Source organism: Glandiceps talaboti, chromosome 15 (genome assembly GCF_964340395.1).
Source record: "Glandiceps talaboti chromosome 15, keGlaTala1.1, whole genome shotgun sequence".
NCBI classification, from domain to species: domain Eukaryota; kingdom Metazoa; phylum Hemichordata; class Enteropneusta; family Spengelidae; genus Glandiceps; species Glandiceps talaboti.
Window position 1 is genome coordinate 2,884,031 of NC_135563.1, and position 72,089 is coordinate 2,956,119.

Sequence of the window (72,089 nt, forward strand, 5' to 3'; positions counted from 1 at the left end):
GAAGGAATAACCCATGGGATGACCTGTACACCCTTTTACTGACTTTCAGCATTCATGTCACCTACACACCTAATCCAATTCATACCACTAGAGGGCACTGTTCACTCAGATGACATAAAAAATTCGATTTTTACATGTGTATCTTCCATCTTCTTTTTCCTTACCTTACTGGTACTCTGGCTCTCATCTTCTCGGACATTAATTCCTCAGTAACACAAATATCGGCAAAACGTTCCATTAGAGAGTAGGCAGAAGGCACATCCAGACAAATATCTGGGAGGGCATTAAATACACGCTGAAAACCCTGTAAATATCAACACACTCCTGTCAGTGCCACAAGACCATGTAAGAAAACTTCTACTAATGTCATGGTAGTTATAACTTATGATAATATTCTTTGCATACTGTTTGCACTTCTTTTGTATTGTATCACTGTGTGATAGAAATCTTTCCACCACCCAAGTCTAAAATAGACATCTATTTGTCATTAAAACAGTCTATAATTATTGTAAACACACAGTTCCGCTTGTTTGCCATACTGTGTTCTTGTATACTGCACCTTATAACTTACTACATGTAACATGTTCAATGTAACAGTAAGTACACTTGAACTTGCCAAACTCATAGATTAGCTTAGTGAATGGCAGCAAGGGTTGTCATTCTGATGTACTGTAAGTGTACATCTCAAAACAAACTATTCATAATTAGAGCAAATGTTTCAGGTCTGAAGTTGGCCATTATCTAGCTATAGTACTACTATAGCAACTACAAACCGCAATCTAGTACCAGCTGAAAAGAGTGACTAAAATTTAGGTCCATGCTATCACCCGAAACCCACTAGTTGGTATTTTATATTACCTGACAATGACCTTGCTTGGTCCTGTAGAAATGTTACCATACAGCTGTTAAACTTAGGTTTCTGCTATAACAGCTGATACCCAAAAATTGGAATATTGTATTACAGAACACTGTCCTTAATTTTACATTATAACTGTTTATTCACTTACCCTTACTAATTGATCCCATGTAACAATAACACTACTATACAAAGATTTCAAGAGCTTGGCTATGCTTTGGGCCGCCCTTTCACCTGTATCTTCAATCGCCATGACAATAGCCTACAAGTAAATAATGTCACATTATTGAGACAGTACTAGTAAATTATTTATCTGAAAAGTGACTCCATGGTTCGTTCCCTTAGCATAATAGTGTCCATAGGTCACTAACAAATCGGAAATAATATTGGCCACAGCCCAACAGTCCAATTTCTTTAATTCGAGTGTCAACAGCCGAGACAAAATGCTATTTGTGGTATATATGTATATACTATAGACATACATGTATATGGATAAAGGAATAATAGTTACCATACATGTAGCATTCACATGCCCACTACAGCTTACTCAAAGTTTACCTGAAGTCAGTTGAAATGACATTTATAACATTTGTTACACAACTGACAATTACTATACTCTCACCTCATATACCAGTTCATGGTGGAAATGCGGAACATCTAATTCCTGCAAGCAGCGCTCTACTTCTATAATATCCCCTGAGGAAAGATACTCCTTCAGAAGAAGTACCATCTGGAAGAGATAACAATGTCAGTGTCACTGGTGGTACAAGGGTGTGTGTGAATGTGTGTTTATCTAGGAATGTGTTAGTCTATCAGCTAGCCCTCGGATGTTCTTCCGATAAAATACGACACACAGCCGAACAACGCTATCGAGGATGGAACATCCGAGGTCTAGCGAATGTCATCAGGATATAAATAACTGCCAATCAGAGAACCGTATTAGCGACAAGCACAAACAGAGGACAATACTCAATAGCTAAATTTTCATGCATATTCATCTTAAGGAGGGGCTTGTATAAATAACCACCAATGCGTTAACTGAAATGTGTGAATGACAACGTCCACACACTCATCAAACTCACAATTACCATAAACCGATAAGCCATAGTAATGACTTAAATGTGTTTGTCAACACTTGCATGCAGAGATTCCCCGAGGTCATAGGTTATTGAATATATTAAAGTATATATATGCATAGATGGCCCAACCCACCACTCAATGTAATCTCAATGGAATGTCCGGTCTGAAAATGACATTCGCTAGACTGTTCGGGGCAGGCCCTCACATGCGAACTTCGTTCGCTTATAGTTATAGCATCGAAAGAAAGCCCGAACGTCTAGCAGCAAGACTAGGAATGTGTCTGCCTTTAAGTGTGTGTGTGTGTGTGTGTGTGTGTGTGTGTGTGTGTGGAGTGAGGCAGTATCTCCTAGATAAATTAGTTACCTAGTAGCTTCATGTTTTTATAACTCATTTGTATATCGACTAAACCACAATTTATCAACTATAAGAAGCCACTAAGTCTGTTAATGTACGACCAAATTACAACTAATCATACATAACTGATGGTATGGCTTGCATACATGTAGATGTCAAAAATTGGGTTTGCTACAATTAACCTCTGTAAAAGTCATCTTAGCTAGATTACTGTTATCATGCAAATGTGACTGGCTATGTGACAGTATACCCCTTTACTTGCCAAACTTCTTGCAACCTTACCTTTTTAATAAGGTATTTGACTGGCCTTATTCCACCTCCAACACCCCACACATTGTCAAGACGGACCATTCCATGCTTCATACTCAATAATGTATCTGCTTTGTTCAGAGCCAGCCTGTGGTAAGAAAACACAAAGAAAACAGTGAATGAAAAAATTGTACTAATCACTGTTGCAGTTTTAATCTAAATGCATTATAAAAGCAGATCTCTCCTTCTCTAACTAAGACCACAATATTCACCAACTTGTGGTTTTCCTATGTAATACTCAACTGGTAATGAATCACTGACAGTTTTTATCAAAGGACTGTTCAAAACCCCAACCACTATGCAGACTCCATAAAACATCATAGCTTTGTCTTATACTGTAAAATCTTTCATTACATAGTGTCTACATACCAAAGCTCAACATAAGGTACATTACTTGATGTATATGCCCAACATATCAATGACATACAATCAACATCAGACATACACTGCACATGTACATGTAGTTTAGATGTCATTCATGGCACCGAATCTCACTTTACGTCTAGTTCCTGTGATGAAATTTCAAATTCAACTCAAGTCACTCACATGGTCATTAACATCATGTCTTTATTAATCAGTCACAGAATTTTGCCAAATGATAAAGTAAGTGTTTATTGGGCAGTTATTAGTGTCAAAGTAGGGTTTATTTGACACTACTTATACATTGTTTACATCATTCCAACAGTTAAGAGTTTACTCATTTACATAACTTTTAGTTCATGGTTTCTCATTGAGCTAGACAGTGGTCAAGAGATGAGTTGATACCATTGGTAGCATCTAGACTACATCAGATAAGTACATGACATATGACATGAGTCCACTTACTGAGCATGGTCCGTGTCAACTTTCCCTTTGTAACTAGAGATAAATTTTGGAGGAAGACAATCATCTGCTACTGCACGTGCAATGAATTGTCCAACAATCTGAATGATAACAGACAACAATATCATGAAAGCATGTATATGCATAATATGGAATCAACAGGCATTGGTAGACTAAATATTTGTTACATTCACCCATTGCAGTATTTAGCATATGTTTTCTTTAGCTGCACCTTGGATCCTCAACCCTTTTTCACCACCAATTCCCACTATTGCGGGAATGCTCTAGGGCACCCACTAATTCACGCTATTGCGGGAACGCCAAAGTTCATTCACCTACCTCGCCGTTATGCTGTTTAATGGCAGCTATTGCTGCAAAAATTGCTGCCATAACTAGTTCCACAAATGTGTATTAGCCTTGTTTATCTCCACAGCCATTTTGAAAGCATGGCAGTGAACGATATCTGGAGTACGATCCAAATGACGAGCGATCAAAATTTTATGTGCGTTTTTCGCTCACAAAATCGAATTTCAACATGGCGGAAGTAATTAATGGCTCTCATAACATGGTCTACTATATAAATTATGTCATTTTCTTTGGATATTTCGACAGAATTTGACTCAAAATACATTGTTGAATACATGTATTTAGCTATGGGAACACATTCTACTTCTGTGTAAGTGCAGCATTAAATTCCTGCCAATGGCAGTTTATGGTTGAATTTTTGAACGTTCAAATTTATGCAATCTTGTGACCTGTGCCAATGCCCATGCTAACGTTCTGGAGGTAATTTTTGGCTATATCATGGATTATTTTGTTTTTTTCTTTTTGTTACCACTCAATAATTACTTTTATTTGTATTAGCTCAGTGTGCAGAGGTCAGTGGAGGAAACTTGCGCATGATATGGACAATCTTTTAATCGGATTTTTCGAATTTTGTTCATTTGTGATGTCAATAAATAAACAACCTATGTTTGTTTTATTAATATTGTATTACTTTAATCCATATTTCAGTTGTGTGTGTGTCATGTTTGAATGTATGTATGTATGTATGTATGTATGTATGTATGTATCTATTTGTAACTATGCTGTAGAAAATTTATTTTTTCATTCAAATGATACCTAATTTTTCAAAAACTCTAAGTATCTTTATATCAGTTTGATTACTTAACACTCACTCTCACATTATGTTAGTGAGGGGGCTGGTGGAGAACAAACAATCCCATGAAGCCACTGGTGGTGAAAGGGTTAAATTTTTCTCTCTGATATAATGACTTACTTGTAACAATAACATATACCCTGAAGAGTAATGAAATAATCTCTAGGTAAATGTATTTGTGTAGCTGCACCAAAAAACTAGTGCCTCAACGAGATTTCAACATACTGCTGTACTATATGTGGATAAAATCAACCCCTTATTATCATGTACAATGTTTCATCATTGGAATTTTAATCATTTTCAATGAATGAATTGTTGGTTGTCTGATCAAGAGATAATACTCCAGTAACATCTACTGTAACTTTAAGTAGTACAATGTATACAAGGTACTCAGATACTTTTCTAGGGTTCCCCATCACAAGTAGAGTTTGCTAGTTAAAACCTAAATGTCAATTTTATCAAATTTCCCTGTCTAGTAACTGAGTTTGTAAACCTCAGCAAAAATACTGAGAAAACAGAAAGACTGTCACCCCACCCCGGGGCATACATTCAATATGTAACATCTCACTTAAACTTACTTGAGGTGCATCTGGTGTATCCAATGATAAGTCCTCAAGGTCACCAAGAAGATTATCAAAGGCTGCTGCCATTTGTTCTTCTGTCACTATTCTTTTACCATATAGGTCAGAAATCAAGACAGACGTCATCTCTCTCTGTGCAGCTTTCTTCTCTAAAGCTATTGTAACAGCCAGTTTAGGTAATTCATGTCGCTGTTTCTCAATATTTATTTCTTCAAGGCATTCCTGGGTATATAAATTTAGTAATTGAAGACAGTGAATTAAAACAAAATAGAAACAAGGAAATAAACCTACATGTACATGTAGCTGTCATAATTACCAACTCTGTTTTTGGTATGTGTAAATGTCATCAAAAATTATAAGTTTGCTGGTATTAAGTGATATTCACTTCCCCTAAATACATGTAGCAAGCAAGCCATGCACATACATATGACAAAGTGAAGTTTAAGCTTGGTGCCACATTACACACACACAGACAGACAGACAGACAGACAGACAGACAGACAGACAGACAGAGACAGACAGACAGACAAAAGCAATAAATAATTCTTAATTCATCAGACATATTTAAAAATTACATATACCTGAATCCAGCACACATGATAGTATTTTACAAATGATGCACGGTGCATTGCTAATCATTGTAAGTACATCACTACATGTACATGGGTAGAACAATGCACTGTGTATTGCTATACATTGTAAGTATATCACTACATGTACATGGGTAGTACAATGCACTGTGTATTGCTATACATTGTAAGTATATCACTACATGTACATGGGTAGTACAATGCACTGTGTATTGCTATACATTGTAAGTATATCACTACATGTACATGGGTAGTACAATGCACTGTGTATTGCTATACATTGTAAGTATATCACTACATGTACATGGGTAGTACACTACACTGTGTATTGCTATACATTGTAAGTATATCACTACATGTACATGGGTAGTACACTACACTGTGTATTGCTATACATTGTAAGTATATCACTACATGTACATGGGTAGTACAATGCACTGTGTATTGTTATACATTGTAAGTACATCACTACATGTACATGGGTAGTACAATGCACTGTGTATTGCTATACATTGTAAGTATATCACTACATGTACATGGGTAGTACAATGCACTGTGTATTGCTATACATTGTAAGTATATCACTACATGTACATGGGTAGTACATGTACAGATCTCAAAATCTACTTATAATATATCATGGAATATACCATGGTGTATAACTAACTCTCCTATGTACATGTCCACACAATATACAAAATTTAATGTAAAGAGGCAACTATGTACATGTACATGTACCTGTGGTTAATCAACAAAACATAGTTTGTATACTCACAGCGACTTCTGAAGTATCTCCATGCTCAAAGTACTCTTGAATAATTGGTTCTACATAATCTGTTAACTCTTCTCCAGAGAGTGGTGGTGCAACATTAGAAAAATAGTTATCTTTCTTCTGGAACTGAAATATAAATATCATTCATGTAAACTTCATGTTCAACCCCCCCACAAACAAACAAACACACACACACACACACACATATGCACACACACATGCACGCACTACACAAACCTACATGTACAATGTCAACATTTTATGATACTAATACTGCAGGGCTATCAACCAATTGCTCTTTCATAATTTTTCACATTTGGTGTTTGATTTCTTTCTACCTGTACACAGACTTGAGAGTACTGTGTCAGAATTGTGTCTCTGTATAGACAAAGTCTCTTTATGGGTGAATCTAAAATGAAGTAAAGATACAAATGTACAAGCCTACATGTAGGAGTTAAAAGCATAATAAGTGTATTTATTATAACTAAGCTTAAGATTGCAAATGAGGAGGATTACTGTTATCCTCTTGATTCTATTATATTGATGCAGAGGTTAAACTTTTTAAAAAGGTTAAAATTCCAAAGGATGTTGTCACCAAAAATTATGTTTCACATAAAACACATGTACTGGTCTACAATGATACTACACTTACCATATACGTTACCTTATAAAAACACTGCTAAGACTAGAATTGGAGTAAAGAATGATGTACTACAACAGAATGTCTACAAATACTACAATATACCGTAATCTCACCTGTGTGTCTGAATCATAATTTGGATCCTTTTCATCATTGCACTCTCCTTCTTCGAAAATTTCTGACCCAGGTGCACCCCACGTCCCCTTACCACCAGCTCCACCTAAAATTAACAAAAACACTTGCTTACTATGTGATGCCTTATTTCATGTGTAATATATAAACACATGACACCCTCTCTCTCTCTCTCTCTCTCTCTCTCTCTCTCTCTCTCTCTCTCTCTCTCTCTCTCTCTCTCTCTCTCTCTCTCTCTCTCTCTCTCTCTCTCTCTCTCTCTCTCTCTCTCTCTCTCTCTCTCTCTCTCTCTCTCTCTCTCTCTCTCTCTCTCTCTCTCTCTCTCTCTCTCTCTCTCTCTCTCAAGAGTCAATGATTCATTTAACAATTTTATGGCTCTATTTGGTATTGTGTCATACAAACCTTTTTCACAAATAACCTATTTCACTACAGGGAGCATAGCTGAATTTACAACACATGCGCATACAGCTATTACACATACCCTGGAGAAATTTCAAACTGTAAAACCAATTTTCGTTGTGTATTGACGAGGGCATAAACCAATTTGATGTGTCAAAACAACTCCTTACAGTACATGTACCAATTACAAAATACAAAATGTACTAGTAAATTTCAATGTTGCTACAGGGAAGGAAAGAATTATATATTCACTTTCATTTATTTGTTTCCCTATGAAGTGTACATTTACAATGTGCAACATACATGTACTGTTGTTCATGCATATATAAGGACAGACTGTTTTTGTTATGGGTAGTACATTGATAAAATCTACACAAGTTCCCCAAGTACATGTACACGTATGGCCATATTAGTTCCTCATCAAAAATACACATACACAGTAGAAAGTATAGAATTCTATGCTACATATGTATGTTTTGTCATCTTTCCATCCTTTGTTACTGGGGTTTTCTTACATGCATGTAAGGCAGAACCACTGAAAATGTAGTGATCAACAATACAATAAATTAGTTCCACTGACATTACAAGTACATGTGGCTCAGATGTTTTTGGGGTATTTTCAATCAAGAACACCAGCCTAATTTCTCACATCCATGAAAGAAACCAAGTCTCCACTCCTTTGTCTCAATATACACATAATTATGTACATGTACATGTACTGTTCTAATCTCATATTCTGAAACTTGTAAGTTGTACATGTACATGTATGCAAGTTGAAGCACACATACATGACACATTTTCTATGATTTAATCAGATTCAACTGTCCAATCTTATCTCCTACATACATGTAAGCACACACACAGAAAGCCAACATAATCTTCTTATTCCCTTTGTTCCAGGCATTGACAATTTTAACAAAAATTTCATTTTGGGCTTGCAAATACTTTGTTTTCACTTCAAAGCTTCCATCCATTATACCATATACCACACCATCATAAATTACAGTAATTTACACCAAGAAAAGTCTTTTATTTTGTTTTGCAGGCAAGGCTGGTTTTATAGCTATCATTGGACATAGATCCTACTACCACATAAATCATTCTGAAATTAACAACCATGCCACTTACATGTACATGTAGGACCTTCAGTTTACTTTCAACAATAAATACCTATTTATAAATAGAACTGGTAAACACACTGCTATGCAGCGAAACAGTATCACTCATCAGTTTATTGCAAAATTGATATATCTCAATCTTTGAGGACTATATTTCATCTTGCATGTATTTCAAATCTAAATTACTTGCAAGTTTTACAACCATGTATCTGCTTCATAAAATCACAGTACCTGGATACTAACATGACATGTGTAAAGCACACAGAATAACTCATCTCCCATCCAATCTTAACCTAGATGTCAATAAACAGCTGAAATTTACCGAATCAAAATTAATTTGAACTATTAATATCACTTCAACTATGAATTGGTTTTCATTTTTAACAAATTCTTGTGAGCCCATTAATACATGTACATATACAAGTGAAAGTACATGTATACATGTACAATGTACATGAAAATGCATGCATGTCTACTAACTTCTGGCCAGATGCAGAGCTCAAAAATAGCAGTCATCCATGACATACAAAAATGTAGACTACTAAACATTTTCTAGACTTCCAAATTAGCAGTAGTTCAGGACACACAGACAGTGCACACATGCATCTAGACTACCAAATTAGCAGTAGTCCAGGACACATACACTACTAAACATTGTATCTACACTACCAAATTAGCAGTAGTCCAGGACACAGACTACTAAACATTGTATCTAGACTACCAAATTAGCAGTAGTCCAGGACACACAGACTACTAAACATTGTATCTACACTACCAAATTAGCAGTAGTCCAGGACACACAGACTACTAAACATTGTATCTACACTACCAAATTAGCAGTAGTCCAGGACACAGACTTCTAAACATTGTATCTACACTACCAAATTAGCAGTAGTCAAGGGCACATAGACCAGTACTAAACATTGTATCTAGACTACCAAATTACATGTAGCAATAGTCTAGGACACATAGACTACAATACTAAACATTGTATCTACATGTAGACTACCAAATTAGCAGTAGTCCAGGACACATAGACTGCTAAACATTGTATCTACACTACCAAATTAGCAGTAGTCCAGGACACATAGACTGCTAAACATTGTATCTAGACTACCAAATTAGCAGTAGTCCACCGTTGGGGCTAACAAAGGGAGTATTTAAAATAAAATCCCCCCCCCCCAACAGTTTTACAGTAGTTCCCCATCAAACTTAGACACAAAGTATATGATTCTAACTAAATCTGCTCCATTTTACCACCTTCCAAATAACTACATGTACAACCACTTCAACATACATGTATTAATAATGTAGTGAAAGCTGTTACTGATATTCTGTACATTATTTCTGATTTGGCATGTGATATGTTTGACCTTCAATTCTACTTATATATTCCTGTCATGCTTACTTAGCTAATACTAGAGCAGGTCAGTGACCGCTTTCTATCTGACCTTCTTTATGTAAAATGTACACATACAATGTGTATGTATATGTGTGTATACATTCATGGAGGACAGCAGCAAGGACAGGTCATTTTTAATTTCAATTTACACTTCAACCTTTTGCCATGTATCAGTGAATAACACTTTCTTGATATATGAGGTCACACTGTTGATAAACAAACAGCCTATGAATGTTGTTTTCTTCGCTGACTACAAAAGGTTAAAGGTGAACTATTTAGGAAACATTGTTTTGTTCATCTTCCAAAAACAGCTGACCATGCTTTCTGAATATTGTTTTCTGGTCAATAACTATTTTGTACCCTATAAAAAAGATAATAACTTAATGGTGTTAATAACAATACAACAATAAAATCACATTGCCTGGGTTATTTACATTTGCTTGGATGAAAATTGTTGAATTGCTAATATGTCTTTATTGTGTAGTGCGTGGACAAGAGGTTATAGTGTAAACCAAGAAATGAAATGTTCATTATTTTTATGATGCACCTTGGCAGTAATATTCTATATGTACTTGAGGTACTGACAACATGCATACCCTACAATTTACAAAACTGTTGACATGTAGATATATTGTAAGTCACAGATGGCAATTAAAAGCTTCAGTATTTTGTACTTTTTGTTTGCTTGTTGATAAACATGTAAAATTATGATTTCATTGGTCTATACTCTTTAACAACATGTACTATTGTGGGGCTTCAGGTATATGTAAACTACCTCATGGAGTATTGGCAAATACAAAATGTATACAATGTAAGGTCAAGGTTAAGGTCAATGACTTCCTATCAGGTTAGGGATATTGCTGATCCAATATCTACATCATTTCTCTAAAGGCACTGTACAGAAATGCCCGTGTGTCAATATGGCTAAATTTCATGTTACCATGTATACAGGTAATATTTCACTTTTTACTGTACATACATGTTACGTATATGCATTTAGGTCACATTACATGAACATTTACCTTTAATTTGTAATTATTCTGAATTCATCATCACTCAATGTTCATATACAGACAAGTACCGTAATACAAATGTACATACATCGTATTGTATGACTTGTCTGTACTTGGTCACAGACAAAAAAAATGAGGATTTCATTTATGTACAACATGTATACCAATATGAAGTGTTCGACATGACCATAAATGTATTTTGTATCACATGTTTAAATTTAGTAGAAAAAACTTATTGGCAATTTACTTTAGGCAAAAAAAAATTTGTTTCTGGTCAGCACACACATTATTTAAACACCCCCGCATCGGATCTTTTTTTATGTGCATTTGTCCAGCCCATGCAGTCAGCAGATCCGTGGAGAAACAAAAATAACCCTCCCTACTTCAGTGAACTTGAAGACAACTGCAGAGCCAATCATGAACAAGCAAATGACATCTGCCCCACATTACACTTGCTCAAAAGTACTACATAAAAAGAACAGTAACTGCCGTAAATAGTAGACTGAGTGACAGGTTTGTTGAGAATTTAAAAAAAAAAAACACTGAGTCGTTGCACCATTTTAGACCAACTGTCCAGACCAGAAACAATTCTTTTTTTGGCCTTATCTATATCTCCTTTCTCACACTTGGAGTGAAAGTAAATATAAGCATGTTGTCAATAGGAATAATTTCTCTCCTTACAAAAAAAAGCATGCTAAAAATCTTCCATGACTACACACTGAAAATAAATTCCACACCTTTTATTTCCCATCCCAAAATACAATGCTACTTTACCAATAAGGCCACGATAGCAAGATACCTGCTACTGTCACAGTAAAATATAATTTATTGTTTAGAGCACTACTCACCATCTTTGTTACATGTTTATCAAACCTATATCTTGGGGAAACACCATATGTTAGTAATGCAGCTGTTTGTTATACATGTAAATGTACAATGCTATCATTTGTCATACGAAATATCGTCATACACAATATATATACATTCATGTACAGTATGTATACAATGTTTGTGTTTACATTTGTATACCTGGCTTAAAGGTGTCACTGATAATATCAAAACACCATCAGACAACTTCATATGACATGTGACAAACTTTAATGACTTTGGAAGCCAATTCATTTGTACATGTGATAATTATGAACTTCAAAGTACGGTACCTTACTGTAATACTGTGTTGCTCAACTTGTAATTGTTTGTGTACAAACAAAATACCCATTTCTGGTCAAATTCATGACCAGAAGAGATAATGATAATGGCTGTGGCAGGTAAACAAATTTCATATCATTAACATGTTGATAGTATCACACTGTTGCAATATAATTCATACAAGACTTATAATTATATTATTGAAGCCACAAGAGTCACAAATATTTTGGTGTGGCTAGATCACCTTTTTTCTTACTGCATAGATAAAACTTGCTTACTCTAACTGCTCTGACATGCTAAATGGTTGGAGTTTTATCAATTTACATGTATATTCGGTCAAAATGACAAACGTAAAAGTTTTGCAGTTAATGACAATGTAATATTTAATATAAGTAAAACTACACAAACATGGACCTTCATGTAGCAGGATTGGGGTTAGCTAATAAAATAAAATTCTTGGCTCCAAAGTCATTGCACAAGCTTTAAACAGCAAATTTACATGTATGGTTCAACAAATATCTGTGCAAGTTTTACCAGATTCTAACCTTCTCTTACTGGGTTCCAAATCCTTAGTAAATTATCACAGCGTAATAATACTAATATGTTGGGGATTTGGTTTCATCAATGTTCCACAGAGTCCCGTGGCTAGCAACATAAATGACGCCACTACTTGGTGGGTGGAGCTTTCTGATTATACATGTTTGTCATTTTATGACATGTCTACATCATGTGCAAAGCCTGCTCTTTCCATATGGTTCAATCAATGTACAAGATTTACAGCATGCCAGGGTTGGGAGAATGTGTACATGGATTGTTTGCAGTACTGACCCCCAGGTTAAATCCATTCTGTACTTCAATACATTTGTTTTCTCCTTTGAGCATTTACTGCAAACACCCCCTTCAAGAACTTCACCATAACAACAAATAAAATAATTTACATATCAATAGTGATGTTTTCTGGACAACAGTACATCAGCTAAGTAATGCAAATCGTTCCTCTGCTAAAACAGGGGAGTTCTTAATTATACTACATGTTTTTACTGTAAGATGTGCCACAGCTGTAAACTAAAGTAAGGATTTAACAATATATACATAAGTTTCCTTGAGATAATAGTAATGGCAAAAGTTTCCAGAAATGAAAACTGATAATACTTATAGTTATACTCATACTGTGTAGTGATTAAAGTGTGTATGAAAGCATCCATAGAATGATAAATAATTTAAACACACTGTGTATCATCATTCTGGAGGTCAAGTTGTCTATTCTAAGAATAACCAATTTTCAGTTAAATACAACGTCTACCATGATTCTGAACAAGATGTGTTGAACTGTATTTTGTTGTCATTTTGTACAGGAACATGTAATGTAGCTTGGCAATGTATATTGTGGTGTAATGGAAGCCATGTATATGTACATATCTGACATCATGCAAGTGAAATACTTCCTCATATTAGAATATCTGTCACACCTGCATCAAGTGGACTCATACTGATATTCAGTGCTACAAACTAGTATTTATGTTTGGGGCATAACCTAGACAGTATGGCATTAAATGATGCATTGCAGGACAGAATGAACTACAGCTTTGACCTTTGAACTCTATGTATAAACCCAAACAATGCATGTACAGTAGTAAACAGATGGTAATATGCTGTTATGTGAAATGTGCTTTGCTTCCTATCAACACATACATGTACAATGTATACAGTGCTACAAATCATGTACAGACTAGCAGCTACCTCAGAAATATCTATAGTATAGACCATGGTTATACTTATTAACAAAATATAACGGAAAGGTGCCATTAGATTCTTTGACTCAAATAACTGTTTGCTAATTTGCATACAACTTACTGCTATGTTTGTTAAATAATTTTTTATCCTCTCAATACCCTTCCAGATAGATGCACTACTGTAGTTTTGCAATATCACTCTCACTACACTGCAACCACTACAGATCACCCTAAATAAAGCTCCCATCTAAAATGTGTTCAGGATCCAGGAGCACATTTTTAAACTTTTTTTTTTTGGTAGACAATATCCCTCACCTCTTTGAAAGTCGAGCATATCCTATATCACAGACTATACATTGTCGTCGTTCTCGATCCGATTAATGATTCCTCAGCGTTATTTTCAAGTGAAAATCGGTCTATATTCTCGATGTTTCAGCTAACTTTTAAGATTCTGCGGACATGTTGACTAATACTGCGCATGCTCCATGCACTGGCACAACATTGTAACAGACTGCCAAGTAGCACTCCCGTGTTGTGGTTTTGAGTATTTGTCGCCGTTTTGGACATTAAATTGAACTGATTGAAGTATTTACATAGTCAATTTTGGTATTGTAGCGAGGAATTGACTATTTTTAAGAGAAAAACCTGGAAGTAATTGCCAAGAGATTTTAGATTGGCCTTGCTGGTACAAGCTACATGTAGCGCATTATAAAAACTACTTGTGTTGCTTGCTGTGTTTCTGTGTGTGTGTGTGTGTGTGTGTGTGTGTGTGTGTGTGTGTGAAATGTAGACAGAAATGTAGCTTTGTTTTGGTTTGCAAAACCCGCAAGTGAAAAATTTCAACGAAAAATGGTGAGTCACAACAATATAAAATATGAAATAGAATTTAAAAAATGTAAAAAAAAAGCTACAATTATTTGCAGCTACCTTCCACAGTGTTTACAAAGTCTCTGTCAAAACTTGGTGATTCGTCATGATAATTTTTGATACATACAATGTACATACACCAATGACAGATCGGTACACTGTAACACACACACACACACACACACACACACACACACACACACACACACACAGCAAGCAACACAAGTAGTTTTTATAATACGCTACATGTAGCTAAAATATTTTGTTGTGTAATCCTTGCCACTTGAGTCCTATCAGCCATCCAGACTTGCTGCGCAGCCTTGTTCAATGTTGGGGTAACAAAAATCAATATTGACACTTTGTACACTTCATCTATACAATACCTACACAACAATATACATTCCACCCAACAAACTCCTTTCTTAATATTTAATGAAGAGTGTGTCTTGGACAAGTGGGACACCATGACAACTTTCTCCAATACTTTAATAAAGTTATCTACATTTTTTTGTGTAGTAGCAGTATCTATCAGTATTCTACACATGTGTTGTAATGTAAATGTATGCATGGACTAATGACAACATAGGTACCAATTGTTGAATATCCCTTTCATTGTTGTTCTATGCATGTGATGTCAATACAAATTATAAATACAACCTTGAAAACTGTAAACAGTGCTGATGCAACAATGGCCCTCCATCAACACCATCATGGTACTGCTATAGCTGGTTCTCAACATATTGCTCACTAGTGACTATAAACCAAGCTAAACTGTATTTAGAAAAGTAGACAGTGAATATGACATACACAATGAAATGAAATCCATTATACCCTGTAAACAATATTTAGAATATGGGATAAAGAACACCGAATTACCATACTGAATTGATAAACACAAACATCTGTTTGAATTGGTGTCATGACCTACTTGTTACTCTTGTTTACGTTTTTGCTGTTTATGTTTTGTTGACATATATGCTGATAGTCTCTATAGCAAGGATTCTAATCAGCACTGTACCACCAGATAAGACAAACTAAACAAGTTGTACTCTACAACCAAAAACCATCCCATCTCCCCACCAAGGCATGTCACAACAGGTTCTTGCTAATTTGCATTTTATCTTCCTGTTCCTATGTGTGTGATGTGAGTGTCACATGTTAATTTGTAAAACTCAATAACAAAGATGACTTGTAAAACCATAGACCGTCTTGGTGGAGGGTCTATGGTAAAACCTTATTATTTATACAAGTGGATATTCAGTTTTTGTGATTTTTTAATCAATTGTTGAGTGTAAATATAAGGTAGAAAGACAACAAAACAATATTAGATGATATAGATGCACACTGCACTGTAGATATCACTATCATTCTGAAATCCTCACAATAATACAGTAATATACTACAGTCGTAATAAAACTGACATAAATCATCTTGTCCATCCAATACATAATAAAATAAATTACTAGTAAAACTTATTCGAACAATGACTTGTTCCCCACGCCCGAAAAGAGGGCATTCCCCAGTGCAATGTATTTTTGTATCCGACGTAATACAATGTAAACACAGGAAGTTTCGACTTGTTGAAAAACTTGTACGATTTCCATACTGCGCCCATAATAAACATACAAGTGTTACACGCAGGTCGCAATCATCATGAATAAATGCAATGCATCTGACCTAGGAGACTTTAAAATTTACAAAGTCTAAACAATAGTTATATAATTTAGTTTGGAAGATTCATGACGATTTAACGTTGCACACCAAATATTGCACAGAACACTGCCTAGCAAAAACAAGGGATAGAGCGAACTATCTCATAGACCGCTACTAGCAAAAGAATTTTGCCTTCAATTATGTAACAACCACTGCAGTAGACGTGCGTTTTCAGCTCTACATGTCAAGATAATGTGCACAAACTGAAACGGAGCGAATAGTTGGCCATTTTGGAAGGCCATAATGAGCTGTTCTCGAAGGACGATCCATAAAAGTTTCAATGATATGCAAATTAGAATAACAAAAACGTGGACACATGCGATATGCGCTATGCTTACCCTTCTTTGGCAGTCCACGACCTTTTCCCATTCGAGATTTTCTCATATTTTTAGAGCCCCTTGTGACTTGCACCGTGCCATTAATTTGTTGCATCTCTTGACTAGGGCTTCGCTTGATCCTCCTCTTTGCTTTTCGTTTGATACGTCCGTCCTCAAATTTGCCTGTATCAATCTCCACGCCACCAACAACAATGTTGTTATTCTCCAGCGCCTCGCCATTTTGCTGATCCCCAGCAGCTGACTGCGAGTTGACAACTTCTCCCTCACTTGCCATGACTCTAAATTTCTCTGACAGAAATGGCCTCAATAATAAGTGAGAGAAAAATAAAACACTGGAGAAAACGAAATCCTGTTGGTTTGGTGGAGAACACTTTACACGAGGATAGGGTCGGTTGTTTCAACAAATTGCGCTGTCCCTGCTGTTCCCTGTCTACTTGTTTTGATTTTCTGCCTGACTGCTGGATCCCGTGATCACGATTCACCAATCACCACACAGAAAAGTTGCGCTATACCATAATAAATACAGGGGTGGTCAGATCATGTATTGATCAACTTTTAAATACTCGCTATGTGCCTTTAAAATATACCATTCATTTAAATCGATCTTTATATAAACATTTATATTGGAATGGTCTTCGATTGAACCTGATAGCAAGCAATAGGTGACGGTAAAAGTCCATTACCCTGTTCTTCTGCAGTTTGATGCTTGACACGCCACAATGACAAACGACCGTAAGCTGGTGACGTAATAATAATATGTAAACATAACTGTGAGTCACGCGACCTGTCCCGAGACAATGCAGTAGCCAAGCGTTCAGTTAAAGTGTCGTCTTGCTGAGGTTTTTTTTTGTAATTTATCCTTCATACTATTTTTACTGCTGAAATTAATAAAAAAATTTGCGTTGGAAGTTCGATGAAGTCAAGATTATATTTATGTGTTCGAATCGTCAGTGAGTAGCACGCGTTGTGTATCATGTGTATCACCAATCTGATTAAAATCTGATGTTACTGAGATAGGCTGGTATTCCTGTATTTACCTTTATTCCATCGTTATTGCGTCTTTTACGTGAGTTTTTTTTTCCTGGGCGAACGCCTTTCCAAGATTGGTGTATCACAGACACCGGCGTACACTTGAATCAAACTATGTATTTTATTTTTTTAAATGTATAGTAATAAATATTTTGTCGCATTCCTTAAAAAACCTTCTGAAATGTGCTTTTAATACTACTGCTAATTGTTTGCACATACACAACCTATAACATGTGATATAATTATCAGCAATTACAGTACACATCAATGTTTCTTTCTTTTCTTTCTTTCCTTTTCTTTATTTCTTTATTCGTTATTATTTATTTCTTTATTCGTTATTATTTATTTATTTATTTATTTATTTATTTATTTATTTATTTATTTATTTATTTATTTATTTATTTATTTATATGTTCATTTTGTTTTTGTTTGTTTGTTTGTCTGTCTGTCTGTCTGTCTGTCTGTCTGTCTGTCTGTCTGTCTGTCTGTCTATGTGTTTGTTTGTTTGTTTGTTTGTTTGTTTGTTTGTTTGTTTGTTTTCGTAAACAAAACTAACTGGGCCTGGGTTCCCTGTACTTACAATTTTGCCTTGGCACTTATTTACATGGTTTAGTATTTGTGCTGTTTCTAAATCATTGCGTTTTGCACACTTTGACACACTAGTTTATGTTACTTTAAAATTAGTTTTGCATGTCATAGAGTTAGTTTGTGTTTGTAAGTTCACAGTTTTAGGCTGGGGCACGGTCAGAATTTACGGCAAGGGCCTGGGGAGAATTTGGGGGAGGGGGGTGCAAAAATTGATTGAGGGTTCGAATGGAGGGCATGACATTTCTGATGGCCTGAAAGGGGGGGGGGTGAACCAAACTAAACCTCATGATCAGGAGCGGTCGTTTACCGAGTAAATTAAAAAAAAACAATCTCATGGCTTCGCTGCAATACCTTCTATAAACTATATCAGTGATGAGTTGGGTGACAGCCATGCGAATGTATTTGTCACGGTGTATGTGTGCCTTCCTCTGTATGTCTATCTGTCTGTCTGTCTGTCTGTCTGTCTGTCTGTCTGTCTGTCTGTCTGTCTGTCTGTCTGTCTGTCTGTCTGTCTGTCTGTCTGTCTGTCTCTCTCTCTCTCTCTCTCTCTCTCTATCTCTTTCTCTCTCTCTCTGTGTGCACGTGGAGACTTTTTTGAACATTGAAACCTCAGGTAAGCAGTCGTTTACGTTTGCGAAATAGTGCACTTCATTTACCCACCATACATTTAATTATATGAGGCAGCAGTCAATAGCCAAGCGACTGTGTGTGTGTGTGTGTGTGTGTGTGTGTGTGTGTGTGTGTGTGTGTGTGTGTGTGTGTCGATCTGCCAAAATATCTCTGAATAGTGTGGGTAATATAGCTATACAGATGTATAGCAATGTATTGACTTGAGTAAAATTGGAGGATTGAAGACAATGTTAAAATACTCTATGGCTTTCGGTAATGTGTATGGTTTGAAATTTTATGCCATTAAATGGCCTCCTACATGTCCTTATTTTTTAAGTGCTTACTGTGGGAGGGGGACACCCCCTCACACATCCTCCCTACTAGCTATCATGGGGGATGCTGTTTACATTCTGACCAGAAATTAAGATTGAAAGATAAAAATCTACTTTATCCAACTACAGCCCAATATGAGACTTTTTTCGCAAAGCCCACACATGATACACAATATTTGTAAAGAAATCTCTCATTGTCATGTATAGATGCTGAAGTTGATTTCTACTGTTACAGTAATAGTTTAATGTGGTGCACCATTCTCTACATCTCTGAAGTGGAGCTGGGGGTGGGGTGGTAGTGTATAACTACATAATTTTTATTAAAATTTGTGTAGCAGTGAATGGGGGTAAGAAATGCTTTTGACCAAAATAATTTCTCCTCAGGCCCCTTGTCATAAATTCTGACCCCCCAGCCTTAGTTTGTGTTGTTTCGTAGTTCAAATCAATTTTTGCGCGCTTTTGTTGTTTTTAAGCTTGGAGTAAAATTTGGACTAAAATTAAAGTTTTTGTTAAAACGTCTGTTTTAGGGACCGGACAGAATTTACGGCAGGGGGGGGGGGCTAGGGAGAAATTATATCTGACTTGGTTTTTTTCCTGCCCCCCCCCCCCCATCCACTGTGACCAAAATTTCACAGCCCCCCTTTCAAAAGTATAAACATTTCATGCCCCCCCCCAAAAAAAAAAAAAAAAAAACAGAAAAAAAGAAAAGAAAAAAAGTGCACAATATCCTGCCCCCTACAATAACTAAAAAGAGTACAAATTTTTTGTTACTGTAGCACAACTGTAATATTTCTTTTGATACTACTATTATGTTACTATTTCAGCCCAAACAACTTAGTAGTTGTAGAGGAAGTTTTTTAGAAAACAAAACAAAATAAAACATTTTGACCATACATGTAATCATACACATGTGGTATAATCTTGTTTATTTCCCAACTAGACACCATAAGTAGTCATCACTTAATACTAAGGCATTTGATGTGGTGGTTTTAACTGTCATTCATACATACACAGAAACACAGACACAGAGTAAACACACATTCACATGCGTGATTTGTGAAAAACTGTAGTGGGGACATTTGTGGGGAGTATCTAAGGACATCACATCACCTACATAGTGTATTCAAATATCTATTTATACTCATAACACAATAACTATCTAATGTCAGACATTTGGTATCCAGCTAGCTACACAAGACCACAGCCGGCCACTACACAGCTACACTGCAACCTGTTACGGTTGAGGGCGGGCTATTATTTCAAAGTGACTGACCTGACCTGACCTGACCTGATAGAATGTGATGAGTGCACATGGCGACATTGGCATTCCTCGTGCCAGGTTTTCTAAATCCTCTCCCATGCACCAGCCCTGAATAGTATGGACTGACAACCCTAGGCATCATATTAATTGGTAGGTGTTCAATTCTCCATATGAGCTGCCAGTGAAACCTCTGTTGCGGTTTAGTTTAGTCATGGATCTATTATAGATCCATAGTTAAGTTTTAGTTTATTTCAGTAAAACAACAGGATCGACAGCACAGATATACAAATAAAAACTGGTATAAATTGTTGAATTACTTGGATAACCCACAAAGTCAAAGACTTGTTTCCAGTGGGGTCCATACAGTGATTCAAGATAGTGGCATGATTAGCAAAAGTGTTTAACTACATGAAATGGGAAAGAATAAAAGAAGTAGGGAAAACGTGGAGGCAAACTAACTAAATTTGTAATAAATACTGGACAGATATGATTTGACAGCTATTTTAAAGGCATTTCTTTATGATGTCTGCTTTATTGATGCTGGTAGATTGTTCCAGTCCTTAATGGCGTTAGCATAAAACGTATTAGCAGCCTCACATTTAGCCGTTGGCTGATGAAAACTGTACCAACTTCCCCTAGTTCCATAATTATGTTCAAATATACTTTGGTAAACTGCTGGGATAAATACAAATGTACTCAGGGCTGGAGTTATTGTATATTTTGAAAGCATAGTTCAGATGTAGCTGACTCACTCAATCTTTGACCTCAAACATACCCATGGGTATCGAACTGATCAGCACCTATATCATGTGATCTGGACTCCATAGAAAGGATGAATTGTCTGTATGTACCCTTGACATCAAGCATACTGCAATCTTGGGACTTGACTCTCAATTCTGAAGAACTTGGAGATGGACATGGCTATTCGCCTAGCAGTTTTTGATTTTGCCACTATTCCCCCAGCGGCTGGGTGAATAGTAGAATTTTTGCCACTATTCACTCAATGTAGTCATGGTGCCATAGTGACTTGTATGAAAAATATCTATATTAATCATTTTTTACAGATGTGAACAGCTGACATCAGAATGATTGGTCTACATATGAGACGAGTTTTCCAATTGAAATCTGGTCTACAAAGTGGTGGCGTTGGTTGGAATTACAAGTTTAGACGATACAGTGGCAGCCAAGTCAGTCAGTACAATGAAAATCAATGTAATCAGATGTACCAACAAAAAACAATACCCAATCACAGAGGCACACTCATATCCCCAGAATGTACCAGAAGTGTCCATCAAATTGAACATATTGCCAGTCTATCAGGTGGAGGGAGAATACAACGACAGTTTAAAATGTTAGTTTCCATACCAACCATGTATTATTGTACGCTCATAAACAGAAACAATTACAATGCGTGTCATAGAAGTAAACTTCATACCAGTGCATCGATCTGGTCAGATTTGAAAGTCAGTCAGTCAAGGAGACAATTCAGAAGAACAAAGTCCATTACATCTGAGGTTAAGAGATCACCAAATAAAAGGAATGCAGAGTTATTTAATACCCAAGATAATTATGAGTCAAATGATCTACCAGAATACAATATAACAACAGATGATAAACACATCAACAGTAATACACCAAAAAGGTATCAAGGTAAACACTCTGCTAACTACCAGAATAGCTACCGAGAAACTAAATTCAGGGAGAGAAAATGGCATAAAACTGAAGATGATGATGTTATATGTGCATCAAAGGATAAACACATCAACAGTAATACACCAAAAAAGTATCAAGGTAAATGCTCTGCTAACTACCAGAATAGCTACCGAGAAACTAATTTTAGTGAGAGAAAATTGCATAAAACTGAAGATGATGATGATGTTATATGTGCATCAAATGATAAAAACATCAACAGTAATACACCAAAAAAGTATCAAAGTAAATACTCTGCTAACTACCAGAATAGCTACCGAGATACTAAACAGTTCAGTGAGAGAAAATTGCATGAAACTGAAGATGATGATGTTATGTGCGAAGATTCAGGACAGTCTGAAGATGCTAGTGATGTGTTTGGTACACTCTCAACTGAACTTAACAATAGAAGGGTAAGTTTTCATAAGTTTTGTGATTTGTATACAAGTTTTGAAAATTAGTTTGAAATAAGGTACACTCTGATAACAACACATATGACTTCCAGTAGCCTTAGTAGAAAGGTCATCGGCAATAAGCCATATTTCAGTTACTGAAGGTCCACCTATTTCTCAGGTAATCACCACAAGAGGGCACACCAGATTTGGCAAACTCGAGGCTAAAATTTGTGTCATGGCCACTGGGTGCATGGAGTAGTGAATGAAATGTGTGTGAAAGAACTGTGTGTGTACTACAAAAGAGTATTACAATACTGGCTATACATGTAGTTATGTTTTGATTACTGATAGTTGCTAATAAAATAGTATTATGGGAACAATATAGAGAATGTGTGGTAACTTAGTGTATGGAAACAACATAGAGAATGTGTGGTAACTTAGTGTATGGAAACAACATAGAGAAAGTGTATGGAAACAATATAGAGAATGTGTGGTAACTTAGTGTATGGAAACAACATAGAGAATGTGTGGTAACTTAGTGTATGGAAACAACATAGAGAATGTGTGGTAACTTAGTGTATATCGTATAGAAACAACATAGAGAATGTGTATGGAAACAACACAATATGTGGTTAAACTTAGTGTATGGAAACAACATAGAGAAAGTGTATGGAAACAATATAGAGAATGTGTGGTTAAACTTAGTGTATGGAAACAACATAGAAAATGTGTGGTAACTTAGTGTATGGAAACAACATAGAAAATGTGTGGTAACTTAGTGTATGGAAACAACATAGAAAATGTGTGGTAGCTTAGTGTATGGAAACAACATAGAGAATGTGTGGTAACAGTGAATGGAAACAACATAGAGAATGTGTGGTAACTTAGTGTATGGAAACAACATAGAGAATATGTGGTTAAACTTAGTGTATGGAAACAACATTGAGAACTTGTATGGAAACAACATAGAGAACGTGTATGGAAACAACATAGAGAATGTGTATGGAAACAACATAGAGAATGTGTATGGAAACAACATAGAGAATGTGTATGGAAACAACATAGAGAATGTGTATGGAAACAACATAGAGAATGTGTATGGAAACAACATAGAGAATGTGTATGGAAACAACATAGAGAATGTGTATGGAAACAACATAGAGAATGTGTATGGAAACAACATAGAGAATGTGTATGGAAACAACATAGAGAATGTGTATGGAAACAACATAGAGAATGTGTATGGAAACAACATAGAGAATGTGTATGGAAACAACATAGAGAATGTGTATGGAAACAACATAGAGAATGTGTATGGAAACAACATAGAGAATGTAGTGTTTACTATCTTTATGCTAAGATACTCTAGTACTGTAAATCTGGCCTTCACTTCCTGTCACAAATGGCTTGTGAACAGCACTCCTAGTGGCCAAACCATGAAATCTTTTATCTTTATAACCGGAATATGGTATATTTAAGACACTGTCAATGAAAACTTACATAAACCTTACATGTACATTGTATGTAGTAGTATTACTGAAGTCTTATTGATATGTGTATTGAAATAAGTGTAACATCTACAAAAATTATTTGTAGGTTTAGACATTCTATTTCATTTCACTACAGTGGTTACATCATGCTAAACGCCTCATTGATTTGGTTTGCCTAACTGGTATGCCACAGACATCATGGTTATTCTCCAGATGAATAAAAAATAATACAAGCAAAATAAAACATAGTCTCCTTGGTATGGAACCATATGTAGCTAGTGTAGCAATTGCAAACTCAGAGTATAAGTTACAAGTATGTACCAAGTGTATTTCAACTACATCACTCAGCCTTCTTCAGCTAGCTGTTAGTGTTGTATACAGTTCAATGATGTAGACTTGTTGTATGTAAATGTAATTACATTGTACTATCTGGAGATAGTGACTCAAAGTTTAAAACTTATTAGGACTATATCCACTGAATGTGAGACTCCCTCTTTATTATCTCTTGCACATATAATAGCACTTTATGGTGGACACTAAGCAGAATCCCTCCAAAACACACTTTGTTGAAAACAAAAGCCCTGGGGCCGTAGCTCATACAAGGGTATTAATGCAGCTTTACAGTAGTCTAAAAGTTTTCAAAATGATGTATTATCACTAAAACTAAACTCTCCAGGCTTTTGATTGTACATGTGTGCAATTGAAATTAATTATTTATTGTCAAATGTACAGCATCCAGAAGATGAATTATCTTACATCAACCAAGAAGATGAAGAGTTGGTACTACAAAGAGGACGTCGTAATACTCCAATTTGGTACGGAAACCAAATGAAGAAACTGATAAAGAATGGAAAGGTACTCGACTTTTATTGATCTATATTTTTGTACATGTAAAGTTTACAATAATCAACTCTGTGGAGTTATTCTTGTATAGTTTACAATAATCAACTTTATGTGGAGTTATTCTTGTACAGTTTACAATAATCAACACTGTGGAGTTATTCTTGTATAGTTTACAATAATCTACTTTATGTGGAGTTATTCTTGTATAGTTTACAATAATCAACACTGTGGAGTTATTCTTGTATAGTTTACAATAATCAACTTTATGTGGAGTTATTGTGTAATTTACAATAATCAACTCTGTGGAATTATTCTTGTATAGTTTACAGTAATCAACTCTGAAGTTATTCTTGTATAGTTGACAATAATCAACTCTGTGGAGTTATTCTTGTATAGTTTACAATAATCAACTCTATGTGGAGTTATTCTTGTGCAGTTACAATAATCATCTCTATGTGAAGTTATTCTTGTGCAGTTACAATAATCAACTCTATGTGGAGTTTCAAATGTATTGTGTAATTTAAAATAATCAACACTGGAGTTATTCTTGTATAGTTTACAATAATCAACTTAATGTGGAGTTATTCTTGTATAGTTTACAATAATCAACTTAATGTGGAGTTATTCTTGTATAGGTAACAATAATCAACTTAATGTGGAGTTATTCTTGTATAGTTTACAATAATCAACTTAATGTGGAGTTATTCTTGTATAGTTTACAATAATCAACTTAATGTGGAGTTATTCTTGTATAGTTTACAATAATCAACTTAATGTGGAGTTATTCTTGTATAGTTTACAATAATCAACACTGGAGTTATTCTTGTATAGTTTACAATAATCAACTTTATGTGGAATTATTCTTGTATAGTTTACAATAATCAACTTAATGTGGAGTTATTCTTGTATAGTTTACAATAATCAACTTAATGTGGAGTTATTCTTATATAGTTTACAATAACCAACACTGTGGAGTTATTCTTGTATAGTTTACAATAATCAACTTAATGTGGAGTTATTCTTGTATAGTTTACAATAATCAACACTGTGGAGTTATTCTTGTATACATTTGTAGTTTACAATAATCAACTCAATGTGGAGTTATTGTTGTGTTGTGTACAATAATCAACACTGTACAGTTTTCTTCATTCAGCCAAGGAAAAAATATATTCATGACCTAAAACTTTGTCATGAATAGGTTCCGGCTGAATGAAGAAAAAATGTTGGGGAATAATATAATCATACCAGCGCCAGTAATATCAAAGAAAAAATCAAGAATAAAAGTAATGACAATTTTTGAACATTTTGAACACAGCAGAACCACTGACATAGACATGCATTGTCGTGACATAGACATGCATTGTCATGACATAGATGTGCATTGTCATGACATAGATGTGCATTGCTATGACATAGACGTGCATTGTCATGACATAGACGTGCATTGTCATGACATAGACGTGCATTGTCATGACATAGACGTGCATTGTCATGACATAGATGTACATTGTCATGACATAGATGTGCATTGTCATGACATAGACATGCATTGTCGTGACATAGATGTGCATTGTCATGACAGACATGCATTGTCGTGACTTAGATTGCATTGTCATGACATAGATGTGCAGTCATGACATAGATGTGCCTTGTCATGACATAGACGTGCATTGTCATGACAGATGTGCATTGTCATGACAGATGTACATTGTCATGACATAGATGTGCATTGTCATGACATAGATGCACATTGTCATGACATAGATGTGCATTTTCGTGACATAGATGTACATTGTCATGACATAGATGTGCATTGTCATGACATAGATGTGCATTGTCATGACAGATGTGCATTGTCGTGACATGGATGTACATTGTCATGACATAGATGTGCATTGTCATGACATAGATGTGCATTGTCATGACAGATGCACATTGTCATGACATAGACGTGCATTGTCATGACATAGACGTGCATTGTCATGACATAGATGTACATTGTCATGACATAGATGTACATTGTCGTGACATAGATGTGCATTGTCGTGACATAGACGTGCATTGTCATGACATAGATGTGCATTGTCATGACAGACATGCATTGTCGTGACTTAGATTGCATTGTCATGACATAGATGTGCAGTCATGACATAGATGTGCCTTGTCATGACATAGACGTGCATTGTCATGACAGATGTGCATTGTCATGACAGATGTACATTGTCATGACATAGATGTGCATTGTCATGACATAGATGCACATTGTCATGACATAGATGTGCATTTTCGTGACATAGATGTACATTAATTGTCATGACATAGATGTGCATTGTCATGACATAGATGTGCATTGTCATGACAGATGTGCATTGTCGTGACATAGATGTACATTGTCATGACATAGATGTGCATTGTCGTGACATAGACGTGCATTGTCGTGACATAGATGTGCAGTGTCATGACATAGACATGCATTGTCGTGATTTAGACGTGCATTGTCGTGACTTAGACGTGCATTGTCATGACATAGATGTGCATTGTCATGACATAGATGTACATTTCATGACATAGATGTACATTGTCATGACAGATCTGCATTGTCGTGACATAGACGTGCATTGTCGTCACATAGATGTACATTGTCATGACATAGACATGCATTGTCGTGACTTAGACGTGCATTGTTGTGACTTAGACATGCATTGTCGTGACATAGATGTACATTGTCATGACATAGATGTGCATTGTCATGACATAGATGTGCATTGTCATGACAGATGTACATTGTCATGACATAGATGTGCATTGTCATGACATAGATGCACATTTTCATGACATAGATGCACATTGTCATGACTTAGACGTGCATTGTTGTGACTTAGACGTGCATTGTCATGACATAGATGTGCATTTTCATGACTTAGACGTGCATTGTCATGACTTAGACGTGCATTGTCATGACTTAGATGTGCATTGTCATGACATAGATGTACATTGTCATGACATAGATGTGCATTGTCATGACATAGATGTGCATTGTCGTGACTTAGACGTGCATTGTCATGACTTAGATGTGCATTGTCATGACATAGATGTACATTGTCATGACATAGACGTACATTGTCGTGACTTAGACGTGCATTGTCATGACATAGATGTACATTGTCATGACATAGACATGCATTGTCATGACATAGATGTACATTGTCATGACATAGATGCACATTGTCATGACATAGATGTACATTGTCATGACATAGACGTACATTGTCGTGACTTAGACGTGCATTGTCATGACATAGACACACATTGTCATGACATAGACATGCATTGTCATGACATAGATGTACATTGTCATGACATAGATGTACATTGTCATGACATAGATGTACATTGTCATGACATAGACATGCATTGTCGTGACATAGACGTACATTGTCGTGACTTAGACGTGCATTGTCATGACATAGATTTGCATTGTCGTGACATAGATGTGCATTGTCATCACATAGATGTACATTGTCTTGACATAGATGTGCATTGTCATGACATAGATGTACATTGTCATGACATAGATGTGCCTTGTCATGACATAGATGTGCATTGTCATGACATAGATGTGCCTTGTCATGAAATAGATGTGCATTGTCATGACATAGATGTGCATTGTCATGACATAGATGTACATTGTCTTGACAGATGTGCATTGTCATGACATAGACGTGCATTGTCATGACATAGATGTACATTGTCATGACATAGATGTGCATTGTCATGACAGACATGCATTGTCGTGACATAGATGTGCATTGTCATGACAGACATGCATTGTCGTGACTTAGATTGCATTGTCATGACATAGATGTGCAGTCATGACATAGATGTGCCTTGTCATGACATAGACGTGCATTGTCATGACAGATGTGCATTGTCATGACAGATGTACATTGTCATGACATAGATGTGCATTGTCATGACATAGATGCACATTGTCATGACATAGATGTGCATTTTCGTGACATAGATGTACATTGTCATGACATAGATGTGCATTGTCATGACATAGATGTGCATTGTCATGACAGATGTGCATTGTCGTGACATGGATGTACATTGTCATGACATAGATGTGCATTGTCATGACATAGATGTGCATTGTCATGACAGATGCACATTGTCATGACATAGACGTGCATTGTCATGACATAGACGTGCATTGTCATGACATAGATGTACATTGTCATGACATAGATGTACATTGTCGTGACATAGATGTGCATTGTCGTGACATAGACGTGCATTGTCATGACATAGATGTGCATTGTCATGACAGACATGCATTGTCGTGACTTAGATTGCATTGTCATGACATAGATGTGCAGTCATGACATAGATGTGCCTTGTCATGACATAGACGTGCATTGTCATGACAGATGTGCATTGTCATGACAGATGTACATTGTCATGACATAGATGTGCATTGTCATGACATAGATGCACATTGTCATGACATAGATGTGCATTTTCGTGACATAGATGTACATTAATTGTCATGACATAGATGTGCATTGTCATGACATAGATGTGCATTGTCATGACAGATGTGCATTGTCGTGACATAGATGTACATTGTCATGACATAGATGTGCATTGTCGTGACATAGACGTGCATTGTCGTGACATAGATGTGCATTGTCATGACATAGACATGCATTGTCGTGATTTAGACGTGCATTGTCGTGACTTAGACGTGCATTGTCATGACATAGATGTGCATTGTCATGACATAGATGTACATTTCATGACATAGATGTACATTGTCATTACAGATCTGCATTGTCGTGACATAGACGTGCATTGTCGTCACATAGATGTACATTGTCATGACATAGACATGCATTGTCGTGACTTAGACGTGCATTGTTGTGACTTAGACGTGCATTGTCATGACATAGATGTACATTGTCATGACATAGATGTGCATTGTCATGACATAGATGTGCATTGTCATGACAGATGTACATTGTCATGACATAGATGTGCATTGTCATGACATAGATGCACATTTTCATGACATAGATGCACATTGTCATGACATAGATGTGCATTTTCATGACTTAGACGTGCATTGTCATGACTTAGACGTGCATTGTCATGACTTAGATGTGCATTGTCATGACATAGATGTACATTGTCATGACATAGATGTGCATTGTCATGACATAGATGTGCATTGTCGTGACTTAGACGTGCATTGTCATGACTTAGATGTGCATTGTCATGACATAGATGTACATTGTCATGACATAGATGCACATTGTCATGACATAGATGTACATTGTCATGACATAGACGTACATTGTCGTGACTTAGACGTGCATTGTCATGACATAGATGTACATTGTCATGACATAGACATGCATTGTCATGACATAGATGTACATTGTCATGACATAGATGCACATTGTCATGACATAGATGTACATTGTCATGACATAGACGTACATTGTCGTGACTTAGACGTGCATTGTCATGACATAGACACACATTGTCATGACATAGACATGCATTGTCATGACATAGATGTACATTGTCATGACATAGATGTACATTGTCATGACATAGATGTACATTGTCATGACATAGACATGCATTGTCGTGACATAGACGTACATTGTCGTGACTTAGACGTGCATTGTCATGACATAGATTTGCATTGTCGTGACATAGATGTGCATTGTCATCACATAGATGTACATTGTCTTGACATAGATGTGCATTGTCATGACATAGATGTACATTGTCATGACATAGATGTGCCTTGTCATGACATAGATGTGCATTGTCATGACATAGATGTGCCTTGTCATGAAATAGATGTGCATTGTCATGACATAGATGTACATTGTCTTGACAGATGTGCATTGTCATGACATAGATGTGCATGGTCGTGACATAGACATGCATTGTCATGACATAGATTGCATTGTCATGACATAGACGTGCATTGTCATGACATAGACGTGCATTGTCATGACATAGATGTGCATGGTCGTGACATAGACATGCATTGTCGTGACATAGATTGCATTGTCATGACATAGACGTGCATTGTCATGACATAGACGTGCATTGTCATGACATAGATGTGCATTGTCATGACATAGACGTGCATTGTCATGACATAGACGTGCATTGTCATGACATAGACGTGCATTGTCATGACATAGATGTACATTGTCATGACATAGATGTACATTGTTGTGACATAGACGTGCATTGTCATGACATAGATGTGCATTGTCATGACATAGATGTACATTGTCATGACATAGATGTACATTGTTGTGACATAGACGTGCATTGTCATGACATAGATGTGCATTGTCATGACATAGATGTACATTGTCATGACATAGATGTACATTGTTGTGACATAGATGTACATTGTCATGACATAGATGTGCATTGTCATGACAGATGCACATTGTCATGACATAGACGTGCATTGTCGTGACTTAGACGTGCATTGTCATGACATAGATGCACATTGTCATGACATAGACATGCATTGTCATGACAGACGTGCATTGTCATGACATAGATGTACATTGTCATGACATAGATGTGCATTGTCATGACATAGATGTGCATTGTCATGACATAGATGCACATTGTCATGACATAGACGTGCATTGTCATGACATAGACGTGCATTGTCATGACATAGATGTACATTGTCATGACATAGATGTACATTGTCGTGACATAGATGTGCATTGTCGTGACATAGACGTGCATTGTCGTGACATAGATGTACATTGTCGTGACATAGATGTACATTGTCGTGACATAGATGTACATTGTCATGACATAGACATGCATTGTCATGATAGACGTGCATTGTCATGACATAGATGTACATTGTCATGACATAGATGTGCATTGTCATGACATAGATGTGCATTGTCGTGACATAGACGTGCATTGTCATGACATAGATGTGCATTGTCATGACATAGACATGCATTGTCGTGACTTAGACGTGCATTGTCGTGACTTAGACGTGCATTGTCATGACATAGATGTGCATTGTCGTGACAGATGTGCATTGTCATCACATAGATGTGCATTGTCATGACATAGATGTACATTGTCATGACATAGATGCACATTGTCATGACATAGACATGCATTGTCATGACATAGATGTGCATTGTCATGACATAGATGCACATTGTCATGACATAGACATGCATTGTCATGACATAGATGTGCATTGTCATCACATAGACGTGCATTGTCATGACATAGATGTACATTGTCATGACATAGATGTACATTGTCATGACATAGACATGCATTGTCGTGACTTAGACGTGCATTGTCGTGACTTAGACGTGCATTGTCATGACATAGATTTGCATTGTCGTGACATAGATGTGCATTGTCATCACATAGATGTACATTGTCTTGACATAGATGTGCATTGTCATGACATAGATGTACATTGTCATGACATAGATGTGCCTTGTCATGACATAGATGTGCATTGTCATGACATAGATGTACATTGTCATGACATAGATGTGCCTTGTCATGACATAGATGTGCATTGTCATGACATAGATGTGCCTTGTCATGACATAGATGCACATTGTCATGACATAGACGTGCATTGTCATGACATAGACGTGCATTGTCATGACATAGACGTGCATTGTCATGACATAGACGTGCATTGTCATGACATAGACGTGCATTGTCATGACATAGATGTACATTGTCATGACATAGATGTACATTGTCATGACATAGACGTGCATTGTCGTGACATAGATGTGCATTGTCGTGACATAGATGTGCATTGTCATGACATAGATGCACATTGTCGTGACATAGACGTGCATTGTCATGACATAGACGTGCATTGTCATGACATAGATGTGCATTGTCATGACATAGACGTGCATTGTCATGATAGATGTGCATTGTCATGACATAGACGTGCATTGTCATGACATAGATGTACATTGTCATTACATAGATGTGCATTGTCTTGACATAGATGTGCATTGTCGTGACATAGATGTGCATTGTCATGACATAGATGTGCATTGTCATGACATAGATGTACATTGTCTTGACATAGATGTGCATTGTCATGACATAGATGCACATTGTCATGACATAGATGTGCATTGTCATCACATAGACGTGCATTGTCATGACATAGATGTACATTGTCGTGACATAGACATGCATTGTCATGACATAGATGTACATTGTCGTGACATAGACATGCATTGTCATGACATAGATGTACATTGTCATGACATAGACATGCATTGTCGTGACTTAGACGTGCATTGTCGTGACTTAGACGTGCATTGTCATGACATAGATGTGCATTGTCGTGACATAGATGTGCATTGTCATCACATAGATGTACATTGTCTTGACAGATGTGCATTGTCATGACATAGATGTACATTGTCATGACATAGATGTGCCTTGTCATGACATAGATGTGCATTGTCATGACATAGATGTGCCTTGTCATGAAATAGATGTGCATTGTCATGACATAGATGTGCATTGTCATGACATAGACGTGCATTGTCATCACATAGATGTACATTGTCTTGACAGATGTGCATTGTCATGACATAGATGTACATTGTCATGACATAGATGTGCATTGTCATGACATAGATGTACATTGTCATGACGTAGATGTGCAATGTCATGACATAGATGTGCATTGTCATGACATAGATGTGCATTGTTATGACATAGACATGCATTGTCGTGATGTAAAATGACCAGGATAAATATTCCATATTGTTTTGTTCCACCTGGCACATACATGGTATAATTAAGCAATAAACCACCCCCTGAGGATGGTATACCAAGAGGTTTTGACCAGTGAACAAAATATATACACGAGTGATAGCGAGTGCATATATTGAGTTCACTGGTCAAAACCGAGTGGTATACCTTCCCCAGGGGATGGTTTATCGCTATTATATTATACTAGTATATTGATAATATCGGAAACAAGATGAGAACTAACGTTTTCTCGTTTCATATGCGCCTCTGTGTCTAATTTGCATAACAATAACGCTGCTTTTCAAGACAGCTGATCTTGGCCTCAATGTGGTGGAACGTCGTGCAGCGACTGGATTTATTTTATCTGCTCGTCGTTTCTAGGGATAATCTGTACATTGATCGGCTCATTAAAAGTGCACAGTGATGAATAAACAACCTGTTTGACTCAAGGTATAAACTTGAAGTGGTTTATTGAACACACTTGCTTTGATCGCTCCCGGCCGAATTCGTGACTCGGTGAAGTGATAGACAGGTTGATATTTACAATGTATTTATATTACTGGAAGTTATGTCAGTAGATTTTCGGGGTTTGAGGATTTCCCTCTTGGATTGATGACTGATACTCTAGGACAGGATCCCAGACAAATTTCTATTTACATTAATGGTAAGTCGGCCAGTGTAAGCTCTTTCACTTGCTTCATTTTTATGACAGGACAGGACAGCTCACCAATGTTTCCACTCCAGCCGCGCCGAGGCTGGGACCGATCTCGTGCATGCCTAGCGCCTTGACCTTAGTACATGTAGTAGGCGATGATTTGAACAAGTACGCGATGACTGGGTTGCTTTCGAAATTTCCTTCATAATTTCTCATAAAATATTGTCTCATTGAGAGAAAATCCTCCTCTGACAATTCGAAGAGTTCACTATCAGTATCACAGCGGACTACAACTCAACGCTCGTAGACGAACAAAATTTGGACGCGTGCCAGCAGTGCATTATCGTAGCAGCAGTGCATTATCACTCGTTTTAGACGCGCTAGTTCGATGTCTAGACCAATCAGATCCCTCGATTTCCACCATCAATATACTGGTATAATATAATAGCTATTATGCAGATTCTCTCAACATCTCTTGTATTAGTGTTGGCAACTGACAATAGCATATTGGTGAGGTTGGTATTAATTCTTTAAATATCTTTGTAAATCAAATCTAACAGTGCATGTGCTCTCTAATGTTATATATGATAGTTTTGTTGTGGGTCAAAATGATAGAAATTTGGTTTTCTTGTGAGTCACTCACATAGTATGGTTGGGGGTTACCTCAGTAACTGATTACTACTGTTTGACAGTAACGTGTCTAATTGACTTAGAGGGTGCACTAACTACATGTATCATCTCAATATGTTCCCCTGAGGTAGAAATTTAATTCCTGTTTTTATTGTTTGATTGTTACAGTTGAAAGAAGCACTGGAAATGCTTGAGGTGAGAATGTTGAAGACAGACAAAGTACAGCCAACTGAATTCAATTATGATGTTTTGATTGGTGGTTGTGGTCGTGCTGGATATACAAAGAAAGCATTCAAACTTTTCAATGATGTAAGTTATGTGAAAGTTTGACTTATTCTAGGTGTGTGCTCTGAAATATTCTTTTTAGACAAGACAAGACAAGACAAGACAAGACAGTATGTTACTGAGTCTCATAAAGGGTGACCTGTCAAATAGAGATAATAGGGAAATAACTATGATACATTTGTAGGTATATGGCACTGGCAGTAACTACATGTAGAAGTTAGCGTGAAGCGTTACAAACACTGGTCAGAAATATGTAATTTGAAATATGAAAATTCCAATATGTCTAAATACAATGTAGATCATGTCTTTGAAAATGTGAAATCAAAATTCAAAATAGCTATTCTAGCCTCTTTACTGTAGAGTTAAGAGCACAGAATGTCTAGTCCATGGTTTGCCACAGACTGTCAAACACTGGTACATGTAGTTAAACCTCGTTAGTACAACTCACTTATTACGAAAACCCAGTTACAACGAACACTAGTCAAAGGTACCAACCTCATGCCATTGTTGGTTTTTGTTTTGTTTTAAATCTCATGCCATTGTTTGCTATGTAGATCACAATGTTTACAAACTCACTATATTGAAAACCCCTTTACAACGAACTGATTTTCGATCAGAGAACAATGGGTTTCGAGATCTACAACGAACACGCTACAAAAGGATGAAACTTCACTGACAACAATAACATGGCTCTTTACTGTGTGAAATTTAAGCAGGATTTTGATTTCATTTGTAAACAAAGGCTTAGATCTCCCACTACTGTATGTACATAGAATGGAGTTGTTAGGTGATTAACACCACATAGTCACACATACACAATTTTCTTATACATGTATCTACTGCTTTTACATTTTGTAAAATATACAATGGGCCACTAAACTGGTCTCAGATCTGCCACTGACAAAATGGCAACAACTGGTGTAACAAAGTGTTGTGCTGTAGCTTAGATTGCAAACATCAAATGATCAAAGTGATGGAGTCTGGTTTAAGTTTTGGTGATGTCTGTCAAAAATTTGATGTCAAACTCAATACCCTGTCTACTATCCTGGAGAAGAAAGCTGACATTCTGAAGCTGTACAAACACAACAAAATTGAACCAAGTTGTAAGCATTTCTGTTTCTCTACAGTAGATGATATCAAATATACATAGTGAGTACAGGTTACAATTAGCAAAGTAATGTATACCTCGGTGAATAGTGCCCCAGTGTCAATAAGGAAGACTTAGTACAGATATAACAAACTGAATTCCATAGTTCCAAGCTAAGTGTATTAACAAAGTGTAACTGTATTTGCCATATACCGAATATATGGTATCTGCACTCTGTCTGAAATTGCTACAAATTTGGCTTTAAGAATATCAATCAAAGTTTTAGCAAAATAGGTATTTCAAAATTGGGATTAATTTGAATAATAGAGTCAACATAACGTTTGAATGCAACATCTTGTGGAATGTTCCTATTGCAGATGAAGAGAAGAGGACTGATGCCATCTGATGTTACCTACACTGCTCTTATCAATGCATGTGCAGAGTCACCTTGGCCAACGACAGATGGCTTGACAAGACTGACCAGACTGACAGAGTTATTACAAGCCAAGTCTATCAAACTGAATGAAATCAGTTACCGAGCCTTGATAAAGGCATACACACAATGTGGAGATATTCTTCTGGCTTTCAATGCATTTGATGAAATGCTAGCTGCTGGTTACACTTATGTCGTTGATAGCTTTAATGTTTTATTGATGGCCTGTATTGGTGAGAAAGAAGCTGGATTCAGAATGGCTATACAGGTAATTATTACAACACACAAGCCAAGTTATCATCTTTGAAGTTTAAACTGAAAAAATGGAAGTAGAATGGACCCGTATGTTGTATGTTGTATGTTGTATGAAATAGAATGGACCTGTATGTTGTATGTTGTATGAATTAGAATGGACCTGTATGTTGTATGTTGTATGAATTAGAATGGACCTGTATGTTGTATGTTGTATGAATTAGAATGGACCTGTATGTTGTATGTTGTATGAATTAAAATGGACCTGTATGTTGTATGTTGTATGAATTAGAATGGACCTGTATGTTGTATGTTGTATGAATTAAAATGGACCCGTATGTTGTATGTTGTATGTTGTATGAATTAGAATGGACCTGTATGTTGTATGTTGTATGAATTAAAATGGACCTGTATGTTGTATGTTGTATGAATTAGAATGGACCTGTATGTTGTATGTTGTATGAATTAAAATGGACCCGTATGTTGTATGTTGTATGTTGTATGAATTAGAATGGACCTGTATGTTGTATGTTGTATGAATTAGAATGGACCTGTATGTTGTATGTTGTATGAATTAAAATGGACCTGTATGTTGTATGTTGTATGAATTAGAATGGACCTGTATGTTGTATGTTGTATGAATTAAAATGGACCCGTATGTTGTATGTTGTATGTTGTATGAAATAGAATGGACCTGTATGTTGTATGTTGTATGAATTAGAATGGACCTGTATGTTGTATGTTGTATGAATTAGAATGGACCTGTATGTTGTATGTTGTATGAATTAGAATGGACCTGTATGTTGTATGTTGTATGAATTAAAATGGACCTGTATGTTGTATGTTGTATGAATTAGAATGGACCTGTATGTTGTATGTTGTATGAATTAAAATGGACCCGTATGTTGTATGTTGTATGTTGTATGAATTAAAATGGACCTGTATGTTGTATGTTGTATGAAGTAGAATGGACCTGTATGTTGTATGTTGTATGAATTAGAATGGACCCGTATGTTGTATGTTGTATGTTGTATGAATTAGAATGGACCTGTATGTTGTATGTTGTATGAATTAAAATGGACCTGTATGTTGTATGTTGTATGAATTAGAATGGACCTGTATGTTGTATGAATTAGAATGGACCTGTATGTTGTATGTTGTAAGAATTAGAATGGACCTGTATGTTGTATGAATTAGAATGGACCTGTATGTTGTATGTTGTATGAATTAGAATGGACCTGTATGTTGTATGTTGTATGAATTAGAATGGACCTGTATGTTGTATGTTGTATGAATTAGAATGGACCTGTATGTTGTATGAATTAGAATGGACCTGTATGTTGTATGTTGTAAGAATTAGAATGGACCTGTATGTTGTATGAATTAGAATGGACCTGTATGTTGTATGTTGTATGAATTAGAATGGACCTGTATGTTGTATGAATTAGAATGGACCTGTATGTTGTATGCTGTATGAATTAGAATGGACCTGTATGTTGTATGTTGTATGAATTAGAATGGACCTGTATGTTGTATGAAATAGAATGGACCTGTATGGTGTATGTTGTATGAAGTAGAATGGAACTGTATATTGTATGTCTTTCAATGATAATTTGAAAAACACCACACTTTTTGTTTTACCTGTTGCGTAGGTGTGGCGTCAGATGTTGGCTAGGAATATCCAACCAACCACAAATACCTACAACCTTCTTCTTAGGGCTGCAAGGGACTGTGGGATAGGAGATGTAGAAACAGCCAATCAGATTCTTCTTAAGAGTCCTCCAATCACAGGAGATGAAAGAAGGAAAGGCAAGGTCAAGGTCATTTCTTCTAGAAATTCCAAGAAATCTAAGCCAACTTTGCGTAGTGATGAAGGAAATGAGGAGATTGGTGATGTTGCCACGACTACAAATGATATGGTTACACTAAAACCCATTGATATTATTGATGATGAAAATCCCAGACCATCTGACAATAATAAGAAACTGTGGTGGCAACACAAAGATGCTGCCATGGATACAACTGATGTTGCTCTGTATGGACGTAGTGACGGCAATTTGGTAGGAATTACAGTTCCATTTGGTTTACCAAACTTGTTGGATCTCACCCCAAAGTTGAACAATGTTGAAACTTTGAATGAGTGTACTAGTGCAGACACAAGACTTGCATTAATTGGTGGTGTTTGCGGAGTCATTGAAAGGATGAAACAACACAATGCAAAACCAAACATCAAAACTTATACTATATTGCTGGACAGTGTTCCCATGACTTTAAAAGCAGAGATAGAATTGATGGTTGCCATGGATACAGAGGGGGTTGTAGGAGATATTAGTTTTTACAATGCGATAATTAGGAGGAGAAGCAAGAGGAATGATCTAAAATCAGCTAAGGTAAGACATTTTTACCTTCCGTAAGGAAAGTCTTAATATAGTGATGAAGTCTGTGTATCTGTGTGTGTGTGTGTGTGTGTGTGTGTGTGTGTGTGTGTGTGTGTGTGTGTGTGTGTGTGTGTGTGTGTGTGTGTGTGTGTCACCATTTCCGAAAAATCAGCTGCATTAATTCAAACGAAATTTCATAGACATGTTCAGCAGGGTAATGGCCAGAACTGATTAGGTTTTGGTAATAATCCGGTGAATATTAATGACCAATTTGAGTAATTAATCGATCGAACGAGGATAAAGTTGGCATCAGATTCAGATTCAAATTCAGGTAGCGTTATCTTATGAACGTTATATTGAGCGTCAGATGGCCTCAGATCCGAAGACACCCAACGGACTCAAACCTGAAGTAATACCGTTGAGACTACAGGGAAGGATTCTGCTTCACTGCCGTCGAGTGTATTCGGATCTGAGGCTATCTGATGCTCAATATGACGCTACCTGAATCTGAATCTGACACCAAGTTTATACTCATGCTCTACATAGCTCTACACTGAGAAAGACTCTGTTTTCAGGGGTTTCGTATGTGCCAACCTTATTTTGTGTTTCCCTTGCAGTGATTGGGAAGTCAACGCACCCCGCGCCATAGTCGCATTTAATTGAAAATTGGCTAATTGAAATCGCCTTCTTGGCGCCCACAAAAGCGCATTGTGGCTAACAATGAAATTTAGACACTTCAGTGCTGGAGTGCCGATTCGGTAGAGGCGAAGTACGGAAGTACATTGTAAACCCAACTCACGTCAGCTGTTTGAAATGATGCCCCCACACGTCGTCTTTTGCAAAGCAAATCTGAATACTTATACTGTTTCATGTCCCTCTATCCATGTTTGACTATTTGAATACACGATACACGCGTGACCATTCCCCGGGTATAGTGAAACAGATCCAACCAATACGATTCAAGATATTCAAATTAGTATGCCCTTTGATGACCTCGCCTGACCGTCACTGCGTTCATCATGCATGAGAAAAGACGCCAACTCCTTGAATGAATGTTACGATCAATGATTATGATCACCGATGTTTTAGAATAAATACTTGAAGCATAAATTTATCAACACAATTACTAATCTTGTAGGTAACAACTCAAATCGCTACCACAGAAAACTACCGTCGCGATGTCCACTTTTCCGTGTCAGGCTTACAACGGTTGCATGGCTTCATACGGTACGGACTTTACGGTTCACGACTTGAACATGCTTCCCTACTGTACAAACAATAACAAGCAGAAATATTACTTTACTTATTTATGTATTTAATTTTCATGTGACAACATAAGAACACTTTTACTTTCGTACCCCTATAGGCCCTATCAGAAATAACGAATGTTGCCAATTCTACCTCACCATTCATTCCGTAGTAACTCGTTACTATGCTATAAAGTCTCATTTTTTTTTTGATTTTACGTACTACTCGATGGTTACTTCATTTTAACTATTTCGCTTTATTGTTGGATCATGAATGCTAACTTGGGCCCATTAGAATTTCTGAATGGCCCATTGAAATTGAAAATGGCCCATTCATTTTTGCTGGAATGGGGCCATTGTCACATTGGTGTTTTGAGATTTCCCAATCACTGCCCTTGGATCTGCACTCAGCATTGGCTGGACAAAAAAGAAGACCAAGGCAGGGTATTTATATTAAACTTGATTCAAACTCACCAGAAAACAATTTTTTTTCTTGGCCTTAAAATAGGTTTACAATGAACGTGGAGTTCACAAACAGGTGAAATATTTATCATCGTTTCAATTTCGTCAAATATGGACTTATCGTTTTCAAATTTCATACACTAATGCGCAGATGAATAAAGAGAAATCGTGTCTTTTTAGATTTTCGATTAGAAGTTTAGGAAGTATTATATTGACCTCGAACCGTCTCCTTTTTACCGTGTTCTTTTCCGATTTCTCTCGATAACAAACTACCGCTGTTTGTTGCAAGGCTTGTACATAATCATTTATCTAGCTCTGTATCTCAGGATATAAATACACTGTGTGACTCTCACATATTTATCAAGTGTAATAATCTATAATTTATACCCAAATGTGTGTGGTCAAAATATGGAAAATAGACCAAGCTTCGCCTAGCCTACGAAGAAAATTTCGCGACAATGTATCAATAATGGTGACCTATACATTAACCTCTATATAATTAGTGTACAGTGAGGGCGTGCCACTCAACAAAATCTTGAGTAGTGATTAAATGAATGTGTAAACTCGTGGTGGGACAGAAGGAAGTTCAACACGCAAATGCCATATCCCGGGTGTGTAGGGGATCACGAAAGCCGAGTGAAGTCGAGGATGGCAAGCTTTCCTGTGCTGAGAATAGGAGGCGTGGTGGGCATTTCAACAACATTTTTGACAACTAACTTTCATTGGGACTTGACGAATCACAGATATAGAGCTAAATTTCTTGCATAAATCATGAAATTCCATACCGATGGCATTCACTTTAAATCTGGTCTTATTTCCGCTTTTCACTTGGATGTATATCCCGAAGTCTTCAAGAAAGTCTTGTATCAACTGTAGTACAAATAGTTATCACACAGTTTTAAACTCTAAGCTGCAACCCAAACATTTTCAAAAATAAAGCTCAGCCAAACAGATTGTGTAGTTCTGATTACCCAACCCTGCCAACCTTTCTTCTGCAAACCACAACTTCTTTGTTTAGTTTTTAGCACAACCTCAGTGGTCTGAGGCATAACTGAACTGATAAGGTTCAGTAGTGCTATAGGCATGGCAAAGTGTCTGTCTGTCTGTCTGTCTGCCTATCTGGATGGATGGATGGCTGGATGGATGGATGTGTGTGTCTGTGTCTGTGTCTGTGTCTCTCTGTGTTTGTTTGTGTGTGTCTGTGTGTGTCTGTGTTTGTCTATGTGAACAACTTAAAGTCAAAAACCGGCAAAATGATTGTCATGATATTTGGTGGGTGTATTACCTTGGGTGTCTAGTTGGGAAATTGTTCAAATCAAAATGATCTTAACATCGGTGTGATTTGGGTCAAAAATGTGATTTTTGGTCAAAAAAACTTAAACTTAAAAACTACTGGGTAGATCGATCTGAAATTTGGTGGGAACATTCTTAGGGGTGTTTTGTTCATGACATGATGATTCCATCAGTGATATGCAAATAAGGACTAAAAAAAGTATCTTTTTTGGTCAAAATCATTTAATTCCAAAACTACTGAGCAGATTGGGCTGAAATTTGATGGGGATGCATCTGGGGGTGTATAGATGAAGAAGTATTAAGCATATAATGATCTCATGATTCATATGCAAATTAGGTGTAAAAGTGTGAATTTTGGTCAAAAACTTATATCTCAAAAAGTACTTGGTCAATGAGACTGAAACTTGGTGAGATGTTATTCTGCAGAGTTCCTTCAAAATATTTTGACACAATTGCCCTGGCAACCATGACCACACCCATAGCAACAACCAAATGGCAGTATATTTTGGTCAAATAACAATATCATCTGGTAGGCAAGTGAGTAAACATTCAAAAATTGTATGCAAATGCCCCGAGCAACCATGACCACCCCAAGAGTAACAACCAATCGTTGGTGTATTTCTCAAAGATAACAACATGGATTCTTAGACAAGTGAACAAACATTCAAAAAGTGTATTACTATGCAAATATGCCTAACAACAAGACCATGCCTATGGCAAGTCAACTGATCACATATATTGTAAAGATAACAACAGGGATTAATAGACATATAAGCAAGTGAATAAACATTCAAAAATTGTATGTAAATGTGCCTAGCAACAAGACCATGCCCATAGCAACAGCCAAATGATCACGTATATTACAAAAGATAACATCAGAGATTCATAGAAAAGTGAATGAACATTCAAAAAATGTTTGCAATATGTCTAGCAACATGACCACGCCCATAGCAACAGTCCAATGATCATGTATATTGCAAATATAACAACAGGGTTCGATAGGCAATTAAAAACTACAGTTGTGCTGCAACGTCATTGGGGCTATTTTTTTTTTTAATTTCTTAAAGATTACATGAATATAATACAGCAATAGAGATCTTTAGATATGTTCTAATGCCTTTACCCTAACACAAACAACCATTACCAAATCATACCCATTTTAAAGGTACATAACTGAAGCTACACAACTTTGGTTGTTGCCATGCTAACATGCATATTGATATACAAAATGTATTTCTTGTAGATGATTGTGCCTGTAATTACTAGTAAGGGCCTGTATCCAGATCTCAGGACTTATGTCAACTTGGCCTGTGCCTGCTTTAGGAAGGAAGATGGCCTGCAGTTACTGAGAGAAGTCAAGGTATGTTATATGTGTTCTATCTCATTACTGTATACACTTAGGCACTTGTTGACTGGCTGTGAGGACAATGTCATACAATGTACGTCTGTTTCCTTGAGAGACTACCATCACAGACTCTTTCTGGAGGGCAGAGCCCAAGCCAAACAATCTGTGTTGGGTTGACACAGGCCTGAATGAAACTGAGCACAATCAGTCAATACATGTTTTGTAACACACCACATCAATTCCCACATTGTATGCTGTACATGTACACTGCAGGATTACCATATGACAACAGTCAATGTAGTTCGGAAACAACACAGGAATCTGTAAAAGTTTACTGCTTTAATAATTACCAATATTGTTCATTCCAAGTCCTCTCTGATACAAGAGTGGCAAAGTCTGTCTTCACAAAATTATAAAAGCCGTGAAGTTTATATGCTAGTGTCTAGTTAGTCCCCGCCGGATGAAGTCCGGGACGGGGACTTATGGATTGGGTTCCGTCTGTCCGTGCGTGCGTGCGTGCGTCCGTCCGTCCGTCTGTCTGTCCGCAGCTGTTTCTTGGAGATGCCTAGACCGATTTTTTTCAAACTTGGTACAGGGGCAACATACAATGGCATACATATGCACGTCAATTTGTTTCATGATACGATCCAATATGGCCGCCTGGCAGCCATTTTGTTTGCAAATTTTCCTTGTCTAAAGCCATAACTCATTCATGCTTGAACAGATCTCATTCAAAGTTGGTATTAGGACAGTGTTCTATGACATACATGTGCACATTCATTGTTGTCATGATACGATCCAATATGGCCGCCTAGCAGCCATTTTGTTTGCAAATTTTCCATGTCCAAAGCCATAACTCGGACATGCTTGAACAGATCTCATTCAAAGTTGGTATTAGGACAGTGTTCTATGACATACATGTGCATATCCATTTTCATCGTGATACGATTCAATATGGCCGCCTGGCAGCCATTTTGTTTGCGATTTTTCTATGTCCGAAGCCACAACTCAGACATGCTTGAACAGATCTCATTCAAAGTTGGTATTAGGACAGTGTTCTATGACATACATGTGCATATCCATTTTCGTCGTGATACAATCCCCCATACCCGACCCATCCTTTATTGTTGTAGGCATGTTCCATGTCCAACAAGCAGACACAACATATCTAAGTCTGTTTGATTTAGGTTCACAAGTGTTGTTGCGTGATCAGAGTAGTGATAATTCCTCAAAGCCCAATCATAGCGGGGACTATGTCATTCTCAATGACTTGTTTATTAGCAGAAGGTGACACCATATTTGTTTGTTGTGAAAACATGTACACATGTGTATATGACATCATCAGTTATCCATTTTTGGTCCATCATGAAAATTGTTGACTGATAAACTCCAATACCACTCACACTATAAGTACACTAATACTACTCACACTATAAGTACACTAATACCACTTACACTATAAAGTACACTAATACCACTCACACTATAAGTACACTGATACTACTCACACTATAAAGTACACTAATACCACTCACACTATAAGTACACTAATACCACTCACACTATAAAGTACACCAATACTACTCACACTATAAGTACACTAATACTACTCACACTATAAGTACACTAATACCACTCACACTATAAAGTACACTTATACCACTCACTATAAGTACACCAATACCACACACACTATAAGTACATTAATACTACTCACACTATAAGTACACTAATACCACTCACACTATAAGTACACTAATACCACTCACCCTATAAAGTACACTAATACTACTCACACTATAAGTACACCAATACCACTCACACTATAAGTACACTAATACTACTCACACTATAAGTACACTAATACCACTCACACTATAAAGTACACTAATACCACTCACACTATAAAGTACACTAATACTACTCACACTATAAAGTACACTAATACCACTCACACTATAAGTACACTAATACCACTCACACTATAAAGTACACCAATACTACTCCCACTATAAGTACACTAATACCACTCACACTATAAAGTACACTTATACCACTCACTATAAGTACACCAATACCACGCACACTATAAGTACACTAATACTACTCACACTATAAGTACACTAATACCACTCACACTATAAGTACACTAATATCACTCACCCAATAAAGTACACTAATACTACTCACACTATAAGTACACCAATACCACTCACACTATAAGTACACTAATACTACTCACACTATAAGTACACTAATACCACTCACACTATAAAGTACACTAATACCACTCACACTATAAAGTACACTAATACTACTCACACTATAAAGTACACTAATACCACTCACACTATAAAGTACACTAATACCACTCACACTATAAAGTACACTAATACTACTCACACTATAAAGTACACTAATACCACTCACACTATAAGTACACTAATACTACTGTACTCTCACTAAAAGTTCACCAATACTACTCACACTTAAGTACATCAATACTACTCACACTATAAGTACACTGATACCACTCACACTATAAGTACACTAATACTACTGTACTCACACAATAAGTACACTAATACCACTCACTATAAGTACACTACTGCTACTCACACTATAAGTACACTAATACCACTCACACTATAAGTACACTAATACTACTGTACTCACACTATAAGTTCACCAATACTACTCACACTTAAGTACATCAATACTACTCACACTATAAGTACACTGATACCACTCACACTATAAGTACACTAATACTACTCACACTATAAGTACACTAATACTACTCACACTATAAGTACACTAATACTACTCACACTATAAGTACACTAATACTACTGTACTCACGCTATAAGTACACTAATACCACTCAGACTATAAGTACACTAATACCACTCACACTATAAGTACACTAATACCACTCACACTATAAGTTCACCAATACTACTCACACTTAAGTACACTAATACTACTAACACTATAAGTACACTAATACCACTCACACTATAAAGTACACTAATACCACTCACACTATAAGTACACAAATACCACTCACACTATAAGTACACTAATACCACTCACACTATACGTACACTAATACCACTCACACTATAAGTACACCAATACTACTCACCCTATAAAGTACACTAATACCACTCACACTATAAGTACACAAATACCACTCACACTATAAAGTACACTAATACCACTCACACTATAAGTACACAAATACCACTCACACTATAAAGTACACTAATACTACTCACACTATAAAGTACACTAATACTACTCACACTATAAGTACACCAATACTACTCACACTATAAGTACACTAATACCACTCACACTATAAGTACACAAATACCACTCACACTATAAAGTACACTAATACCACTCACACTATAAAGTACACTTATACTACTCACACTATAAGTAAACTAATACCACTCACACTATAAGTACACTAATACTACTGTACTCACACTGTAAGTTCACCAATACCACTCACACTATAAGTACACTAATACTACTCACACTATAAAGTACACTAATACCACTCACACTATAAGTACACTAATACTACTGTACTCACACTGTAACTTCACCAATACCACTCACACTATAAAGTACACTAATACTACTCACACTATAAGTACACTAATACCATTCACACTATAAAGTACACTAATACCACTCACACTATAAGTACACTAATACCACTCACACTATAAAGTACACTAATACCACTCACACTATAAGTACACTAATACCACTCACACTATAAAGTACACTAATACCACTCACACTATAAGTACACTAATACCGCTCACACTATAAGTACAGTAATACCACTCACACTATAAGTACACAAATACTACTCACACTATAAAGTACACTAATACCACTCACACTATAAGTACACTAATACTACTCACACTATAAAGTACACTAATACTACTCACACTATAAAGTACACTAATACCACTCACACTATAAGTACACTAATACTACTCACACTATAAAGTACACTAATACCACTCACACTATAAGTACACTAATACTACTCACACTATAAAGTACACTAATACTACATTGCCTGACAACTGATCAATATGACCAGATTTGAGTGGGCATGTAGGGTGTATATGTGAAATTAGGAGATGGTGGATGCAGTTGTGTAATGAATGTCATCAAGTCATCACCACAAAAAAGTAGCTGTGGTATTAGAAGGATATACAACGCAGTGTTCACACATCTCATTACTAATTCTAAGGTACAACCTGTGTACAATAAGTTCATCTACCTTTAATTACATTGAAGTTAATGTCTACACTTGGGTATCAGAATTTACATTTTAATGAAGCATTCATACATTTTGTCTATCTTAGGCTGCAGGTCTTGTTGCCAATGTTTATCTCTATGGGGCACTGATTAATGCAGCACGGAGGAAGAGAGATTACTCCTATCTGACTGAGATTATGAAAAGTATGAAAGCTAATGATGTCAAACCTAATGAAGTTATTATTCGTCAGTTAGAGTTAGCAGCTGCTTTTACCACAGACATTGGAAGGGTAGGTAGTCTTCAATGTTTATAGTTTTGTCTTGGGTTTTAGTTTCAGGGTTTACAAAGTATACAGGTTAGTGTTTAGTAAAAATAAATCATCATGGATAATTTTGGATGGAGTAAAGTGGAGCTAAACTTATCAATGAAAATATCACTCTGAATACAAATCTGACCAAATTAGAAGTCTACCATTGGTTGGTTTTGAATTGAATTATTTTTAGTTTGAGGAGTTGGTTTATCAGGAATTGAATGATTTGTAGTTTGGGGAGCAGGTTTATCAGGAATCCTGATCAGTGAGGCTATTACCTTTTGTACTTCTATTGCATCCTGGGTAAATATGACCTCCAGGTCACTTCTAGATTGTGAAGAAGAACACCAGTGTAGCCTACATGAGATTGTCAACTCAACTTTCATAAAATAAAAGTGTGTGTGTGTGTGGGGGGGGGGGGGGGGGTGGGGGGGTTTACTTCCATATACAGGTATACAGGTATACAGTGCCCATTCAAACGAATTTCTGCTCAGTGAGACACACAGCCAATCAGGTTGCGTTTTACTTGTCATGGGCATACATGTATGCATTGAATATCAACAAACATCATCAAACATCTACATTGGATTTTAATCAGATTGACAGGTATACAGCATGTCCCCAAATGAGTAAATTTTCCTCAGTTCATAACTTAGCATAAAATTGTTGGATTTCAATGAAAAGCCATAACCTACCAACCGACCGTGGTCTGTATTTTCACGTCTTAGAAACTGTTCATACACTTAATATCTATCTATCTTACATGCATGCACATGAACTTTCAACTGTCCACCACGTGTCTTGGAAGGAGCTCATTTTAGTCATCACAGATATTAATGAACACTTATAGGGCAATTACACTCACTTCTCAATTGGTCAGTTTTCCAAACTGATTATTAACAGTGCCAAAATTGTCACTTGTGGGCACATGCAGTAGTTTGAAATGCAACAGTGTTGCAAACATGCATCATTAGCATGCTGGTGTGTTGGGTGGAATTGAGATGAATCAAGTCATTATTCAACTGCTCTCAATATACAATGTAAAGACCTTTTCTTCATGAAATAGAAAATTATAGCATATGAACTAGGAAGATGTCTATTGAGTGATACATCAGAGTGGATGGAGGTTGACTTAAAGTGTGGTGTGGTCTTTGTTGTAGATTTAGTTTTCTCGGGTTTAGTGTATTAGATGTGTTGTTGTTTTGTCATGGGTTTTGGGTTCCATGTGTAGAGTTTATCAAATTTATGTTATATTTAACTGACAGAATATTGTAAAAGTTTGTTTGTCTTGAATATATGTATGTCAAAGTGCAAGTGGCATACTTGGACTATTTAGGTTAAAGCTTGCCGTATTCTCTGCCAGTAGTTTTGTAGTTTTATGAGCATAATTATTTTGTGTACAAGAAAAGACCACATACAGTACTCATTAATATATCATTTGCATATAGGTAATGACATATTTAGTGCTAATACTACTAGTACATGTATATGTGTGTACCAATGCAAGTAATCACTGCGTACATATGTAATAGTATGTTTTATGTGTGTACCAATGCAAGTAATCACTGCGTACATATGTAATAGTATGTTTTGTGTGTGTACCAATGCAAGTAATCACTGCGTACATATGTAATAGTATGTTTTGTGTGTGTACCAATGCAAGTAATCACTGCGTACATATGTAATAGTATGTCTTGTGTGTGTACCAATGCAAGTAATCACTGCGTACATATGTAATAGTATGTTTTGTGTGTGTACCAATGCAAGTAATCACTGCGTACATATGTAATAGTATGTTTTGTGTGTGTACCAATGCAAGTAATCACTGCGTACATATGTAATAGTATGTTTTGTGTGTGTACCAATGCAAGTAATCACTGCGTACATATGTAATAGTATGTCTTGTGTGTGTACCAATGCAAGTAATCACTGCGTACATATGTAATAGTATGTTTTGTGTGTGTACCAATGCAAGTAATCACTGCGTACGTATGTAATAGTATGTCTTGTGTGTGTACCAATGCAAGTAATCACTGCGTACGTATGTAATAGTATGTCTTGCGTGTGTACTAATACAAGTAATCACTGCGTACGTATGTAATAGTATGTTTTGTGTGTGTACCAATGCAAGTAATCACTGCGTACATATGTAATAGTATGTTTTGTGTGTGTACCAATGCAAGTAATCACTGCGTACATATGTAATAGTATGTCTTGTGTGTGTACCAATGCAAGTAATCACTGCGTACATATGTAATAGTATGTTTTGTGTGTGTACCAATGCAAGTAATCACTGCGTACGTATGTAATAGTATGTCTTGTGTGTGTACCAATGCAAGTAATCACTGTGTACGTATGTAATAGTATGTCTTGTGTGTGTACCAATGCAAGTAATCACTGCGTACGTATGTAATAGTATGTTTTGTGTGTGTACCAATGCAAGTAATCACTGTGTACGTATGTAATAGTATGTTTTGTGTGTGTACCAATGCAAGTAATCACTGCGTACGTATGTAATAGTATGTTTTGTGTGTGTACCAATGCAAGTTATCACTACGTACGTATGTAATAGTATGTTTTGTGTGTGTACCAATGCAAGTAATCACTGCGTACGTATGTAATAGTATGTTTTGTGTGTGTACCAATGCAAGTAATCACTGCGTACATATGTAATAGTATGTCTTGTGTGTGTACCAATGCAAGTAATCACTGCGTACATATGTAATAGTATGTTTTGTGTGTGTACCAATGCAAGTAATCACTGCGTACGTATGTAATAGTATGTCTTGTGTGTGTACCAATGCAAGTAATCACTGCGTACGTATGTAATAGTATGTCTTGCGTGTGTACTAATACAAGTAATCACTGCGTACATATGTAATAGTATGTCTTGTGTGTGTACCAATGCAAGTAATCACTGCGTACGTATGTAATAGTATGTTTTGTGTGTGTACCAATGCAAGTAATCACTGTGTACGTATGTAATAGTATGTTTTGTGTGTGTACCAATGCAAGTAATCACTGCGTACGTATGTAATAGTATGTTTTGTGTGTGTACCAATGCAAGTTATCACTACGTACGTATGTAATAGTATGTTTTGTGTGTGTACCAATGCAAGTAATCACTGCGTACGTATGTAATAGTATGTTTTGTGTGTGTACCAATGCAAGTAATCACTGCGTACATATGTAATAGTATGTCTTGTGTGTGTACCAATGCAAGTAATCATAGGCACTCAAATCAATTTGTATGTCATACTTTCTCTTATCTACATTTTTTTTAAAATGATACAAATTGATTTGAGTGCCTGTACTGTACAGGTAATCACTGGTACATATAGTAGTATGTCATCATTAGAGACTTGTTTTCATCAGAGAGTAAGACTCTTCAGTATTCACTTGACTCCACAATTAGATATAACTGTCATTTCAAAGACATCTCTCTCCAAATTACTTTGTGAAACATGCATGTATTTCACTTGTTACACAACAAATTTAAAGTAAATTTCTTAAACTGTCATCTGAACTCTACAGGGATTCAAAAGAAAATTGGAACCGCAATATGCCAAAATACAAGGTTTCCGTGGCTACTACAGTGAATGGTTGGAAGAAATGGAAACAGAGATGGAAGAACACCCATGGCATAAGTTTAAATCAGTAGAGAATACTGGAGAAGAATATAATTGGCGAGAAGAACAATGATGCTAAACATGTACATGTACAATACTTCAGAGAACCTGGAGAAACTTGAGATAAAGCTTGATGTGATTATACAATTAGACTGAGTATCTTAGTAGTACATTTTCAATCCATCTGTGCAGAGACGCTGTTTCTACCTGTTAATCAATCCACTGAGAGACACTGTTTCCACCTGTCAATCAATCCACTGAGAGACACTGTTTCCACCTGTCAATCAATCCACTGAGAGACTGTTTCCACCTGTCAATCAATCCACTGAGAGACACTGTTTCCACCTGTCAATCAATCCACTGAGAGACTGTTTCCACCTGTCAATCAATCCACTGAGAGACACTGTTTCCACCTGTTAATCAATCCACTGAGAGACACTGTTTCCACCTGTCAATCAATCCACTGAGAGACAGTTTCCACCTGTCAATCAATCCACTGAGAGACAGTTTCTACCTGTCAATCAATCCACTGAGAGACACTGTTTCCACCTGTCAATCAATCCACTGAGAGACACTGTTTCTACCTGTCAATCAATCCACTGAGAGACAGTTTCTACCTGTCAATCAATCCACTGAGAGACAGTTTCCACCTGTCAATCAATCCACTGAGAGACACTGTTTCCACCTGTTAATCAATCCACTGAGAGACACTGTTTCTACCTGTCAGTCAATCCACTGAGAGACAGTTTCCACCTGTTAATCAATCCACTGAGAGACACTGTTTCTACCTGTCAGTCAATCCACTGAGAGACAGTGACTGTTTCAGCTGAACACAGGACAACACTTTGTTCTCTGTCACACACTGAAGAAACCATTTTGGTGCAAAGTGTAGAACACTGCATGCAGTCTCCAAGTTTAATATTGTTCAAGTCAAGGCAATAAGTCAATTTTCAAAAGTACATTTCCAACATTTATGTTTCAAAGGGGAGAATTTATTAGCATGTGGAAGTGTAAGGCATATTTCTTGTGATAAAATTTGCTGAATATTACATTTTAAAATATTTTGTAAAGACTTACAATACAAAAAGTCTGTTCATTGAAAAAATACTCCAGGAATAGTGACTATGATATTGTGTAGCATTCACATTAAATGTATATGTTTGATCATACATGACTATGATATTGTGTAGCATTCACATTAAATGTATATGTTTGATCACACATGTGAAGGATTGTTGTGTATAAAAAAAAAGAAGTGAGTTTGATTGTAGTACTTGTTGGTCATCGTATTTTGGATTAATTAATTAATTATTAATTAATTAAGTGAGTATCAAATTAAACTTTTGTTTCAAACACAAACCTGAAAATTGTATGTGAAATTTTTGAGTGCACACTTCAGTCTTTATCAACGGATTGACTCACTATTCTGAATATGCAGGTTTGGAATGAATTCATCAACTATCGTTGTTCCGATACTACTACTACTCTGGCAATCGAGGTCTCAGTTATTAAGATAGACACAAAACTACTACTCTGGCAATCGAGGTCTCGGTTATTAAGATAGACACAAAACTACTACTCTGGCAATCAAGGTCTCATGTATTAAGAGAGACACTGACCACTCTCTTGATTACAGGGTGGTTCAAGTTAACTTTACACAACAAAGACACTTCTATCACTGACTTATGTCATCGACCACAGTAGTTCAGTTTGTGTCTATTTTAGTATACCAAAACCTCAGTTGCCAGAGTTTATCATGAAAGCCTCACAACTGAGTTTGTAATATTTTATTTTATTACAGAAGGCACTGTTAAAAAGGCCATATGAATGAGGATTGGGTAATATTTTACATTTTTAATTTATGAAACAGTTTTAGCATAGCTTCCTACTTGAAAAATCAGTGTGAAACAACATTGACCAAATCTGTGTTTGTAATTCAATACATTGCAAAAAGCTAAAAAATGTGTAAAATGTTTGTTATAATACGTACATTAACAATGATTTTACACATTTATTAATCTTTTGTAATATAGTGAGTTACAAACAATAATGACTTGGCAAAGGAAGCCATTGATGATAAAATAGTTTTATAAATTAAAAATCCAAAATAGATATCCAGTCCTCATCCATATGGTCACTTTAATACATTAATGTGTAGATAGACAGAAAGTTATGATTTAGAGGTGGTTCAACCCCATGCTGGGCAAAGCGCAAACTGCACATGTCAGTAGTAATCCATCACAAATTGACAGGCTTTTGTCATCGCACATTAATATTCATTGGTACAGCTAGCTGGACTGATATGACATGCAAATGTCCAACCGAACTCCACCTCCAGTCTGCTTAAACTAAAATCAGGTGGATCGAGACAACGTCATCATGTTTATATGAACACTGTAGCGTAGTGTCAAATCAGAATATGGTCAGGAACTAGTCTACAGAGAGATGACTGGCCAGTTTTGTTACTTGTAGCTAGCATCTAACATACCTTTATATTGTATAGCTCCCTCACATGAAAACAGTGATGCAGAGAGATGACACCAGTTTTTGACATACAGCTAGAATCTAGTGGACTTGGGCTAGTGGACCTTTCATTTCTCCACAAACATTCTTCCATAAACACATTTTAACATTGATGAACTAAAGGTTAGCATCAAGCAATTTATCTAATCTATGTATCTGATGTATCTTTTGTAACAATGTTATACAACATGGCTAATACGTCAGAGTATTGGGGACGTGATGCAATATATAGTTTTATCATCCTTTTTAGTCCCTGCCAGACGAAGTCCGGGACGGGGACTTATGGATTGGGTTCCGTCCTTCCGTCCAGAGCCGTTTCTTGGAGATGCCTGGACCGATTTTTTTCAAACTTGGTACAGGGGCAACATACTATGGCATACAATCTTTTAATTCATACATGTAAAACACAAGTTGTGAAACAACTGGCGGGGGAAAGGGGGGGGGGTTAAATTGACTGTAGGCAGTATGTTACATGCATGTACATGGGTGATAGTGTTGTCTTAGTGATGATACAGTAGAAATGATGTCGGCTTGGTGTTTCATTCGTGGAGCATGCTTTTTACACAAAGATAGACATGTTGCAACTTCAGACTAACAATAACAGACAACACACATAGCATGATCATGTGCCCAATCTATTAAAAGGTGATGAGTATGGCTATTTGTTTACAGTGCAGTAACAATAGGCTTCTGCTAAAAAAGATATGGCACACAGACTTGGATTTTTTTAATAGCTGCAGTAGTAATTCTACATCCCCACTATGCATAGCACAATTGTTTCTTTTGCATTTGAAGTTGTCCCGTTGTGTGTAAAACATTGTTACGTCACATGAGTGAAACACCAAGGCAACATAATTTGTATTGTAATATAACCACATTGTAATGAAGATAATGTGAAAACTGGGAATCCTTACCATGCATATACACTTACAGTCCATATCAAACCAAAAGTTGTATGTGATTTACTCATACACTGCACTCTGTGTATACATGTAATCATATCAATGTCCATTCATACATTGACTAGATCAAGTTAAGCTATGGACATTGATATGACACATCACAATATACACAATAATAGTTTTTAGTTTCTTTCTTTCTAAACTTGTCAAAAGAGATCTTACCAGAAAGTAATATCTACTCTATTTACACCCACGGCCTTCACAAACAAAAATACACCATTGACAAGCTATTTACTTTTACTTGGTCATAATGTGACCATGTTTTAATATCAAACAGACTCTCAAAATACAATACAATACAACAAAACAATAATCCATACATAATTGGTTACCATTTCTATCAAAAATTATTAAGGGATTGCCAGCTCGTACTTGGCCCCGCACTAAAAACCAGAGATAAAAAATGAAATAAAAAAATCTGGACTATTTCTCTCCCCTAAATTAAAAGTACATCCAACCCCTCAATGAAAAGTATTTCTCTCCCCTTGATTAAAAGTACATCCAACCCCTCTTTAAAAAGTATTTCTCTCCCCTAAATTAAAAGTACGTCCACCCCCTCCATGAAAAGTATTTCTCTCCCCTTAATTAAAAGTATATCCAACCCCTCTTTAAAAAGTATTTCCACCCCCTCAATGAAAAGTATTTCTCTCCCCTAAATTAAAAGTACGTCCAACCCCTCTTTAAAAAGTATTTCTCTCCCCTAAATTAAAAGTACATCCACCCCTCAATGAAAAGTATTTCTCTCCCCTTAATAAAAAGTATGTCCATCCCCTCAATGAAAAGTATTTTTCTCCCTTAAATTAAAAGTTTGTCCATCCCCTCAATGAAAAGTATTTCTCTCCCCTCAATTAAAAGTACGTCCAACCCCTCTTTAAAAAGTATTTCTCTCCCTTAAATTAAAAGTACAATGTACATCCACCCCCTCAATGAAAAGTATTTCTCTCCCCTAAATTAAAAGTACATCCACCCCCTCAATGAAAAGTATTTCTCTCCCTTAAATTAAAAGTACTTCCATCCTCTCAATGAAAAGTATTTCTCTCCCCTAAATTAAAAGTACATCCAACCCCTCTTTAAAAAGTATTTCTTTCCCTTAAATTAAAAGTGCGTCCATCCCCTCAATGAAAAGTATTTCTCTCCCCTTGATTAAAAGTACATCCAACCCCTCTTTAAAAAGTATTTCTCTCCCCTAAATTAAAAGTACGTCCACCCCCTCCATGAAAAGTATTTCTCTCCCCTTAATTAAAAGTATATCCAACCCCTCTTTAAAAAGTATTTCTCTCCCCTAAATTAAAAGTACATCCACCCCTCAATGAAAAGTATTTCTCTCCCCTTAATAAAAAGTACGTCCATCCCCTCAATGAAATGTATTTCTCTCCCTTAAATTAAAAGTATGTCCATCCCCTCAATGAAAAGTATTTCTCTCCCCTCAATTAAAAGTACGTCCAACCCCTCTTTAAAAAGTATTTCTCTCCCTTAAATTAAAAGTACAATGTACATCCACCCCCTCAATGAAAAGTATTTCTCTCCCCTAAATTAAAAGTACATCCACCCCCTCAATGAAAAGTATTTCTCTCCCTTAAATTAAAAGTACTTCCATCCTCTCAATGAAAAGTATTTCTCTCCCCTAAATTAAAAGTACATCCAACCCCTCTTTAAAAAGTATTTCTCTCCCTTAAATTCAAAGTACACCCATCCCCTCTATAACAAGTATTTCTCTCCCCTAAATTAAAAGTATGTCCATCCCCTCAATGAAAAGTATTTCTCTCTCCTAAATTAAAAGTACATCAAACACCTCTTTAAAAGTATTTCTCTCGTAAATTAAAAATATACCCATCCCCTCTATAACAAGTATTTCTCTCCCCTAAATGAATTCCCTCTATAAAATGTTTTTCTCCACTAAACTAAAAGTATGTCCACCCCCTCTTTAAAAAGTATTTCTCTCCCCTAAATTAAAAGTATATCCATCCCCTCAATGGAAAGTATTTCTTTCCCTTAAATTAAAAGTACACCCACCCCCTCTTTAAAAAGTATGTCCATCCCCTCAATGAAAAGTATTTATTTCCCCTCAATTAAAAGTATGTCCATCCCCTCCATGAAAAGTATTTCTCTCCCTTAAATTAAAAGTGCGTCCATCCCCTCTACAAAAAGTATTTCTCTCCCCTAAATTAAAAGTATGTCTATCCCCTCAATGAAAAGTATTTCTCTCCATAAATAAAATGTACATCAAACACCTCTTTAAAAGTATTTCTCTCGTAAATCAAAAATACACCCATCCCCTCTATAACAAGTAATTCTCTCCGACCCCTAAATGAATTCCCTCTATAAAACGTTTTTCTCACCTAAATTAAAAGTACTTCCACCCCTCTTTAAATAATATATATCTCCCCTAAATAAAAAAAATGTCCATCCCCACTAGAAAAAGTATATCTCTCCCCTAAATTAAAAGTATGTCCACCCCTCTTTAAAAGGTATTTCTCTCCCTTAAATTAAAAGTACGTCCACCCCTCTTTAAAAACATTTCTCTCCATAAATAAAATGTACATCCATCCCCTCTATAAAAAGTATTTCTCTCCCCTAAATTAAAAGTATGTCCAACCTCTCAATGGAAAGTATTTCTTTCCCTTAAATTAAAAGTACACCCATCCCCTCTACAAAAAGTATTTCTCTCCCCTAAATTAAAAGTACGTCCAACCCTCTTTAAAAACATTTCTCTCCATAAATAAAATGTACATCCATCCCCTCTATAACAAGTATATCTCTCCCCTAAATTAAAAGTGCATCCATCCCCTCTACAAAAAGTATTTCTCTCCCCTAAATTAAAAGTACGTCCAACCCTCTTTAAAAACATTTCTCTCCATAAATAAAATGTACATCCATCCCCTCTATAACAAGTATATCTCTCCCCTAAATTAAAAGTGCATCCATCCCCTCTACAAAAAGTATTTCTCTCCCCTAAATTAAAAGTACATCCATCCCCTAAATGAAAAGTAAATCAATCCCCTATTTAGGGTAGTGAAAAACCTTTCATTTACGGGATGGACACATTTTCCAATAACTTGTGTGAAGAAAGGGAGTGATAATACGATGGAAATGTATAGTTAATTGAAATGGAACAAACACACAACTGCGTGAAATGAACAAACACACAACCGGTGTGAAATGAACACAGTTGTGATATGGAGGATAAACAAACACACAACTGTGTGAAATGAACACAGTTGTGATATGGAGGATAAACAAACACACAACTGTGTGAAATGAACAAACACACAACTGTGTGAGATAAACAAACACACAACTGTGTGAGATAAACAAACGTACAACTGTGTGAGATAAACAAACACACAACTGTGTGAGATAAACAAACACACAACTGTGTGAAATGAACAAACGTACAACTGTGTGAAATGGAACAAACACACAACTGTGTGAGATAAACAAACACACAACCGGTGTGAATGGAACAAACGTACAACTGTGTGAAATGGAACAAACACACAACTGTGTGAAATGAACACAGTTGTGATATGGAGGATAAACAAACACACAACTGTGTGAGATAAACAAACACACAACTGTGTGAGATAAACAAACGTACAACTGTGTGAAATGAACAAACGTACAACTGTGTGAAATGGAACAAACACACAACTGTGTGAGATAAACAAACACACAACTGTGTGAGATAAACAAACGTACAACTGTGTGAAATGAACAAACGTACAACTGTGTGAAATGGAACAAACACACAACTGTGTGAGATAAACAAACACACAACTGTGTGAGATAAACAAACGTACAACTGTGTGAAATGAACAAACGTACAACTGTGTGAAATGGAACAAACACACAACTGTGTGAGATAAACAAACACACAACTGTGTGAAATGAACAAACGTACAACTGTGTGAGATAAACAAACACACAACTGTGTGAAATGAACAAACGTACAACTGTGTGAGATAAACAAACACACAACCGGTGTGAAATGGAACAAACGTACAACTGTGTGAAATGGAACAAACACACAACTGTGTGAGATAAACAAACACACAACTGTGTGAAATGAACAAACGTACAACTGTGTGAAATGGAACAAACACACAACTGTGTGAGATAAACAAACGTACAACTGTGTGAGATAAACAAACACACAACTGTGTGAAATGAACAAACGTACAACTGTGTGAGATAAACAAACACACAACTGTGTGAAATGAACAAACACACAACTGTGTGAGATAAACAAACACACAACTGTGTGAAATGAACAAACACACAACTGTGTGAGATAAACAAACACACAACTGTAACTGTGTGAGATAAACAAACACACAACTGTGTGAAATGAACAAACGTACAACTGTGTGAGATAAACAAACGTACAACTGTGTGAGATAAACAAACACACAACTGTGTGAAATGAACAAACGTACAACTGTGTGAGATAAACAAACACACAACTGTGTGAAATGAACAAACGTACAACTGTGTGAAATGGAACAAACGTACAACTGTGTGAAATGAACAAACACACAACTGTGTGAGATAAACAAACACACAACTGTGTGAAATGAACAAACGTACAACTGTGTGAGATAAACAAACACACAACTGTGTGAGATAAACAAACGTACAACTGTGTGAGATAAACAAACACACAACTGTGTGAGATAAACAAACGTACAACTGTGTGAGATAAACAAACACACAACTGTGTGAGATAAACAAACGTACAACTGTGTGAGATAAACAAACACACAACTGTGTGAGATAAACAAACGTACAACTGTGTGAAATGAACAAACGTACAACTGTGTGAAATGAACAAACACACAACTGTGTGAAATGAATAAACACACAACCGGTGTGACTCCCAAAATTGTTAATATACAGTAAATCTAAAATCCTCATTGTATTACAAATGGTAGACTAGTTGCCTCGTTTCTTTGTGCAAGCTTAAATCACCTAAAGATAGTTAGACTTACTGTTGTAAATGGTTATATATTAGTTAGGATTATATTATATATAGTGTTAGTGTTAGTGTTAGTGTTAGGGTTAGGGTTATAAGTTAAGTTAAGGTTATAGTATACTATAGGGTTGATGTTTAGTGTTAAGCGCATAGGGTTGATCAAAGCTTGCACAAAATAAGACTCCAGCTACTAAGTCTATCATTTCCAACACAATGATTTGTATTGCGTTACTTAATTAGACAGTTTTGTAATGTAAATGGTCCCTCACCCGTTTCCACATACTAATCAGCTGGTTGTAAAGTCCCTATAATCATTTAATCAAAAATTTCAATATTCCAATGAATTTAAAATATCAGGTGTCTGATCATTTTGCAGTAGATATAGATTATCATTACACCAAAGTATTACCACTACCAAACAGTTGAGGTCAAAGGTCACACTTTAAACAGCAACCTCTCCTCAAACAGTATGACCTTGAATATGAAGGTCAAAGACACAATGTCCTTGATAACATCTAGCATGACATATTCCTATGTCCCCCTACAGGCTGACCTGTATGTTTATAGGTTTAAATACTTGCAATCAAAAGTTCACAGTTCAAAGTTATTGTTATCACGATTCTTCTGCAGGACTTGGAGAAAATGTTCACTCTAGATCTTCTCTGCACCATTGAATTGATTCAAACCTTGAACTATGTGGTAGACTTCTCCCTTCTCCTATACATCATTAACTCTGTAGTGAACAGCGACATGTTTCCTCCGTAGTGAACAGCGACATGTTTCCCTGGTGGTGCGTCAGAAGTCCATGAATTTGAAGAACTCCTGCAAGTAAATAAATAGCACAAATGGCGTTGTAGCACAACTATTTACTTTTAAAACATATGTATCTACATGCTGATCCATGTTAGGTATAGGAGTTTATTTGCTGAATGTTTATTCAGTTGCCTATCCAACCCTGTTGTTACCTTCACCATGCACATCGTTTCACTGCTACTATGAGTGTTGTCTTATTGCTAGTCAACAGGCTATGAATCCACATGGTTATCTTTGTGATATACACCATAGTTTCGCTGTTGTTTTGGGTGTGGTCTTGTTGCTAGGGATATTTGCATACATTTTTTAATGTTTACTGACTTGTCTACCAGATGATGTTGTTATTTTAGAAAAATATACTATTTGCCTGCTGCTATGGGTGTGGTCATGGTTGCTAGGGCCAATTGTGTCAAAATTGTTAAACATCTGGAGAATATCATGTCTAGAAACAGCTTACCAAAGTACAGCCCCATCGACCAAGTAACTGTACTTTTTGAGATACAAGTTTTTGACCAAAATGCATTCCTCAAAGGCATCCTTATTAAATTTCAACCCTATTTGCTCAGTAGTTTTAAATTAAAGATTTTTGATCAAAATGACATATTTTTAGACCCAATTTGCATATTACTGATGGGATCAAAATGTCTTGAACAATTATTAAGCTACATACTGTTAAGAATATTCCCACTAAGTTTCTGACCAATCTGCCCCGTAATGTTGTAGTTTTATTTTTCTTAAATTTTTTTTTATCAAAAATGACATTTTCTGAACACAACAACACAACACACCTGTGATGCAATCATTTTGCTTTGACCTATTTCACAAGTAGCCACCAAAGTGAACATCCCCACCAAATATCAGAGCTTAATCATGCACACACACACACACACACACACACACAGCACCATATATATATATAAATATATAACAAATGACAAGTTGAAGATGGCAGCCTTAATTTCCAATTCCAAAAACCAATGCCATAACACCAATATAAAGTATATATATGATATGGTGTACCAGTTGCAATCTACCCACCAGAATTTGACACATCCAGTGGTGGATGCTGAAATGGTACTGACTAAAAATCATCAGATGTAGAATTCATATTTACATTTGTGGTGATCCAACAATTGTGTAATCAGGTAAAATATAGACAATATTTAGGGACTTCTAATATAGATTTTCTCTCTACACAAACCTCAATAAATAATCCATTAGTCAAAACATTTATTCACGACCGACAAAAACATAAAATTTGAAGAAACTGCAAGATTTAATATTTGAAACTTACATATCTTCTTATCTTCTAAGACATTTCTTCTTCAGCTTCCTTATTCCAGCAATACAAGCTCCTCATAGGTAAAATCTGAAAACAAGGTAAAACATTATCAGTGAAGTGAACTGAAGAGAATTTCAAAATAGAGGGCTTCAAAGCTTAGTTACTAATAAATGACAATCAACAACATATTTGATAAAAAATTAGCTGAATTATATTAAATACTTGCCTCTCAAATTATTTTACTTCAATCTTTTTTCTTCAGCTTTTGTTTATTCTGGTATTAGTGTACAAGTTGTGTGTGATCTGAGAAAAAGGAATTATTACAAATAAACTGAACTGAGAAATCCAAATATCAAATAAGTATAATTTAAAAGATGCACACATATGTATCAGTTAAGGCGTTATCTGTGATGTCAAGTACTAATCTGCAAGCTAAGAACCAGACATTTATGTCAACCACAGCCAGTGCTGGTACTTTTGTGATATAACAAGGAAATAGTGGTACAAAACAAAAACTAACTGACATATAGAATGCCGAATACAAGTATTTGTTTATTTATGTGTAAGTTGATCCAACAATGGTGTATTCAGATAAATATAGGAAATATTGTGGAACTCTAAACCTAGATTTTCCATCTGCACAAACCTCAGTAAAACATTCATTGAGAAAACATTTATTCGTGACTGACAGAAACATCAAATATCACGATTTCTAATCTAATAAGCCTCAATAAAACATTTACTTTCATCTTCTTTCTCTATCAATAAATTTCTTCTCAGCTTTGAAGTCATACATTCTGGTAATACATGTTCCTGGCAGCATGGGCATGGTCTAAAAACAAGGAAAAACATTACTAGCAAGTCTTGGTCAAAAACGTATATAACCAGCCTGCTATCATGTCAAATTACTTCATATTCTGATTTCAACAACAAATAAGGCTGCAATCCAGTTCATATGTCAAAGGTCATGAAACATAGTTACATACATATGTGGACTTCTGTATACAACATTTGTGGCAGGTTTGGTTGAAAGTAGCCCATGGATGTCAAAGGACTGGTGTACATCCACACCACAACATAGCGATAAAGATCGAGTTATTAAAACAAACTTTGAAGAGACTGTAAAATTAGAAACTTACTTACATCTTCTTCCTGTTTAATGACTGTCTTCATTAGCAAACCTCTTTAAATCTGGTCATATGAGTTCTTCATGGATATGATCTGAAAACAAGGATAACATTATTAATGAATGGAACTGAATTGAACTGAATATCAAAAACAAAAATACAATTTACAAATAAGTGACAATTATCACTGATGACACATTGACAAGGACCGAATTTACTATCAATAAGGTATTAAAGGTGAACATACTAAACTATAAAATTGGTGGTCACCAGTTGCAAACTGTTCTGCCTGCCTGCCTGTTTGGAATAAAACTAAGCAAGTCTTCATAAAAGATACAGGAGCCCTAAAGTACTTTACTTCCACGTGACTGAACTCAACACAATTGATTTAAAAGATCAGAAATTAATGGCAATGAATAAATACTAAAAAGTGTCTGTGATATGCAAGAAATAGCTGAATTTCGATAATTGACCTGTTCTGTCAGCTTTACATGTATCATTAAATAAAGTGACATGCATATTTCCAATATGACGTTTGAAAGATCAAATACTGCATGTCTGGGAATGACGCATTACACTGTATCATCCCCTTTCAAGGGACTAATTACAACTTAATGAAGAATGCCTAATACAAGTATTTATTCATGTGTGGTGATCAAAAAATGGAGCACAGAGCATTTTCACATACTCAACTATATTTCCCTATAGACAAACCTGAGTATAAACTAACCAGTGATAAAACATATCTTCATGATTCATAAGAACATAAAGATTTCAAAGTAAGAAACTTACTTCTCTCCTGTCAGTAACAATCTTCGCTAGCTTTTTTCATCAATTCCAGTAATACACATTCCTAGGTTATGGTCTGAAAAGAAAGAAAAAAAAAGAACATTATCAAATAAACTCAATAGAAATATATAGATACGTACTTACCATATACTTTTTTTTAAATACACTTTCTTCTGCAGCACTTATCTTCAATGTTGAGTCAATTGTGTTCCCTGTGTGGAGAAGAGAAATAGATTTACAAACATGGTTCATTTACATGTATTTCGATCCAACAATGGTTTATTTACATGTATGTTGATCCAACAATGGTGTTCTCAGGTGAATATATAACAGATTATGTGTCTTTCTTACCCTTCTACACAATCCCCAATATTACATTATAATCACTGTGTAATGTAAAGTGTGAGTTACATGCCAAGCATCTCACTTAGAATTCTTCAGTCTATATACCTTGTAATGAAGTGATGATCTGACCGCTCACTAGTTTTCCATTCAACTATACTTTTGCAATTTTTCTGGCTGATGCCTACAACATCTAGGAGTATATAGCTAAATTTCTTTGGTTTAGGCTAAAATACAGGTGATCAAGGAAAGATCCATTCACATAAGTATAGAGAGCAGTTTGTGAATCTAATATACATTTTCCTATAGACAAATTTCAGTAAAACAACCGGTGATAAAACATACTGTATACTCATGACTGATCTGAACATAAATACTGCAAAATTAGAAAGTAATTACTTCTCTGCTTCATTTATTAAAATTTTAAGCTTTCATCATAAATTGTAGTAATACACATTCCCGGGTTTGATCTGAAAAGAAGGAAAAATAGATGCATACCTCTATTCTTTTCCTTTAATACAATTTCTTCAGCAGTGGCTTTCTTCAATTCTGTTACCTAAGTAGTGAACGGAAATATAGATTTATATGGTTTATTTACATATATGTTGAAATCAACAATGGTGTGTTCAGATAAAAATATTTATAACATGTTTTGTCTTTCTTAATCTTGATTTTCCTTCTACAAAAGCCTCAATAAAAATCCATCGGGAGAACCTATCTTCACCACTGATGAAAACATAAAATTTGAAGAGACCGCAAACTTTTAAACTTACTTATCTTCTTCTCTTCTAATGTCTTCCTTCTTAAGCTTCCTTCTTCAATTCCAGCAATACAAGCTTCTCGTGGGTATGATCTGAAAACAGAAAAAAATATTAGTGAAGTGAACAGAAGACTGAAAACACAAATATCCTAGTTACAAATATACAATTTATAAATGCGAAGTTTGAAGTGAAATTTTAGTGTATTGCATTGCATTATATTCAGTGTAATGCAAAGTGAGCTACATTCCATGCATCTCACTTAGTATTCTTCAGTCTATACCTTTGAATGATGTGGCAATAATCTGTTTGATCACAAGTTTTGTATTCAACTGTACTGTACGAAACTTTAGTCAGTTGGACATCTCCAAGTAGTGAATCATGAGTACACAATCCTCAATAAAACATACACTGTGTATACTGAGAAACACTGATCTGAAAGATCTGAAACTCCTTTACCTTCTTTATCTTGTAATAAGTTTCTTCATCTTTCTTCTTTTATTCCAGTGACATAAGTTCCTCATGGCTATGATCCAAAAAAAAACAAGGAAAAAACATTATTAAATAAACTGAACAGAAATATCTACTAGGTACTTACTTTGCTATTCTTTTCCTCTAAACTTTCTTTGGCAGCGTCCTTCAATGCCGAGTCCACTTTGTTACCCGAGTAGATAAAAATAGAAAAACAGATTTATTATACTTGTATTAATGAGTACAGGCATTCCTGTACTCAAACCGGACTTATACCTACTTTATAAGTCTGTAGATTACCAGATTCGCAGTGCCCACGCATCTGTCCATCACTAAAGTCCATAACAGTCATATGACTGATGGCAAATAGCTTGCATAGTGGCTTGCATTATGTTTGCAACCAACATCAGGCAGTTTATAACTGGCCACTTAATTTACAGCAAGGCATATTTAGAACAGATACAGAAATCATGCACGATTTCTGCAAACCAGCAAGAAGGCTGGTGTTAACAGTTTGCAACAACTTAACACCACATGTTGATCAGTTTATAAGGCTATAGCCAATTATTAGCCTGCAGAGCAGCATGCATGCAAATGATTCATACTTTAGCACTGATCGCTAATAGCTGACCATACCATGTATTTACTGCTTGGCTGACTCATTATTATGACTTGGACTTCCAATCTGCAGTTCAGTCTTCAACTTCTGTTCAGTGCATAACTGTCATGATGAACTTCAATACATGCTGAGGTCTTGGGCAGTTTTGACAGCACTCTGATACATGTGAACTACTTTAATTGTCACAGATAAATAACATCAGAGTAGTGGCATCCTTCATCATCTAGGGATATCCTCTTGACATACATGTACATCCATGGGTAACACGAGTTTACAGTTCCATGTTATGACTCTTTATTTCAACTTTAATTCACAGGCTGTAACCCAATGCATTGATTCTTCTTGTCGTTTCATCACCTTGGTATTTTTCTTTTCATGCAGGCTACTTCTTTATTTACTCCAAGTCCATTTTATAACACGACTGTGTTGTTTCACACATATGTTGTTTGTTTACCAATGTCCGTTTTATAACACAACCATGTTTATTTCTCACCTGTTGTTTGTTTACTCATGTCCGTTTTACATCATAGCAGTGGTTTCACATGTTGTTTGTTTGTTTACTCATGTCCGTTTTACACAACAGTGGTTTCAAATGTTGTTTGTTTACCAATGTCCGTTTTATATCATAACAGTGGTTTCACATGTTGTTTGTTTGTTTACTCATGTCCGTTCTATATAAGTGGTTTTACACGTCTGTTTGTTTGTTTACTTATGTCCGTTTTATATAACAGTGGTTTCACATGTTGTTTGTTTGTTTACTCATGTCCAATTTATATCACAAGTGGTTTCACATGTTTGTTTGTTTACTCATGTCCGTTCTATATAACAGTGGTGTTTCACACGTTTGTTTGGGGGGTTTTTTGTTTACTCATGTCCGTTTTATATTACAACAGTGGTTTCACATGTTTGTTTGTTTACTCATGTCCATGTTATATAACAGTGGTGTTTTACACATGTTTGTTTGTTTACTCATGTCTGTTTTATATAACAGTGGTTTCACATGTTTGTTTACTCATGTCCATTTTATATCACAACAGTAGTTTCACATGTTGTTTGTTTACTCATGTCCATGTTATATAACAGTGGTGTTTTACACATGTTTGTTTGTTTACTCATGTCTGTTTTATAGTGCTCACAACTGTGTTGTTTTACACGTGTTTGTTTACTCATGTCTGTTTTATATCAACAGTGGTTTCACATGTTGTTTGTTTGTTTACTCATGTCCATTTTATATAACAGTGGTTTCACACATTGTTTGTTTGTTTACTCATGTCCATTTTATATCACAACAGTGGTTTCACATGTTGTTTGTTTGTTTACTCATGTCCATTTTATATCACAACAGTGGTTTCACATGTTTGTTTGTTTACTCATGTCTGTTTTATATAACAGTGGTTTCACACATTGTTTGTTTACTCATGTCCGTTTTATATCACAACAGTAGTTTCACATGATGTTTGTTTGTTTACTCATGTCAGTTTTTTATAACAGTGGTTTCATATATTGTTTGTTTGTTTACTCATGTCCATTTTATATAACAGTGGTGTTTTACACATGTTTGTTCATTTGTTTACTCATGTCTGTTTTATAGTGTTCACAACTGTGTTGTTTTACACGTGTTTGTTTGTTTACTCATGTCTGGTTTATATCAACAATGGTTTCACACGTTTGTTTGTTTACTCATGTCCGTTTTATATCACAGCAGTAGTTTCACATGTTTGTTTGTTTGTTTACTCAAGTCCGTTTTTCATAACAGTGGTTTCAAATATTGTTTGTTTACTCATGTCCATTTTATATAACAGTGGTTTCACATGTTGTTTGTTTGTTTGTTTACTCCTGTCCGTATTTTATAACAGTGGTTTCACATATTGTTTGTTTGTTTACTCATGTCTGTTTTATATCAACAGTGGTTTCACATGTTGTTTGTTTGTTTGTTTAGTCATGTCCATTTTATATAACAGTGGTTTCACACATTGTTTATTTACTCATGTCCGTTTAAAATCACAACAGTAGTTTCACATGTTGTTTGTTTGTTTACTCATGTCCATTTTATATAACAGTAGTTTCACATATTGTTTGTTTACTCATGTCTGTTTTATATCAAGTGGTTTCACATGTTTGTTTGTTTGTTTGTTTACTCATGTCTGTTTTTATAACATCAGTGGTTTCATATATTGTTTGTTTGTTTACTCATGTCCATTTTATATAACAGTAGTTTCACATATTGTTTGTTTGTTTACTCATGTCTGTTTTATATCAACAGTGGTTTCATATATTGTTTGTTTGTTCACTCATGTCTGTTTTATATCAACATGTTATTTGTTTGTTTACTCATGTCCATTTTACATAACAGTAGTTTCACATGTTGTTTGTTTACTCATGTCCGTTTTATATCACAACAGTGGTTTCACATGTTTGTTTGTTTACTCACGTCTGTTTTATATAACAGTGGTGTCACACATTGTTTGTTTACTCATGTCTGTTTTATATCACAACAGTAGTTTCACATGTTGTTTGTTTGTTTACTCATGTCAGTTTTTTATAACAGTGGTTTCATATATTGTTTGTTCACTCATGTCCATTTTATATAACAGTGGTGTTTTACACATGTCTGTTTTATAGTGTTCACAACTGTGTTGTTTTACACATGTTTGTTTGTTTACTCATGTCTGTTTTATATCAACAGTGGTTTCACATGTTTGTTCGTTTACTCATGTCCATTTTATATATTAGTGGTTTCACACGTTTGTTTGTTTTCTCATGTCCGTTTAATATCACAACAGTAGTTTCACATGTTGTTTGTTTGTTTACTCATGCCCGTTTTACATCACAACAGTAGTTTCACATGTTTGTTTGTTTACTTATGTCAGTTTTTTATAACAGTGGTTTCACATATTGTTTGTTTGTTTACTCATGTCTGTTTTATATCAACAGTGGTTTCATATATTGTTTGTTTGTTTACTCATGTCTGTTTTATATCAACATGTTATTTGTTTGTTTACTCATGTCCATTTTACATAACAGTGGTTTCACATGTTGTTTGTTTGTTTACTCATGTCCGTTTTATATCACAGCAGTAGTTTCACATGTTGTTTGTTTGTTTACTCATGTCAGTTTTTTATAACATTGGTTTCATATTTTGTTTGTTTGTTTGTTTACTCATGTCCATTTTATATAACAGTGGTGTTTTACACATGTTTGTTCATTTGTTTACTCATGTCTGTTTTATAGTGTTCACAACTGTGTTGTTTTACACATGTTTGTTTGTTTACTCATGTCTGTTTTATATAACAGTGGTTTCACACGTTTGTTTGTTTACTCATGTCTGTTTTATATAACAGTGGTTTCACACGTTTGTTTGTTTACTCATGTCCATTTTATATAACAGTGGTTTCACATGTTTGTTTGTTTACTCATGTCCATTTTATATAACAGTGGTTTCACACGTTTGTTTGTTTACTCATGTCCATTTTATATAACAGTGGTTTCACACGTTTGTTTTCCTCATGTCCGTTTAATATCACAACAGTGGTTTCACATGTTTGTTTACTTATGTCAGTTTTTTATAACAGTGGTTTCACATATTGTTTGTTTGTTTACTCATGTCTGTTTTATATCAACAGTGGTTTCACATGTTTGTTTACTCATGTCCATTTTATATAACAGTGGTTTCACATGTTGTTTGTTTGTTTGTTTACTCATGTCCATTTTATATCACAACAGTAGTTTCACATGTTGTTTGTTTACTCATGTCCATTTTATATAACAGTAGTTTCACACATTGTTTATTTACTCATGTCCTTTTAATATCACAACAGTAGTTTCACATGTTGTTTGTTTGTTTACTCATGTCTGTTGTATATCAACAGTGGTTTCACATGTTTGTTTGTATACTCATGTCCATTTTATATAACAGTAGTTCCACTCATTGTTTATTTACTCATGTCCTTTAATATCACAACAGTAGTTTCACATGTTGTTTGTTTGTTTACTCATGTCTGTCTTTTATAACATCAGTGGTTTCATATATATTGTTTGTTTGCTTACTCACGTCTGTTTTATATCAACATGTTATTTGTTTGTTTACTCATGTCCATTTTATATAACAGTGGTTTCACATGTTGTTTGTTTGTTTACTCATGTCCGTTTTATATCACAACAGTGGTTTCACATGTTTGTTTGTTTACTCATGTCTGTTTTATATAACAGTGGTTTCACACATTGTTTACTCATGTCCGTTTTATATCACAACAGTAGTTTCACATATTGTTTGTTTGTTTACTCGTGCCTGTTTTATATCAACAGTGGTTTGACATGTTTGTTTGTTTACTCATGTCCATTTTATATAACAGTGGTTTCACATGTTTGTTTGTTTGTTTACTCATGTCCGTTTTATATCACAACAGTAGTTTCACATGTTTGTTTACTCATGTCCGTTTTTTATAACAGTGGTTTCACATATTGTTTGTTTGTTTACTCATGTCTGTTTTATATCAACAATGGTTTCACATGTTGTTTGTTTGTTTAGTCATGTCCATTTTATATAACAGTGGTTTCACACATCGTTTATTTACTCATGTCCGTTTAATATCACAACAGTAGTTTCACATGTTGTTTGTTTACTCATGTCTGTTTTTTATAACAGTAGTTTCACACATTGTTTATTTACCCATGTCCTTTTAATATCACAACAGTAGTTTCACATGTTGTTTGTTTACTCATGTCTGTTTTTTATAACATCAGTGGTTTCATATATTGTTTATTTACTCATGTCTGTTTTATATAACAGTAGTTTCATATATTGTTTGTTTGTTTACTCATGCCCATTTTATATAACAGTGGTTTCACATGTTGTTTGTTTGTCTACTCATGTCCGTTTTATATCACAACAGTGGTTTCATATGTTTGTTTGTTTACTCATGTCTGTTTTATATAACAGTGGTTTCACACGTTGTTTGTTTACTCATGTCCATTTTATATAACAGTGGTTTCACATGTTGTTTTTGTTTACTCATGTCTGTTTTATATAGCAG

The 72,089-nt window shown here is 35.7% G+C and overlaps 2 protein-coding genes across 3 annotated transcripts in view; one reads left to right on the forward strand and one right to left on the reverse strand.

The window, feature by feature from the left end:
* LOC144446413 (programmed cell death protein 4-like) overlaps positions 1–17,470 on the reverse strand; it is a 21,621-nt gene extending 4,151 nt beyond the window's left edge. Inside the window, exons 1-9 of one of the 2 annotated variants that reach the window (XM_078136171.1) lie at positions 17,028–17,470; positions 7,280–7,383; positions 6,527–6,643; positions 5,159–5,383; positions 3,425–3,522; positions 2,573–2,687; positions 1,479–1,586; positions 1,008–1,118; positions 165–304 (exon numbers count right to left, since the gene is read on the reverse strand). In XM_078136171.1, the coding sequence (XP_077992297.1) occupies positions 165–304; positions 1,008–1,118; positions 1,479–1,586; positions 2,573–2,687; positions 3,425–3,522; positions 5,159–5,383; positions 6,527–6,643; positions 7,280–7,383; positions 17,028–17,301 (1,292 nt within the window). In that variant the 5' untranslated portion in view covers positions 17,302–17,470. Of the gene's footprint in view, positions 1–164; positions 305–1,007; positions 1,119–1,478; positions 1,587–2,572; positions 2,688–3,424; positions 3,523–5,158; positions 5,384–6,526; positions 6,650–7,279; positions 7,384–17,027 lie in introns of both variants that reach the window. The other variant, XM_078136170.1, reaches the window with a different exon arrangement.
* A 3,433-nt stretch (positions 17,471–20,903) lies between these two features.
* On the forward strand, positions 20,904–53,627 carry LOC144446615 (pentatricopeptide repeat-containing protein 1, mitochondrial-like). Its single transcript, XM_078136420.1, has 9 exons — positions 20,904–20,996; positions 21,911–22,948; positions 25,153–25,275; positions 35,549–35,689; positions 37,130–37,453; positions 39,090–39,827; positions 44,061–44,177; positions 48,566–48,748; positions 52,304–53,627. The coding sequence occupies exons 2-9, from the start codon at positions 21,932–21,934 to the stop codon at positions 52,469–52,471; spliced, it is 2,811 nt and encodes a 936-aa protein (XP_077992546.1). The 5' UTR covers positions 20,904–20,996; positions 21,911–21,931; the 3' UTR covers positions 52,472–53,627.
* The last annotated feature ends 18,462 nt before the right edge of the window (positions 53,628–72,089 follow it).

Bases quoted from the DNA above. Each gene is read 5' to 3' on its own strand.
- LOC144446615 (XM_078136420.1), top strand. From the start codon at position 21,932: ATGATTGGTCTACATATGAGACGAGTTTTCCAATTGAAATCTGGTCTA. The intron at 22,949-25,152 runs GTAAGTTTTCAT...TCAAATGTACAG, and splicing joins CTGAACTTAACAATAGAAGG to CATCCAGAAGATGAATTATC. The intron at 39,828-44,060 runs GTAAGACATTTT...TATTTCTTGTAG, and splicing joins ATGATCTAAAATCAGCTAAG to ATGATTGTGCCTGTAATTAC.